Here is a 61,012-nt window from a genome sequence, read left to right on the forward strand (position 1 = left end):
TTTTGTAGTTGTGGTCCATTTATGTCTCTGTATTCCTATACTGTATATCTCTTTTGTGTCTCCTCTCAGTAGCTTGGAGCTGTACAGTTTCATATTTCAAGTAAAGGAGCAGAGGAAGTCTGACTCCTCGGGCCCCTGGGTCTGTGCCCTGTATGTGTGTTCACTTATCTTTCACTGTCTACATGTGCGTATGTCATGCTGTCAAGCCATTTGGGAGACATTTGTTGTTTGCCACATCAGATGGCAATTTGTATCCTAACACCAATTGTATAAAATGCTGTATAATTACTCAGCATAGACTTCCAACTGAGCATTTCTTTTCACAAATCTATTCGAATCGCCTTATAGCAGAACATGAACTTTAACTTTTCACATGAAGCCACAGCACTTGGCATTGGAAGAATACCCTAAACTTTAAACCACTTTTATTGTGATCTGATATCCCACATTAAGGATGTTGCAGACAAAGTTGTGCTTTTATTTTGGAGTTATTTTCCACATTTCCTGTTGAATCTTGGCTCCTTAACTCATTTAAAGTAGCTCACTCTTCAGCAGGAGTGCATTGTTGGCTTCTTAAAGATGCAGACTTTTCTCCTACTTAACCACAACTTGAGTAACAGGTAATGCTACTAACCAGCTTTTTTCACCTTTAAATATAAAACAAAGACAGTGACAAAGTCAGCTGAAAAACCAATGCTGCTGATAATTCTGGTTGTTGGACTATGACCCCTGACTTAATTGGCTGTAGCTGATTAAATCGGACAACATTGTGTCTTGCTTTGTGCAGTTCATTGTCTCCACCAACATGTCACAAACATGTGAAAACAAAAACAACTATAAAACAGGCAAATAGGTCAAGGTTGATGTTTTATTCTCAAAACTACAAAGCTCAAAACATCAAGCTTCCAACAAAGATTATGGTTGTGTGATATATGACCAAATAGCAAGAAATATTAATGAGAAAAGTTAGAATATCCATTCACAATTTGGACATTTTCAAAGACACTATGTTTTATCATAGCAATACAAAAAACAGCACATTACAAGGATAGAAGATATGATCTTTTTTGGCAAAGTCCATGCTCCTCTGTCAGAGGGGACGCTTTCTTTCAGCTCTGGCACACAAAACATGTTACAGCTATTTCAAGTAATCAAGATGAATTTTACCCACTGCTCAATGGAAAAGTGGAGAAACAGACACAAAGAAGAAGCTGCATATGAACAACGAAGAGCCTTTTGTTGATCATGAATACAGCACGCCTTTTAAAAAACATTGAAACATATGTACATCCCTGAAATAAATAGTAAATTAAAACTACATGGATAAAATATGACATTCTGTGTACTAATATGTGTGAGCATAGTGGGAGGGTTTCATTTTTCACATTTGTCATCTTTCTGTCAGGCTCATTTCATTAAACTTGTTTTTCACTCTAAAATTATTATTATTTTACTTTCCACATTATTTCTCACAGTCTCTCGGGCATCAATTCATTTTTCTATGAGAATATAGTTTTTCCTCAATAAATCTGATGGCTTACAAATTTCCGAACATTTATTTGACACAATATAATACTAAAGTGTTCATTGCTGTTGGATTACAGTCAGATTGCTGCAGCTACATACACATAATTATAAAGTTCCTTCAGAGATGCCTTTTGGCAAAATGGTGAAACAGTTAAATATTTTTTTTTCTTTTTCTGTACACAACCAATCCATATTTACATCATAATCATTATCCTGTGATCACAACTTCAGCAGAGTGTCAGCTTTGCTGTCCTGCAGTTACCACACAGTGGAATCGTTTCACATCAAGTACACAGCATCCTTAAAATCAAAAGGCCTGGGTAGAAAAGGTAAAAACACTAAGTGCAGTTAAAATTCATAATCCTTTTCAGCCATGTCAATCGCCCAGGCAAACTTCTCTCTCTGGGTTTTATTGTAGATCTTTTCCACAGGAATGCCCCACTTCTTGCACCTGGAAATGAGGGAAAACAGATCAGTTCAGGGTCAAAAACACAACTGGCATAACGTGAAGGCACTCTTACTTGGGAGTGCTGACAGGTGTTTTCCCCTTACACCCAAGCAAATACGACTCAAACAAAATGTGTTTGGGTTTATACTAGATTTTATTTTGATTAAACTGTCAGTAGTACAGCAATTACAGCCCTTTTTCCTGCAGTTTGTTGATATATGTCTGTAATCTTATTCACCAAAGATATCATTACTGTCAAAACTCATGACCTCTTCAACTTCAACTTGGCAAAAGATTTATACTTTTGAAAAATCATTTAGTTATGCAACTTCTTTCACTGAGTTGGGATGATTGTTGCATTTCACTCACTAATAGTGAGCCATGTAATGAGAGAGATTTGGGTGCAGATGTTCGGTCATTTTGAGCTGTCGTAGACCAAAAGAAATCAATAATGACAGTAGTAGTATTTTGGATTGTCATGACACCTTGATAAACGTGATGCACAAAAACATTGTAATGCTAACGTTACCACCTCTGGCACACTGTAGGCAAATTTTTTTGTTCAATTGTCTGCGACATAGTACATTTTCAATCCCACAAACATGTAGGAGTTACTGGAACACTGGTAGAACAGACCCTGGGGGAGAAGTCAGTTCAAATGTTCAACTTTTAATAGGAATTCATTTAAAAAAAATCTTTTTTAAGGAGTTAAGCCCTGCACGATAATGGCTGAGTTTGAGGGTGGGCTGCGCTATAAAAATGATCAAAAATGTTCCTAATAAAATGAGAGCAATGACACCAACATTAATTGAGCTTTGAGTATGAAGCTAATAAACAACTGTTACGAAATAACATGTAGCCAAACCCAAAGGTTAACAGACATGATGAGAGACCTCTGGTCGGACTGCTTTGAAAAATGTAAGTAAAAATATGAACAACATTTCTGGGGGGAAAAAATGATCACATTCTTATTTACAGCTAAGTTAATTGCTTACCTTTTTCTTGTTTAATTCGTATTTCTATTTGTTATGATTTCTTCTTTTCGTAATTGTCAAAATATTAAGAAACTAATTTAAAAAAGAAAAAAACAACAACAATTGACCATAAGCAGCTTTAGGATTTCAGACTGTTAAACTACTCAACAGTTTGTTGCAGCTCATTTTGCCCAAGTTCTCACACATACTACACTATATGCCAGGTTCTCATGCAGCACCTTTTTTGAGGGAACCCCATCCCCTTTAACCAACATTGCATGGCGCAGTCCCAGATCTTTTTCTTTGTTTGAGAAGCATCAGTTAGGGAGAGGAGGCCACTATTACCCTTCCACAAGGTACAGTATGGCTCTACTGTCAGCCACAGATAGCTCTTCGCCAACTTCCAAAGTGGAGGAAAGATTTGGGAACTCTCCCTAGCTTTTCCGAAACAAACCCCATTGTTCTTCGTGCTCACACGCTTTTCTTCCTCTCATTTTCCTTTTGCAGCCGTTAGCTTTTTTGCTTCTGCTGCTCCTTTTCCTACACTGCAAGACTATTTCCTGCCTTTCTGTCAGCAAGGTATACATGCACTCAGCACAGCCAACCAGCCGCAAACGACAAGTAAGTGTTACAACAGTTTTAACTGAAGAGGAAAGAGTCAGGAAATTATAGTAAATAGTCCATAAACAAGATAAAAACATGTGCTATACAGCATAATTACCAAGCAACAGAAATGCGTGGATCCAGATAGTTGAGCTTGGAGGTTCCCAAAGCAATCTGCTTGTTTTCCTCTCTGTCCGTGGCTTGCACCTGGAGCTTCATTAGTTGCTCTTCTATCCTCTCCACAGCTTTGTGCTTCACCTGCACAGTCCTGAGAGATTAAAAACAAAACAAACAAAAGAAACATAAGGATACAGAGCTAAAAAAAAAAAAAAAAAAAAATCAAGAAAGATAAAAAGATAGCAGAACTTTCTCCAGGAGGATGTAGATGAGGAAAAATTACACAGATGGACCAAAACACACCCGCAAATCACTTAACTTGTTGCTGATTTGTACAGATAAAACCATGTCTTCAAACCTAACAGAGACGGGGAATGTTAAGTGAGACATAATAAGTCGAGAGCTTTCCTACTGGTTAACAGTGCTCGGATGTCCTTACTTTTTGCTCTTTTCATCACGGGAGGCCTTGTGAGCAGCCTTGGCAGCCTTCAGCTGCTTCCTGGTTGCAGATAGTTGGCTTTGTTTCTCGTCAATCTGCAGTCACAAAAATATAAATGTTGAGCGACGGAAATACTCTGGATTATGTAGAAAAACAATATATGTATCTTTCACAATGATGGAATGTCTGAGAAAAATAAAAAAACAACAATAAAACTGAAAGACCTCATTGCTTGCAGAAGAATGACAAACCAAAGGCAGGGGTTTACCTTAGTCTGGAGGTTTTGCATGGATTTCTCAAATGTTTTGGGTGGAGCTCGCTGGTGGTTACAAAGAATTGCCACTGCACGATTGGCTCGGTTGTATGACAGGATTTTTGCTGGTATGCTCTCATCACCTGAAGACCAATTTATACAACAACACAGTGGGAGGATAAGTTTAAAGTCTTCAGCTTTCGATCATTAAAAAAATACAAGACAGAAGGTAAACATTCCATCTTAATTTATAGTGCATAATTGAAAGTATATGTCATTATTACGATGAATTATAGACCTGCCACGTGAGTATCTAAAGCTGCAGTCACTTACTCCAGGTAAGCTCTTTGAGCTGCTGTTGCAGCGTGATTGAGGCATTGTAGGTACGGAAAACCTTGGCTGTTAGTCCATCCATCAGTTCCTGCAAGTGCTTATTCAGAATAGAAGTCTACAGGAAAACAAAGAAATAAAAAGAGAGAACCAAGTCACAGGTGGGCCAAACAAATCAAAGTCATGCAAAGTACTACAATCGTGACTAGAAACATTTCACAAACGCAGATGTTTGCACGTAACTTACATTCAGTCTGTCAAAGAGGTCATCTTCAGCCTGCTTGTTCTCCAGGAACAATTGGAGGTTTTTAAAAACCTAATGAGAAGCAAACAAGCATTCAATGGGCATGACACTACTCATAATTTTTTCTTCAGGATTTAGCTGTTCATTGACGCACCGTCGTATTCGTACAAGAAACGGGTGCGCGCCGTCTTATTTGTGTTAAAAACAAATACAGACGGCTTGCAGATTGCTAGTAGACGTTTTTTTTTTTTTTTTTTTTTTACAAAAGATGGTGAAATTGAAGTCAATCTTAAAGTGTCTGGAATTTGTAACTGAAAAAGAAATATCCTGTGTCTGCCTTTATATGTATGTGTGGTTAAATAATGTATGTAATAGCAGCAAACTGCTCTGTAGAAACTGTACAAACTCTGTAGCAGGGCTGACCGAAAGCATTCTTTATCTGATCACCTGCTTGTGCAAGCATCCTGTACTGACTCAAAACTTTTTTTCTTAACACTAAATTCTCCTTAACCCACCACCATTAAACCAATAGCGGTAATCATAACTTTGTCCTGTAACATATTTGCTTCAATTCCTCCATTTTTGTGTTTTCCCTCACAATCTCTTCCTCACCCTTTTCTCAACCCCTATCTTGTTGTAGTAGCGGATCGAGTCTTTTCCCAAGAAGTCAAACTCCACAACATACTCCTGGTGGTCTATCTTGGTGTACAGTTTAATGTGTTCCACCCGCAGTGAGCAGCAGCCAACGGTGTCCGCTGTCTCCCCCTCCTCCTTTTCGTTACCTGCCCTCAGTGCCAGCTGTAAGAGAAACACCACACATTATGGTTGATGTTATTTCAAATTATGACTTGCTGTAAATTTCAGTTATTCACATGACCTTAATCCCATGACACATACACACACAAAATTCTATTTCACAGAAAAAGCTTTGCAAAATCAGTCACTATAATGTTTTACATGATTTTTGTTCCATTTGTGTTCTTATCACCTTGTCTATGAAATACAGTGCCACGGCCCTCTGTCTGATCCTCATCTCTTTTGACTTCCAGTCCTCTCTATACTGGCTACGAATTCGATCCACACACTTCTTCAAACGCCGGGCGGTCTCATATTTCTGCCAATCCTTTTCCCCCTGAACAAAAACACAGGAAGGGTTGTTGTTTTTTGTTTTTTTTATCAGTGCATAAAAAATGGGAGACTAAAGGCAACTGCAGGGAGATGGGAGAGAACAGGCACCTTGATCCTGGAGCTAGGGTTTAACATGATGTACTTGATGGAGCCCTGGATGTTCTCTGTCCACGATGCTAACCAGGTCACCTTGTTATCGTGGCGAACTTCTTTCCATTTCGTCCCTGGGGGTGGTTTAGGGTGTTTGGAGTCCCTACAGGAGAGAGGCAGGTTAATTAAAAACAGGTGCCAAACACCTTTAGCCTTGTGTGTTTTTTCTCCACACACTCTTGTCAGACTCTACTATGTTTCTGTTACGATAAATGTGGATTCCCCACAAGTATAAAAATTCACACAAAACACTGGAAAATGTTACAATATTTTTCACCTAATGAACGCACCAGTATTGGTTTCATGTTGTAAACACTGCAACTCTGAGACAATAGTGTAGAAATTAAATCCAGTATGTGGGGATCAACACGTCCTCCCTGGGTTGTGTAATTGTTTGCACAGATACAGTACACTGACAGGAAGATTACCTTTGACACAGTGCCAGCAGTGTGTGTTTGTGTAAGTGATATCTCTGGCATACTGTGCACGTCACAGGCATTCTTTTCTCTCCGTCTCTTTGATGGCAACTGGGTGCTTCAAATTACCTCTCACATTGTATCTCTCACACATATAGATCTACTGTATACCCTTTAGGCATGAAGCCAGAGATAAAGCAAACTTTTCTTTTCACAATCTATAAATATCTGGGCAATCACAACAGGATAGAACAGATTAAGAGGAAGAAAAGAATGTATTAAGAGAAAAGGGTGAACAGCAACAAAAAACATGTAAGCTACATCCCTAAATAAAACCTTCGACAGAGTTTATAGACACACAAACCTTTAATTTACAATTCTAATTCACACAATCTAATCATGTAATTTGATATGAATGCACTATTAATGGTTTGACAGGGCCCCCTTGTGGTAAACAATAATACATTCATGACAATTAAAATAGTGACAATGAGATTCCCCACTTGCTACAGTTAATGATGACATCTTCGGGTCTAATGCGACGTTTCAGCATTCCCATCTTCGGATGGTCGCCTCGTCCTCGGAAAAGACCCGGCGGCTCAATGCGAAAGTTCCCGATTCTCTCCTTGTGGTTGTCCATCATACAGAACCCATACTCCTGGAGGATCCGCTCATTTTCCTCTTTGATTTTCTGCAAAGTATGTGAAAACGCAGATGATTTGTCAGGGTTCGAAAGGTTGGGAGACTCTGCATAACAGAACTTACTTGTTTCTCCTGCTTAGACATCTGTTTGCGAGACTCTGATTGGGCCTTGAAGTACTCATTCATTTCACTGAAGTCACACTTTTTCAGGTCAGTGATAACCGACTTCTCCACTGACGTCATTTCCTGAAAGCCATTCAGTGTCCCAGTTTAAATCGTTTTAACCACCCACTCTCCGTTTGCTAAGGCGGAACACTGATTTTTACATTTTTATCTTTGTTTTTCTTACCTTTCTCCAGTCCTTAAAGAAATTCTTCCTAAAGATGTCCTTCGTAGTGTACTCATGATCTAACATCTTGGCAAAGAATGTGCCTACCTCTTCAGCAGGAGCACTAAGCTTCATAGGCTTACCTAAAAGAAAACAAAATAAAAACATTGGCTTGTGCCAAATGTGTATTAATAATTGATAACAACTTCATTTTCATTGAGGTAGAACCTCACCATCATAATAAAATGTCACTTTGTCAGGCAAGGGTTCATATGGAGGAGCAAAGACTGGACCCATATGTTCAAGAAAGCGCCATTTAGAACCATCTGTAGATCGCTCCTCCTCCCACCTAATAACCACAAACAGTAACAAAACACAACCTATCAGAGAAAATAAAAATATGATATATGCTTCTCAAGAGCTGTGTATCAGGTAGTTGTCTGGAATTTCCAGAGGGAAAGGTTGATTTATCCCAAAATGATCTTACCATTTCCATTTTTCCTCTTCTTTTTTGACTTTCTTTCCATCTGTTACTTTTTTGTCTTTTGTTTTCTTTTTGTGCTTGACATCCTAAAATTACCATTTGGACAATAAAATTAATGGGTATCATGCAAACCTCATGTCCAGCCTGGATTATCACACCACAACAATAGGAAAAAACTCAGTGTACCTCATTCCTGTCATCTTCTTCATACTCATGTTTCCTTTTTTTGGCTTTTTTTTCATGCTCCACCTTGACTTTTTTGGGCTTGAATTCAGATCTGTAAACAAATGCATGACTGCATTACTGACCCCAAAATCACTTAATTGCAATATCCAAACCTCAAGTGCTGGGATTTTGATTAGATTTGAATCGTACATACTCATTGTCATACTCTCGTTTAGAGGTCTTGTGTTGGTGAGAGGAGTAGAAGCTGCTGTCTTCCTCAGGTTCACTCTTAATGACCGCAGGACTCGTCTGTCTGAGGCAAAAAGTGTACACAGTGATATTAGCAGCATATTTATAAAGCAACAGTCCATTAATGATAAACAATCATTAAACATATATTTCACAGATGTCACATGAGTGGGCTAAGCTGCTTTGGATGTATAATTAATTTTATTGAGCACAAGCTACCACAATGCTGCTGATGCTGCATTAAGGATGGAACCTGTGAGACGTCACCAACAGAGGGCAGTATTCATCATGCCAGTTCATTTATACTAACTGCAAAGTTACAGAACGTGCTCAATAACTATTTCAGTAGGTAATTTTCAAAATCATAACGCAGAACTAAACATTAAAGAACTCTGTCGTACCTTCCCCAGACTGGGAGACCAGTCGACTTTGGAAGCAAATACTTATCACCACTAATATCAACTTCGTAAGACCTGGCATACACATATGTGGACGTCACACGTTTGGTTGCCATATGTTGCCATAATGTTTAATTTCTTAAAGCAACAAGAAAAAAAATTGCACCAGGTCTTAGGAGGTACAATATGGACGCCGTAAACAAGTCCACAACTCCGGATACATTATATCCAAACAAATGGAAGAAGACACCAGTCATCTACAGACAATATAATTTGAGGTTAGTCTATAAACTTCCATCCATAACAAGTTAGATTTACTTGTAATACTACATAATGAAGTAAAAGATCTCAATTTTAACCTGGAATTTTGCATACAGCCACATTGAAAACCTTCAACAATCCACCTTCAAAACACAAAATAGACTCAGTCCTAAAAGAAAACAAAATGGTGAAAGAGACAGTACTGGACATCCAAACAAGAAGCATGCGTGATCGTATAATTTTTTTTCTGGAATTCCTGAAAATACACCCAACAACCAAGAGGCACTGATCACAACTTTAACTTTAACTAACACCGTTAAACAGATCACCTTTCACAGTGTTCACCGTCTTGAATCCCAGTCCAACAAGTGGAACATTACACAAAGAACTTATCAAGAGCAAAGGAAAATAACTAAAAGGCACAAACTACTGAATTAACAACCAATTTCCATGTGTAATAAATGAGCAATGCAACATTCTCTTTGCACTAATGAAGAAACAGACAAAACAATCAACGTGCTTACATCATTGTGGATAAAATACATTGACGGGCAGCTTTATCAGGATTCCAGAATCACGCCATGGTTTTTCTGTTAAACAATGACAACATAAAACTGGTACATCAAAATAAAATAACCCAACCCCCTTTCCACATTTCACAAAAAAGACCCTCTCACCTAGCTTTATAGCCAACCCTTAATTTTATTTGATTCTCCTGGATTCAGTCCCTTTTTCTTTTCCTTTCTGTGTCATGTACTTGCTTTATATGCATATTTTGCTTCTTGCTGATCTTCTCTTACACACATACCAACTCAATTTGAGCTACACAGGCCATTTTATTATATCTACTCGTCCTTTATAGGAAAATTACACCCAGAAAGTACTACGCGACCACTTACACTGGTATCATGAAATGTGTGTGGCTTTAAAACCCTCCTACATGAATCCAAGCAGGGTTTGAAACTAACACCCACCCAAGTTCCAAAGGCAAGATTTCTGTTTGTCCAAATCATGTTGCACAAATATGACCAGCAGTCTCCATCTGCCCCTCCTGATGTTGTGTTTATTGAACGCAAATGACTTCTTTCTGAGGCTATTTAGTTTGTTGATGACCCGAGTTTCCTGTCTTGCAAAGCCAGTCTGTCATTTAAATAGCCAGTTGGAGATTACAGTTCTCTAATAAGCTGATTTATGACGTCCTGAGCTCTGAGGATGAGGAGCTCGCAGACATCCTCGTCTTGTCATCAACAAATCCCACCCAACACAACGCTGCACTTTTAGACCCGACACGGTTTAACCCCTCAGAGGGGATTTGTGGGTCGGGCAAGCTCAATACGCCGCCCCGTGTCAATTCATGTAAAATTAATGCAAAAAAAGACAGATGATGCACTAGATTCACTAGAAGTGTAAACATGGGGTATCTGCCAATGTAAAAAGGGGCTAATGGTAAAATAAAACTGCGTCTTGGGACTAGGGGTGGGCAAAAATATCGATATGGCAATATATCGCGATACTTTTCCAGCCGATTCAATATCGATATTCAAAATTTGAATATCGATTTTTTTCCCATTATATCACCCAGTGCTCCTACCTCAGTAACAGTCCTGGGCATTGCCACTCTCTACCAACCCTGGGAGGGCCCTGTACTGAGCTCAGGTTTTATTTCACGTTTTATTTCATTTTATAATTTATTTTTTATATAACACAATTGCCTGTCCTTAAAAAATGAAAAATAATGGACAGAGGTTTATTTATTTATGGATTTATATCTATACTGACTGATCACTGTGCCTGTCCTTGGTTTTAGTACCATCTTTCTTGTGTTTATTATCATTTGCCACATAATTAAAGCAACCTCATACTAAATTTAATGTTAATTTCATATGATGTAAATAATATGAAAAACATATACAAATATGTTGTAACTTTAGCTTGTATAGTTATAATAAAACATTGTTTTGACTCAGTTTGTCCCATGAATTGTCACTATAATCTGATGAACGTGCAACTCGGATTTTAAGATCCATCACTATCATCTGATGTACATATATACAACTTGGATTTTAAGATGTGTAATGCATTTTTAAATTTTTCGGTGAACTATGTAGAATATAATAATCGGGATATCGCATAATCGGGATATCGCAATGTGTATCGTATCGTGGCTCAAGTATCGTGATGCGTATCGTGAGGTCCTTCCCAATACCCACCCCTACTTGGGACACTTCCATCCTTAGACGCACGCACGCAGTCATTCATCAACATATAGAAAATACTTGGGCTTGAACTTTTTCCTGGACACTTCTTTAAAACTGTGCTCAACATAATATTTTATCTCAATGAAATGTATGGAAATCAAAGTCCATGGAACGCAAAGGTCCATGACGTTTCTATCATTAACCCTAATAGAAGATTTGCTATTATCAAAGTTTCCATCTACCTAACAAACTTTACCTTTGCTTATATTTGTGGCCACAATAATGATGATCCATCCTGTTTTCATAACTTCTTGTCATTCTGTCTGATTCAACAAATATAATTATCACTGGAGATTTTAATACTGTCATTAATCCTACACTAGGCCGTTCACACTCCCAACGTAACAAGAAAATGGCATTCTACAGCAATTATAAAATAATACATGAATCATTATAGGTTTGGTGATAGTTGGAGAATGAATAACCTCTTATCTAAAGACTATACCCATTTTTCCTCCATCCATCATTCTTCCGAAATAGACCTCTTTCTTATATGTGATACCCTCAACCAGCATGTCAAGGAAATCAAATTCCATCCAATCACAATAACTGACCACACTCCCATTTCCCTCACATTAAACATTTATTCACACATTCATTCACCTCATAAAAAATTGTATTTCAATACATCACCTCATCAGTATTCTGATTTTCACAACTTAATTAAAAGAGAGTGGGAATTGTTCTTGGAGACAAACAACTCTGCAAATACCAACCTTAATATCTCAATCATGGGAAGTAAAGCAGTAATTAGAGGTAAAATAATGGCATATTCATCCTTCAGGAAAAAGCAACAAGAAGTAGAACATAATCTAGAGCAAAACAACATTAAACAGTTAACTAACACCTATGCCATAAACCCTAGAAAGCCCAACCTCAAATTGAACTCACCAAATTGAAAATCCAACTTGAAAGTATTTTACACAGAAAAGCACAATTTCTCATGTTTCCAAACTGAAATATGAATATTTTCAGTACAAAAACAAAATGGGTAAATATCTAGCAACTCAGCGACAACGTAAAAAGGAGAAATCCTTAATTCCTTCCATTATAAATTCAACAGGAGAAATTGTATCAGAACCAACAAGAAATCAATGATATATTCAAATCTTCATCTATACTCTTCAGAGCACAACCCAAGTCAATATGAAATAGAAACTTTCCAAGAACAATTAGATCGTGGGGATAAAGAACTGACCTGATGGATTTCAGGCTGAATTTTATAAAAAATGTACGGCAAACACTATCACCCCTTTCCCACAAAGGTACAAAACAACCCTACCAATGAAGACGCTTTCTGTGCTGAAATGCTGAAAAGTACATACAGATTTTGGAGCAACATATGCTGCCATCCAAGCGACATCTTTTTCATGGACGCCGCTGCTTATTTCAGCAAGACAATGCCCAGCCACATTCTGCAGGTGTTACAACAGCGTGTCTTTGAAGTAAAAGAGTCCAGGTTCTCCCCCGGCCCGCTTGCAGTCCAGACCTGTCTCCCATTGAAAAAGTGTGGCGCATTATGAAGCGTAAAATACGACAGAAGACCCCGGACTGTTGAACAACTGAAGCGGTTCATCAAGCAAGAATGGGAAAGAATTCCACATGAGAAGCTAAGAGAATTAGTCTCCTCTCTTCCAAAACGTTTGAGTGTTATTAAAAGGAAAGGTGATGTAACGAATTGGTAAACCTTCCCCTTTCCCAACTTCTACTGCACGTGTTGCAGCCATGAAATTCTAAGTTAATTATTATTTGAAAAATAAAATAAAGTTTATCAGTTTGAACATTAAATATGTTGTCTTTGTAGTGTATTCAATTGAATATGGGTTGAAAAGGATTGTCAAATCATTGTATTTTGTTTTTATTTACATTTTACGCAATTTCCCAACTTCAACCGAATCCGGTTTGTACATACACACACATACACAAATATATATACATATGAATAAACTTACATGATACACACATATAAGTTTTATTATTTTAGACATTACAAATAATGAATCGGTGTGTTCCAGATATCAGACTTTATGAATTATTCTGATGGCTCTTTTTTGCAGAATAAATAGTGGCTTTAATTAATTTTTATATGCATTTCCCCACAACTCTGTGCAGTAGTTTAAATCAGGTAAGTGACCAGTGAACAGAACAGAGTGTGGAGTGATTTGTACCGGTAATCTAATACAGTAAATGCCTTGCTTTGGCTATCACAGGGACGCTTCTAGATATTTTGGTGCATGATGTATTTAATGTGAGACTTCCAGCAAATCTTGTAATTTATTATTACCCATAAATAAGATAATGGTGAGTATTTGTGTAAATGTTTTTTTTTTAGACCAGCATATTTCTTTCTATTTGTGGGATTTGTCGTTTCTTCTATTAGTTCAATTAATGCTAGTGATGTTCATCGATTAGTTCCGTATCCATATTGATTATCCGAGAGTAAATTATGTTTTTCTACGAAATTGTTATCGAAAACTTTTTCCAGAATTTTTGAGAACTGTGGGAGAAGAAAAACAGGTCTGTAATTTTTCAAGATTCAAGATTCAAAACAACTTTATTTATCCCTTGATGGGCAATTTGATTCGGCAGCTCACGCCCAAACACACAAATAACAAACACATAACACATTCAATAGAAACACAGAGAGAAAGTTGGCAGCTGTGTGCAAAAAAACTGCAATTTGTTGCATTAAAAAAGTGCTGATACCAATAAATTAATTAAAAAACAGTCTATACAAACACTGGATGATATCATTCCTTGAAGGTACACAGTACCTAGATGCACATACCAAACAAATTCATAAGGATAAATCTAATAGTCAGACAGTAGAGGGGATAAAAGACTTGGAAAAGCGATTACCGTTACAAAAAGGTTGGGCATAACGACGTCCTGAAGGCAGCAGTGAAAATTATTTTCCTAAGACGTGCCCAGAAGTTCCCAGAATATTATGAGTCTTCCACAAAACCTGTTGTTCCCATAGGGAGCCAAGGTCTCTCTCTCAATCCCAATAATCAAATGGGGAAATTACCTTACAATCTTCCAAATAAACATAAAAATCCACTTCTTATTTCTCTATCTGTCTATTCCTCTATCTATAACTATTTGAAAATGGAAATCTAAAAAAATGCTAACATCATGGTTACTGGACCAACCTTGACCAATGCATACATTAAAGAGAGAAAAAAAGAAATCCACAACAATAAAATATCTGCTTTCAGTGACATCTAGAACCCATTCTCAACTTACTACAACTTACGGTACACTGAACACCTGGATCAGCAACTGCCCACATTCCCCAAGACTAAATATATAGGGAGAAAATCAATCAATCTAATCAATCAACCTAATTCTAAAAAACGATAACATTAATGATAATGATGATTGTAACATGAAATTTAAAATATTATTGAAATTGACTGTTATCACTAAATTGAGTAGTTTTTATTTTTTTTCCCTCTATGATTGTTATCATTATTGTTATACTTGTTGCATATATTACTGTACATGAGTATTTTCCTTATTGGATGAGTAACACCAACACATACAGTGCACCCATTCCACTATTCACACCCATATGGAAGAAGTAAAGGCAGCTAAATGTATTCCCTTTTGTTTCTTTCCTTTCCCTTTTCTTCTTTTTCTTTGAAGATAATTCACTTTTACTAATTTTCCCCCTCATCATCTCATCTATCCCATGAATTATTGGCAATGAATTATTGTTAGCATGATATACGAAGGGAAAGGAATCTGGACGAATATTTAATGCAAAAGTTATTGTCGCTGTTGCACTATTTGACATACTCCTTTCTCTTTTGTCCCGGAAGATTTGACTGTGGTGTGTCAGTCCCGGGTGCAGAAGGGTAGGGTATTGCTGCTGCCAAGGTTAGCTGCCTGTGTGCGGTGCAGTGGTGGGCAGGGGTGGTGGGCTAGTCCCTGTGCAGGCGCTGGGGTGACTTGGTGCCGGTGGGGCCCTGGCTGCTTAGGCTTCTCCTGAAGGTTTGGGCTCCTTAGGCCACCCCTGGTTTTCTTGTATGTGTCTGTGTGTTGAGGGGGGGGTCAACTGCTGGTGTCCCCTGGTGTGGAACGAGGTTCCATACAGATGTCCTCAGGTCACCTCCCGGTGTCAGTTGTCTTTTCTTGTTCATCACTGCTGTTGCACTGTGGGTGGTGGTCTCTCGTCATTCTATGTACTTCATTTATATGTGTCTGTCTGTATTATGTTTTATGTCTCCCCTTTTTGTAATAACCCACAAAACAATTATTTTCATCATAAGACACACACCACATAGTCACCATACTGCACACACCGCACCCATCACTGTCTAGCCTCTTTCTCTGTCCCGTCCTTTCATGTTTCACAGAGTCAGGGTTTTACCTCTTCATAAAATGTGTTTGATCAGTCTGTCATAGAGGACTGGTGGAGGACACATTTACTTTCACACACAAAAATGTTTTGCCAATTAGACCCCAGCCATTGATATACATGCAGACAGATGTGTAAAAAAAAAAAAAAAAAAAGCTGCAATATTGTGGTACTGTTTACCTTGCATATCCATTTTCCTTCTCCTTTTTAGGCTTGTCTGAATGGGATGACTGAATCTACACAAACAGGAAAAAATACATCAAATGCTTTCACACCTTGAAATTATTAAATTAAAGCAACACAAAGTGCACTTTTGCAATTTTTAGCTGCAATGGGTCAGTATACTTGCTAGTCAAGACATCTGAGGCGTGACCAGAAAAAAACTAAGAATGAGAAGTCCTTAGTCCTTAATTGTTTGGTTTTAATGACAAAAACAAACAATATTTATCCCAAAGAGTCAACCTTTTGCAAAAGGCATACTGATAAGCAGCTAACAAACCTTGTCCTCTTTCCTCTTCTCTTTGTGCTTTTCTCTTTGCCTCTCTAAGCTGCCGTCACTGTGTTTCAGCTTCTCTTTGTCTCTGTGTTTCTTCTCAGAGTGTTCCTTATGTTCGCTGGAGCACAGAAGCCACAAAGGTCAAAGACTGAGTGCATGGGGTCAGATGAAGTGCAGTGACATAACATAAAGTAACAACAAAGCATCAACCACTGACAACATACACTTTATCCTATCTTTGAGTACAATAGCAAGGTCATGTACAGGAGCTAATATATGGGGCAAAGTTGTGGAAAAAGAAAAAAGAAAACCACAGCAGATGATGCACAAGGGTTTGAATTACCAACACTGCAGTTGTCATTAATATGAGTGGATATAAGGCTGTCAGTGTAATTTTAAGGGAGACTTATCTACTTTTTTTTAATCTCTTCCTGAGGTATTAATGTAATGCCTTTGACAGCTTTGGGACAAAACACTAACTAGAAACAGTAAAGCAGTACCCTTTTTTATCTGCGTGTTTATAGTTCTAGTCATGGTGGGACAGTTTTAAAAGATGGAGTGGAGCTACTCAACTCCTCAATATTTTGTTGAACAAGCTTTTGGGGCCATCACTTGCATCAAACGATTGGAAGACCTGTGACTGAGACCTAAGCCCCTTTTACATTGGCAGGTTCCCTGTGTTGAGTACACAAAATTAGCATTCTGCCTGTTCTTCTAACAATAGCTGACATGGGGTCAGGGGTCAACAAGCCTCCTCTGGGAGTACTCTTAAACACAGGTCTTGTCTGATGTAAAACGGTTGATGCTGAATGACGGGACCTGGGTGGGATTTGTTGATTACATAACATGATTACAACCCACCAGAGTAAAAAACAGGGAACAGCTGATCAGAGTAACAACAGAAAGAGGTGACAAGTGTAACTGCAAAATTAACAGCTGGGGAGACAAGGAGATCAGTGAGCCCCTCAGGGCTGGGACACCGTAAACGGGCATATTGAAGGAACCGTAAAAGGTAGTCCATTGTTGGAGCAACTGGTTACTAAAATACTATTCAGTGTTTCATGGATCCGGCACATGGTCCATCCCCGCACTCGTCATGTTACACAGGACCACTCGGTAACACCCCGTCTCCTCTTCCCTCCTATTAACCTGGCTTCAGGCAACAGGGGAAGGCAAGTACACGGCCCAGTTCGCACTAAACACAAGTTCTTCCTCCATGGAAAATAACAGGGTCTAATCTAACAACACCACTAGATTTCTGACACGGGGCACCACGTTCTGCTCTAGAATACATTAGTCTTGAGATTTCATTGTACCCTGCACAGATTCAGGACATTTGTACCAGACACAACAAGGCAGCTCCAGAACATAATTGAGCCTCCTCCATGTTTCACAGGATCTATCATGTTCTTTTCTTTGAATACTTCATTTTTGTGTCTGTGAACACAGAGCAGATGTGACACGCCACAAAGCTAAAGTTAAATCCAGCAACAAAGAACTCCAAGAATACATTATGGATACAAGTGGCATCTTACATTTCACCAGAGTAAAGAAAAAAACACATCATACCTGTTACTGTGCTTGACTTTCTCTCGCTCTTTGTCTTTCTTGTGTTCTTTATGTCTGTGCTCCTTGTCTTTGCGCTTGTCTTTATGCTTGTGAGTCTCTGTGACACAATAAAAAGTTGAACTTGTGTTAATGTGTTGAAAATATCTGAACAGAATACATGTAAATCATAAGAGACCCTATCATGTATATTTCCTTGATTTGGATAACTTAAGAGTGATAAACACTGAGTGCTCTGATAAAGTTGCACATTTGACTTACATTCACAATAAAACATCTTTGGACGGACAAACTCAGGAAAAATGTCTAATTTTTGACCATATTTAAACTTTTCTGAAATGAACATAATCTGTGAACATTTGTAAAGATAAATAATGGGAGACAAATCTCCAGGAGGATTTAGTACACCAGATATTTACGAAGACAAGCAACATGCAAGCAAAGTTGTATACAAAATCAAGACAAGAAAACATGCTACAAAACAAATAAAATGTACAACAAAATGTTATTAAATTCTCAAATATCTTCTCAGAATTACGATATGTTACTGGTTTGTTACTACTGATGAATTAATGTAAAAACAGCATTTTACTTTGAAAGTCAATGGATGTGGAGCTAATTTTGATATCCTATTTAATATAATATTGCCCAACATTTACTGTTGGGCGAAGCCACCTGTTAGTGCACAATATATAAGCGGCTTAGTTTATATTTTTAAGAGATAAATAATTACTAAAGCCTGCTATGTTTTCCTCTGAACTGCTCCAATGGCAAAATATACACTTGACTACACTTTTACTGCCCAACATATAAGAGAATAAATAACAAACCTATTACATCCCTAAACAAAAAAACATATCCTGTAGCTTACTGGGAGGTAAGAAGTGAAGACCTATTAGGGCATTTATTTCTCAGTATGGCCACTAAACAATACAGACTGTATTGTTTAGTGGCTGTATTATACAGTGCACTGGCATATGTCTTAAATGTATTACATGATTTTATACCGTCGTGAAAGTCCTTAAAATTCCTGCATTTAAACACAGTAATGTTGTTTAAATATTGCATAAACGATTATAGACAAATCCTTATATAAAAATCTTAATTCAACAGATGTATTGTTTTTACTCACTTGTGCAGCCAGTTAAATGTTTTCTGTTAAGTACAAATGCCTCCTACTGCTGACCTGGTTTCAGCAGACCATCACCTTGTGGCTACCTGCTGTCATGACAATTTATAAACTGTGTGTTGTATCCAATTTTAATGTTAAACATTCCTGTTACAAAACAAACCAGTTCCCATTAAGTAATGTCCATTCTTCTTGAATTTGGCAGGAAATCTAGTCAGTACTGGAGTTGTAAAAAAAAAATCAGGGGGGATGGTGGATTTATCATATGGGGAGGGGACAGATAATTTGTGCTGATTACAAATAATATATTACAAATAATATAATATATTACAAATAATAGCACTGACCAAAACACCTGTAGAAATTCTGCAGCCTTCTGTAAGCTTTAAATATCCACTGGGCTTACATCAAATACATCAAAACACAACAATAAAAAACAGTTTTCTGAACTTATCAATATGACTCTGTCCTTCACAGGATAAATAAAATGGATCACTGCAAAAACTCAAAATCTTAACAAGAATATTTGTCTTATTTCTAGTGAAAATGTCTCATTTTAGTAAAAAAAAATCTCATTACACTTAAAACAAGACTCATCACTGGAAAAAACAACAATTTTCACCTGTTTCAAGTAGATTTTTGCTTAAAATAAGTAGAAAAATCTGCATGTGGAACAAGATTTTATTGCTTGTAATGAGAAGATAAATCTTGTCCCATTGGCAGATTTTTTCTACTTATTTCAAGTGAAAATTTACTTGAAACAGGTGAAAATTGTCAAATAAGTTATTTTTCTGGTGATGACTCTAAATGTTGAAATAGCAGTAAAACCACATTCCTTGATGAAATGACATAAGGGATGGAAAGGGGGGATGTCAGTTTTACAGGGGGGATGATTTGGACCGTTTTTATTTCAGGAGGGATGCCATCCCCCCTCAACTCGAGCACTGAATCTAGTCCTCATGAGTAAAAAAAAAAGTCTCAACTTTACAAGTGTAAGGAGGAGGCAAGAATTGACTTTAAAAATATCAATACAAGTAATATCCTTCCAGTTATGGCGTGCAACTTTTGTGTGCATGTTTAAAAGTTTAAAAGTCATGTTTATTTCCTGATGATAATGCAAGAAAAAGAAAAAAAGCTATTAAACTGGGTTATTGGTGAAGTGCAGGTGGTGGTGAGATGAGGGCGGTGAGCTCCCCGCTCTCACCTCCATAACACGGCGGGCAGCTGGGTGAGTGAAGGCTGATTTATGGTTCCGCGTTACACCAACGCAGTGCCTACGCCGTAGTGTACGCGGCGACGCGCACCATAGGCTCTGCGTCGATTTTAACGCAGAACCATAATTCAGGCTTGAGCGGCGCCCTGGCTGCTGCTGCACACTGAAAAAGAAAATGGCGCAGAGACTAAGTCCTCAGCCCCAATTCGGCCACTTTTGGCTCAAAAAATCGTTATGATTGCACACATGTATCGCCAAACTAAAAAATGCAAAATGAAGCCGAAATCAGGCTCTTTCAGAAAACCCCATTATCTTAAAAAACGACAGCTGGCAAGTGCACATTTCAGAGCCTGTTTTTGAACAATAGCCGCAAGAGAGTGGAGGAGAAGGGACTTAGTCTCTGGGACGCCATTTCTGTCCTTTAAAAACTAACAGTAGACAGGTAGACAAGATAATGGGTAGAAATAAGTCATATATAGGGAAAAAAATCTCACTTAAAGGACCTACCGCTTCCCTTAGATCCACAGTTGACCTGAAAATCATGAGGAAAAAAAATTAATACTTCAATTTTAGAAATGCCGGTAGTTCTTCTGTTCCAAGTTTCAATTGACATACAACTATTCCTTATACATATATTTTACAAAATAACAATGAACACTTCATGGCATCAATTATTCGTCTCTGACACTATTAATTAATTTAAACCCCTGCAATTTATAACGTTAACCGACGTTTTTTTTGTTCTTGTTTTTTTTTAGGTTATTTTGCTATTATTTCATATTCTGACAGTTATTTTTCTCGTGTTATGTCAGTTGTTTCTGAGGAATTGACACAAACTGCAGGAAAAACAGAGAACGACTAGTGACGAAGAGCTACCTGAGAGTCTCCGTGTCCATTATCTCCACTCATCATCAGGTTGTATTTGTTTGTAAGGCTGCAGATAAAGTTATGACAGTAGACGACTGTGCAGGATGCGACATCCAGGGAAGCCTCACTGACAGCCTGGAATGGAGTCCCAATGTTTGCTCACTGCGCATGCTCACTCGCGCAGGGGAAGCTGTGCGTGCTGCCCATTTGAACCAGTATCAGACATCAGTATCAAAGCTCCGTCTTTAGCCTGAATTATGGTTCTGCGTTAAACCGACGCAGAGCTTACGCTGTAGGGTACGCCGTAGAGTCTGCGTTGGTGTAACGCGGAACCATAAATCAGCCTTTAACACCCAATATTTAAGCAGATGGTAAATATTTCTGGACCACATGTGACGGTTACGTTTTTTAAAATGACATAATACATGCTGTCAGGGGCGAAAATCCCGTTTCATAGTTGGGGGGGACAATAAACAGTAAAATTTTAGAGAATAAATCCAGTGGGGGACAAGGAATAAAAGTTTTAGCCTTCCTTTAATACAGCATTTTGACATTTTCAACTCTATCTCGCAAAACAGGCAGAAGACCTTTCTTAGAGCAATACAAAACAATGGTATTAGGTGGAAGGTGGCAATAATACAGCACATCTGACATAATACACTGCAAAAACCCAAAAACAAGAATATTTGTCTTATTTCTAGTTAAAATGTCTCCTTTTTAGTTTAAAAAAAATCTCATTACACTTAAGACAAGACTCATCACTGGAAAAAAACAACAATTTTCACCTGTTTCAAGTAGAAATAAGTAGAAAAATCTGCCAGTGGAACAAGATTTTTTTGCTTGTAATGAGAAGATAAATCTTGTTCCACTGGCAGATTTTTCTACTTATTTCAAGTGAAAATTTACTTGAAACAGGTGAAAATTGTTGTTTTTTTTCCAGTGATGAGTCTTGTTTTAAGTGTAATGAGATTTTACTGTTTATTATTATTTTTGATTTCGGTCACAAATTTTCATTTTGGTACATCACTACTAAATACTACTGCATTGTTCCAAAATTATTAATTCTGTCTCAAATTATTCTAGGGGGGGGACAGCTTTACTAATGGGGGGGACTTGTCCCCCCTGTCCTCCCCGGGATTTTCGCCCCTGCATGCTGTTAAAATGTAAGGTTCTCTTCCTTAGTATATATACCTCTTACTGGTACTGAATCCATAAAAACTATTTTTAAACCATAGTTGTATAAAGAAAACTAACCGAATGTTTTTTTTTAAATGACAAATTTAGACTGACAAGATTTCACAGAACAAAAGCAGTAGAAAATTTATTTGTTTTACAACATAATTATACAGTAAGTTTCATTATCAGTCTTCACATGATTAATCCAGCATTTAATATAAAAAGCACATTCACACAAACTGTATGCACACATTCTAACTACAATCTCACGTGATAGCATGGACAAAACAATAGCTCAATTTAAAAAAAAAAAAAAGTAATATGTACATGGTTTCCTTTTCCAGTAAAAATTGCGCATCCAGGCAAGAGAAACCAGTATCAACGGATTCACAGCGTGAAAGAAAAACATTTACAGTACAGTTGACGGGTGAACACAACTGCAGTTGTGCCTACTTAGATTTCCTTCGTTTGGCTTGGGTGGGGCTCGCTCCTGTCTCTGTAGGAGGAGTATACAAATGTATCAGGGAAGGGCGAAATAACGCATTATATGTGCTATGTGTAGTGCATTATTTTGAAAAGTCACTTGAATGTTTGCAATACCTTTTACAGCAGCACTGGTTCCAGGCCTGGCGGATCTCTTCCTGATGCTACTGTCCGTTACTGGCTCTTCCTCCACCTCTTTCTCAGCTCGGGAGCTGCGTCTGCTTGGGCCCTTGGGCTTCTCAACAGCAGCTCTGGGAAATGCAGACAGGAGGAGAAAAAACAAAACAAAACAAAAACAAGGAAGGCAGGACAAGATAAATGCGTTACTGAAAAAACAAGGGTGTTAATTAACTCTGTACTACGTAGATGTACCACTCAGGACTCTGCTGTTTTTCCTCGTCTACCACAGATACTGTCCGTCTTCATCCTGACAGCATCCACTACGTTGACATGGTCACCGCTTGTGTCTTTGAAGCACAAACGTGTTAAAATACATACCTTGGTACTAAGTTGATGGGCGTCTTTCTTTTCTTTGCCCATCTGTGATAGAAGTGGAAAAACAGCGGTAAACTATAAACTGTGCCGAAAAAACATCCTGAATCCCCCACAAAAATCAGCTATGGTCATAAAGATCAATGGAAAGGAAAATGTCGAACAAAAAAGCCAGCTTATTAAAAAATGTTTGATATGTATTTATTTATATACATCTATAGAATTGCATGCTAACCATACATACCAATTGCTGAGAGCTTTGATCACCATGTGCCCCCCATGGCCAACCAAAGGAGCTTCCTAAATTTCAGTGGAGCTATAAATATCTAAGCCAACTTCAAAAGCAGATATTTGAAAATGTAGTCAGTTTTCAAAGATGGACATTGAAGGCCCCTTATACCAACTGACTGATGATTGTCTGGAACAGATTGAGCATTAATGAATGTTTATTGCCCTTCATTTGTTGGTGCGCAATGTAACATAGAATGAAAGTGATTTTTTTCCGCTTCAGGTTTGTCAGTGAAAGACTTCACTCTGATTTGCTATTCAGTGTACTGAATGAGTCCACAAGAAAGGAAGCGGCAGTGACGACAGAAATGATACTACTTAATCCCTTTCTTGTTTGTCAGCTTCATCTCTTCAAAACAAGCAACATTTTTCTAAAGTGTGTGGCGGCGTGGAGAGAAGAAAACTGAAAACCCATTTCCTTTTTTGGCTTTTCCCTTCAGGAGTCACAATAACAGATCATCTGGTTCCATCTGGACCAGGGCTCTTCAAGTTTCTGTCCTGCATGTTTTAGATGTTTCCCTATACACTGCTACAAAAAGCCGTGTCATAAACAGACATGTAAAGATCTTGATGACAAGCTGATGATGATCCATTAATCTGAATGAGGTGCGTTTTGGTGCAAGTAGACATCTAAAACATGTAGTATACCAGCCCTCGAGGAATTAGCCCTGATCTTAAAGTAAAAGCCATGATTCAGGAGAGTCCAGCATCAAGAAACCAAACAAACAATACTTTGCTCACATTGTTCCCCCATCTTTAATTCTGTGGTCCAGTTTCTCAAAGATGAAAAACAAAAACAAAAACAAAAAAAGTGTATTACGTATTACAAGAGTTACAATCTCTTGTGTGGGTGTAGATACAACATCCTTTCTGGGAATTTGTCTGATTTTTTTCTGCCCAGATGGTAGTGACGAGAGGAGACACTGCAGGGGGGCCTTCATTGTGGCTGGTTCTTGACACCGATTTGGTGTCAAGGGGTTTAAGGAACATTTAAAAAAAATAATGGTCCCCAAAGAATGAGGTTAACAGTACATCAACAACAATAGAACTATTAGAAGGACTCTTACCCCTGCTCAGAACCTGTTGAGACTTCTTCACCTAAAGAAAACAAACCATTATTTCAATGGTGTCAGGGGGTGAGGTATCATCAGTTACTAAAGTGTCACGAATTCTCCTAACATTGTTCATTATTTAATACATTTTTGTAAAGGAAGTATTTATAACTCTTACCTGTCTTCTCGGTGGCAGCAGGTTCTTGTGAAGCTTCTTGTTGAAGGGGTGCTGATACATGACAGGAAGAAAAACAAGATTACAATTAGGGTTAATGCAAAACATACACATTAAATTTACAAATGCATCACTAACTGCACAGCTAAAACCACACATAAAATGACTGTATATAAATCAATCAGGATTTGTTGTTTAAACAGCATACTAATCAGGTCTGTAAGACAGCGATCTCCATAATATTGAAAAGATTAGGAGCATCCTCTCCCAGAGTGATGCTGAAAAACGGATTCATGCGTTTGTATCTTCTAGACTAGATTACTGTAATGTATTATTAGCAGGATGTCCAAGTAATTCTCTGAATAGGCTCCAGCTGATCCAAAAATGTAGCAGCATGAGTGCTGACAGGAATCAACAAGAGACCACGTCTCTCCTATGTTAGCCTCACTCCATTGGCTCCCCGTAAAACTTAGAATCCAATTCAAAATGTTATTACTTGCGTATTAAGCCCAAAATGGCCTAGCCTCTGCATTATTTGCACAATCTGATAGTTCCTTATGCAAGTAAGTAACGTTTATTTATATAGCACTTTTCACAGACATTTGTCACAAAGTGCTTTACAGAATAAAAAACTGTTTAGAGCAATAAAATACATAGAATACATGATAGTAAAAAAAACATAAAATAACTTATTTAGCGGCCATAAACTTGAAAGCTCGGTCACCACGAGTCTAAGGACCAGTCACAATACACCCCCTCGCCCTACCCCTAAATTTTGCACGTTCCCGTGAGGGTTGTGGTGTCCCAATTCCTCTTTGCATATAGGGGTAGGGGGCATAACGTGAGCTACGGCTGTATAAATCTAGCCCTTCAGAGCTAGGGATTTCAGATGGAGTTCTCCATTCTCAGAGTGCAGGTTCACTCATAGTTCCTAGAGTATCCAAATGTAGATTTGGAGAACGGCTTTCTGCTATCAAATTGGCGAATACCCCAGCTTTTAATGTGCTGATCCAGCGTGCCGTGTGATCCTTTTACATTGACTGTCGTGGGGTGGCACAAAAAACTCACCTCCGAGGGTAGTTTTAACCGCGGTCAGGTCTAACGTAAACAGAAATAACGCGGGGTGGCGGGTCGTGGGAGGGGTTTGTTGAATAAGGAAACGGCTGATGAGAGTAGCAGGAGCAGCAGGACTCACAGGTAGCACCTTTAACCCTGAACTCCTCAGCCTTTGAGCCGAGGACGCCATAATCCGACGTATGTCCGGAACCACAAAGGATGGTCCATTGTTTGAACAAGTGGCAACAAAAATGACAAACCTGCAGGAGCAAAAGTGTTCATCCTCGTTTTGAAAACTACGCCTGTCTGCAAGCGTATGAATCTAGCTGATGTAGGGACCATACGTCATTCTACACACCCAACCAAGTCATGTTTCGGGGGTTAACGCCTCCCGACTCACCTTCCCTTCCTTCAACTCGCCTACAGGCCCAAGGGGACAAATAACCAACTTGCATTTACATTGCCAACACGCGTTAAACACGCATTCATCATCCAGCATGATTAGCAGTATCTAATATAAAAACGCCTTATGTAATAATTGCTTGGGGGTTATGTTCAGGGTCTCTGGAAAGAGCCTAGAAACAACTTGTGTTGTAATAGAGACTATATAAATAAAAATTGAATTGAACAAAAGGCTGAGAAAAGGCCATCAAGTGTTTCTGTTCCACTATCACCACAATGTTTTTTATTTCTTTTTCCAAAAAGCATACTTCTCTCTGGAGGTAAAGGAGTTAACCATTACCGCTGCAGCGATGGATATATGGGGTTTATGGCAAGCGTGCTCATCAATTTACATAAGTCATTGTTTAATTTCTAATTATTCTTATTTTTCTTTTTGATGCTCGCAGCGCACTTACCTGGGGTGGTTTGAGTGGACTCTGCAGGTGCTGCGGTTTGTGGATTGGAGGGCTCGACAGCTGAAGGGTCAGTCTGGCCTGGTGCAACTCTGCTGGGGTTCCCAACTGGAGCAGATGTGGTGTGGGAAATTTCAACGGGTCCAGGTGTGGCAACAATTGGAACAATCGATGGTACAGGGGTTTGTGCAGAAGTGACCATTGAGAGTAAAGAAGCAGCCGAAACCCCAGTGGTAGTGCCACCTATAGTCTCAACAGGGGCTTGAGAATGTATAGCTTGTGCTTGGTTTGAGGCTGAAGCTGGTGCCAGCACTGGAACCGGTCCAACAATCTGATTAGGAACAGTAGCTTGACCAGCAACTGGGACAGGGGAAGAAACTACGGGCAGAGAAATGTTTGATGCAGTGTTATTGGTAGTTTGTGCTTCAGTCTGAATGCCTGAATTAGCAGGAGGATGAAAGACCTGTGACGGAAGAGTCCCCATTTGACCCTGTGGAGGCCTTTCCACAGAGCTTTGCTGAGAGTCACCTGTGCCAGAAACAGATACAGCCACTAGTGGAGGCTTACTTTTTACTGGGGCAGTGGTAGATGTAGAAACTGGGCTTTTTCGAATGGTGTTAATAGCCCCAGGACTAGAGCAGGGCGGTGGAGAAGCCAGAGTTGTCTGAAAGGGAGAGGATGTTGAAGGGCTTGGGTTAGGAGAAGGTTGCCAGGCTTGAGGAGTTGATTTCTGAGAGGAACCTGTCTCAACCTGAGTTTCTGCCTTGATGGTCCCTGGGTTTAGTTGCTGTGAAGCTAAAACAGAACCAGCTGGGGCTGAGGAGGATACACTAGTAGCTAGTTGGACTTGTCCCACAGCACTTCTGTTTGGCTGGGCACTGGTAATATTAGCCCCTGCAGACTGTGTGGTCGTTGGGGCAGCAGGAAACTGAATGTTCGCTGTGGACACCTGAATAGACCCCACCATGGTGACTGATTGTGATACTACTGATGTATTTGGGGCACCAGAAGAACCTGGGACCTGAAATATTGGGTTGATAAACACAGGGGTGGTGGTGATAAAGTGAGGAGGTCGAGGGCCAGGACTCTGTTGCCTGATATCCTGAGGTCTAATGGTCCTATTAGGGACTGCCATCATTGTGGATACAGGCGCAGAAGTAATAGGGTTTGAGGTGACAAATACTGTAATTTGGTTAGAGGAGATTGTGCTTGAAGATGAAGGGATCTGTATGACTGAGTGAATGCTTGTGACAGGTTTAGGACTAGGGCTTGGTTTAACAGTTGAACAGGCAGGATTTACAGCAGAGCTGGAGTTAGAAGTGGTACTTACAGGTGAGGAGGAACTATTTGGACTGGAAGTGGCTGTGTTGGGGTTTACACTGGGGGCAGTGTTAGTGTTAGTACTGACTGAGTTGCAAATGCTAGATGTTGAATTTACACCTGGATTAAGATTGCCAAGACTAGAAATAGGGTTTTGGTTAAGGCTAAGAATAGTATTGGAGTTTACATTACAGGAAGGGTGTGAGCTGGGAATCGATGAAGGCTCTACATTAGTAGTGCTAGCAGAGGCTGGGGGAGCAGGTTTGGGCTTGGCCTCCATTTCATTTACAGTAGCAGTATTAGCAGCAGATACTGACCTATCTGTACTCTGGGAATTACTTTGAAGTAGTCTGTCTGGATCCAAAGTAGACTTGGGGTTGTCTTTTCCAGTGACAGAAGTATTAACCTGTGTGGTACGAAGTGGTTTGTTTGAAACACCTGTGCTATCCAATAACTGATTGAGGGAGGTTGGAGCTGCTCTGATGGCAGATGGAATCTCAGAGTCCTGCGTAGGTGCTGGGTGTCGGGACTGTCTATCTACTGTGCTCATCTGCACTTCCAAATCAGGCTTAGGCTGCTGAGGCAAAGGCAGACGAGGACATGCCATTTTTGGAGCCGACAATTCCCTTAAAGGCTGTGATTGGGGTTGAGTTTGGGGTATTTGTTGCTGCTCTGCAGTAGTCATTCCCTGATTTTCCCTGACTGCATCAGAAGGATTACCATGCACACCTTGAAGGGAGCTCTGGGTCTGTTGTGGCTCAATGGCCCCACTCACTTGTGAAGGCATGGATACTGGACTTGGAGGTACAGAGGAGGGGCTTAGCATCATTGTTTGTCCTTGAGCATTTGCCAACGGTTGCTGAAGTGGAGGGCAGGTTATGGCCATTTTTGCCCCCTTTTGTCTTCCTGGACTTGGAGTAGCCGATTTGCGGCCAGAGGCTGGACTTGACCTCCGACTATTGCTAGGACTCGCCCTTTTACTTTGCCCTCCATGCTGTTTGTCCTGTTTAGCTCCAGAAACCCCTGTCCCAGAAGGGAAAGACTGTTGACTGTTGTTAGTGTTATTCCCACTTGTATTATTTCCATTATTATTGTTGCTTGTTAGAGTTAAGTTAGGGGGGGCCTGCCCAATGGCTTTCAGCGTTGTCGGGTTCAGACCTTGCTGGTCAAATCCCCTGTTAAGGTTCGGCTGCCTTGGAGGCAGAGGAATGTTGATTTTAGGAGGAAAAAGCCCTGCAATTGAAGCATTTAGCCTCTCAGGTGAAAGGTTAATTTCAGAAGGCTCAGTACTTGGTGGGCGATTAGTTGGAGTGAGTGGATGGTGGTATGGCCTGGGGCTGGCTCTGTTAGGGGTTTTAGGTCTTGAACTCTGTGATGTTGTAGGAAGATTGGAGAAATGAAGGCCAGGCATGTGGCTTCCCTGTTGCGGCTGGGTAGGTAACTGCTGCTGGGGACTGGCTCCTGTGTGTTGGGGCATTTGTGTTGGACCAGGTCCTTGTTTCATCATGTGAGTGTTAGTGACCTGGCTGGCCACAATTTGCTGGGTCCCATTTCCAGGCTGTACCCCCCCAATTTCAGAGCCACCAGGCCTTTCCTGCTTTGACTGAGCAGCTGTGGGGGCCTCCTCAGATCCGGCACCTTGGCTCACATCAGGGTGGGACATTCTTCGTGCAGCTCCTGCGAGCTAAAAACAGAAATAAATACAATCAAAATGCAATATACTTTCAAGAAAATTACAATGAGTTCACAAGTTCAAATGATCATAAGAAGTAAATGTTAATATTGTGTATACCTTAAAATGTTGCCCTCACCTGTGGGTTCACCATCAGGGGAATCCCTCTGGGTTTGTCAGGCGATGGCGGTACACTTCCATGTCCTTGAAGACTTATCATTACAGGCATGTTGCCTTGCTGTGAAACAGGATGCCTTTGCACCTCTGCAGGATTTCCCATACCTCGAGGAGGAAGCTGTCCTGATATGGGGATGGGCATGCGATTCTTTGCCTGCTCCTGCTGCATCTTAAGCATCATCATCATCTGCTGTTGTTGTTGCTTGAATGTAAAGTGGGGATCACAAATTAAGTATGCTTGGCAGAAAAATACTGTTGAAATCAAAAATAAACCAGGGTTCGTACACTTTTTCCAAGGTCAAATTCAAGGACTATACAAGCACTTTAAAAATGTCAAACTTTCGATCCATTAACTCAAGCTGTGTTATTGTGTTTACATGAATACATGCACTCAAGGTGATCTTTTTTTTTTTCTAAAGGAAAATGCATACATTTCATGATTGAAATGTGACAATTGGAATTTGACTTTATTTACCAACACATAACTCTGTCAAACTAAGTAATCCAGCATGCTATTAACATTTTATGGATAACTGTACATCACTTTATCATCACTGGCAAATTAATTGTTTAAATCACTTATTGGTGGATTATTGACAAGATATTAATGAAGGTTTCATTCTGGTTAGGTTTTAGTGTATTTTCTGTATAGCTGGTGATCCACTGAACCGTTTGGTTCAGCCATTCATGGTTATCTCAGTGCAATCTGCATCTGAATTTAGCACTGCCCACTAGTGGATTAATTGACTTAACAATCAAGGCAACGCATGGCAGTACGAGGATGGGACATACAGTATAACAACACTTGAAACGAACTTGCTTATTTATGTACATAAGGGAGTGTAAAGGGGCCTTAAGACTTTTGCACAGGACTGCAAGTCCAGCCCGGCAGTTTGTCAGTAGATGAAATAAGTTAACATTATTATGATCATATTTATTTTGTCATGATCCATAAGTAACTTTGTCAAACTACACTGATAAAAAATAACAACTCTTAATTAATCAAAAACATGTATTTTGCTGCTTTCTCTGTTTTATGTTTAGTTGGATTAAATTATCATGTGTGCACTCCCATAAATGAAGACACACCACCTGTCAAGAATTACAACCCTGGAACAACACCCACATTAATCAAACCAACCTGCATTCTCAAATTAACCTAGTTAAAACTTCAGAAACTGCAGATTAACCACAGTATGAAAAACATTTACTTTGGCTGGGACCACTGGACCAACATTTGCCAAGGTTCATAACTGCATTGAATTACCAGTACTACCGTTACCATCATGTTACATTGACTATTTTCACTGAATATTCCATATTAGTGTGCCATTACTGACACGTTAAACTAGTATAGCTACATTATGCCACACACATGGACTCTCAATAATTTAGCCTGCAAATTCACCTGTTAGTGATGAGCGTGAACATGTTATCGCAAGGTGTCATGTTTGTCGACTCCAAAACTCTACTGCGATACAACTTTCATGCGACTTCGAAAAGCGGACCCTGCCTACATGAAGAGCTGTGTGTCGTTTTAGCAGACTAAGGCCACGTTTACACGTAGCCGGGTATTTACAAAAACTGATATTTTCCCCTCTACGTTTTCAAAAATATCCTCGTTTACACGAGCCCGCATGAAAACGCTGTTAACGTCATGCCAGCCAATCAGAATCCTGGAAAAAACATCAACAAATGACACGTGTAACTTCCAGTTAAGGCTTATTTATGGTTCCGCGTTACACCAAGGCAGAGCCTACGGCGTAGGGTACGCGGCGACGCGCACCGTACGGCGCGCATCGCCGCGTACCCTACGACGTAGGCTCTGCGTCGATTTAACGCGGGACCATAATTCAGGCTTTACTTCCAAGACGGAACGAGTCTTTCGTTTGGAGTGACACAGAAGTGGAGTTACTTTTAAGTGTGACTTTAGAATATAAAACAGGTAAAATACAAGAAAATACAGGTCGCACACATGACGCTGGTGAGTTTCTGGTGCATAATGTGACGTTCTGAAGCTTAAATCTCTCTCTGTTTTCCTCCGTTTAGACGCAAACGTGAAAACAGAGTTTTTGAAAATCTCCACTTTGGCCGGAGTTTTCAGAAATGATCGTTTTTGGGGGCTTTGAGCTGCGTTTTCGTGTAAACGAACGGCCAAAACGCATGAAAACGCCTCCGTTTTTGCTTCGTGTAAACGGGGCCTAAGCAGGAGGCTGGTTGTGATTTGGTTCTCATTTCTATGTTGGTTTCTAGCCAACGGTCATTGAAATAGCAACATCCCATCAAGCAGGTGTGATTGTCTTGGACTGCGTTTTCAGTGAAAAGATACAGACAGATCATGCAAGCCCAGACAGAACACATTTCATTTTAGGCTCTGCAACCTACTTTACTATTCAATTAAACAGCCATTTGTTATGGAAGTAAAAATTTCAAGCATTTTCATGAACTTTATTCAAAAATAATGCATTTTTAAGACCTTGGAAAACACATTAAATAGCACTTGTAATAATAAGATAAAAAAAAATTATAATAATAATAAAAAGTACCTGTTGTTGTAAGTGTGGCTGTTGCGGTTGCTGCTGCTGTTGATGCTGCTGCTGTTGTTGTTGTTGTTGTTGTTGTTGATGCTGCTGTTGCTGCATTTGTTGTTGTTGTTGTTGCTGCTGCTGCAGCTGGTGAGGGTGCATTTGTGGTTGACCTTGGCCTGAAGTGTGTGGACCTGCCATCCCTTGCTGTGCTTGAGCATTCTGGAGACCCTGCATCTGCATCATCTGCTGCTGTTGCTGCATTTGTTGTTGTTGTTGTTGTTGTTGTTGTTGTTGTTGTTGTTGTTGCTGCTGCTGTTGTTGTTGTATTTGCTGCTGCTGCTGTTGTTGTATTTGCTGCTGTTGCAACTGATGTTGCATTTGCTGCTGATGCTGCATTTGCTGCTGCATTTGCTGCTGTTGCATGTGTTGCATTTGTTGTTGTTGTTGCTGTTGTTGTTGGTGGTGCTGTTGTTGTTGTTGTTGCTGCTGCTGCTGTTGTTGCTGTTGTTGTTGTTGAATAAATTGCATGGGTACCTGCTGTAGTACTCTCTGCTCTCCGGGCTGACCTGGAAAGCCTAGATAAGAAGCACAATGAGTCATAAGCATAAAAAAATTAAACACAAACAAAAATGTAAAAAGTACTTTAATTTTAGTACAACTTAATAGGGCTGCACGATTAATCGTTAAAAAAATTGCGATCTCGATTCATGCTTGAACGCAATCTCATTTCCAAATGACGACGATTTAATTTTTTTTTTTTTTTTTTTATAAAGATGGCTGCATAAAAACAGGACTAGGCCTATGTTCTAGGTTGTTGTAGTCCTGTCATGGTCAACTATCATGTTGTCATGTTTGTTATATTTTGTTAATGATTGTGGATTACATTTGGAGAAACATCTACCTTTCTCATCACCTGACACATATTGCACATAAATATTGTTAAAATTGTTATTGTTAAAATTATTTAAAGACAAGAGAGATGTTTATTGTTTTTATGTTCAATGTCAGCTGTTACAGCAAAAAGCAGCCAGAGGAATAATTTGTTGCCTCAGAACTACAGGATCTGTTACAAGTCCCCTTTCTGAAAGGGTGTTCAACTCAGGGAGGAACAAATATTGTTCAAAATTGTTATTATTGTTTAAATTATTCAAAGGTTTGTGTAAAGAAGACAAGAGATGTTTATTGTTATTATATTTTTGTTCAGCTGTTGCAAAGTTAAAGTAATAAGTGCAATACATTTTATATTGGAAAAAAATCGTGAGAGAGTCGTGATCTCAATTCTAAGCAAAAGAATCGTGATTCTCATTTTGTCCAGAATCGTGCAGCCCTACAACTTAAGAATTAGATATTAAATATTGGGAGAAAATAGCCATCAATCATTTACCTGCAGGCCTGTTCGCAAAATCTGGGAGTTTCTGGCCTGAGCTGTCTAAACTCAAACCTTGCTCACCACCCAGATTTGGAATTTCAGAATCTTCCATGCTAGCATTCATATCAAGACCACTTAGGAGAGAAAAGAAAGCGTTAATAACAATACAGTCCATCCAACAGTGAAGAAAACTGAGTGGTAAAAATAGCTAAATCAAAACAATAGCAAAACGTATTACCCCAGTCCCTCTCCTTGCTGTTGTCCATCACCATCTTTAGGTTTCTTCTTACGTGGAGGTTTCTTCTTCTTGGGTTTGGCTGGATTTCCTCCACCTGCACCCTGTTTCCCCCCTGGTCCAAACTGGCTGGCTGAGATATCACTCTGCAGTAGATTGACCAGCAGTGGGCTCGTCAGTGTGACATCTTTATTAACGGGAAAACCACCCTGTCCACAGGGTCCTGCAATTGGCATCTGACCCGGGAATTGTGAATTGAAATTTATTCCATGACCGGCAAAGTGTCCATTTCCCATCTGCATATGCTGAGGGCCTCCCATCATGCCTTGCTGCTGCTGTGCCTGCATTTCAGGGGGCATTTGCTGGACTCCCATGTCTCCTGCCCCACTATTGGGATCTCCTATGGCATGTGGGTGTTGCTGAACTACCTGTTGTTGCAACATGGCTTGTTGTTGTTGCTGTTGTTGCTGCTGTTGTTGCTGCTGCTGCTGCTGCTGCTGCTGCTGCTTCTGCAATTGTTGTTGTTGCAATTGTTGCTGTTGGATAAGAGGATGACCAGCAGGGAGTCTCATTTGCTGTCCATGCATGCCCATAGCTTGATTAGGATTACCACCAACTGGAACTTGCTGGGACTGTTGCTGAGTCATTTGCTGGTGGTGTTGTTGTTGTTGTTGTAGCTGTTGTTGCTGCAGCTGGTGCTGCTGCTGCTGCTGTTGTAACTGCTGTTGCTGAAGTTGAGCCATCTGTTGCTGCTGCTGTTGTGGAATCATCTGCTGTGGGCCGATCTGGCCCTGGAACTGAGCCATGTTACCTGGAACATTTGGTGAAGGGCCACGCATCATCTGGCCTGACATGACCCCAGGTGGAATCTTGCCTGCAAATGCCTGCTTGTTTCCCTGCATCTGGTTAGCGACCATTTGTTCCATCATTGTGTTTTGTTGCTGCTGCTGCTGCTGTTGCAGGAGCATGGCCTGGTGCCCTTGGCCTCCAACCATCTGACCCTGCCCATGCATCACCCCCTGGCCTTGCTGTGGCATCATCTGCTTAGGTGGGGTCATCCCTCCTCTCTGCCCTTGACCGATGGGCCTTGAAAGGACAGTCTGACCTCCACCTTGGCCTTGAACCATCTGGCTGGGGGAGGAGGACACAGGCTGGGCCTGATGCTGGAGGCCCATCATTTGGGTCTGGAGGCCAGGCTGCTGCTGGCCCATACTAAGTCCAGCTGTTGTACCAGGGGTTGGACCGGTCATGCCACTTTGAACACCCATAACATTGGGCTGAACATGGGGTGGTCCCTGCATTGAGTTTGGTGTGGAGGCTGATGGCTGGACTGCTGCTGTAAAATGGAAACGGAAAGATTATACATATGTCTCTCAGTGCATAATAGTTAATAAGAATTAACCATCATCATATTAAGTAATTACCCTTGGGTAGGGCTGGGCGATACATCGAGATTTTAATATATATCGATATATTTTCAAACGCGATATGGTACGAGACAATATCGTTTATATCGATTTAAAAAAATAAATAAATAAATAAATTTGAATTTTTTTTTTTTTTTTGATATAGCTTATTTTGTGACAAATTGACTTGCATGTTTTATTTGAGATTTGCACAAATGTTTTGTTATTTGCACAACTGTCAACCTCAGTGGAAAAGTCTGCCTGTTACTGTCTACATTGTATTAATTGCACAGTGTATTTTAATTTAATTGTTATGCAGGAAAGGGATATTTGTTTTATTTTATTCAAGAAGCATTTTTATTCTCTATATGCAGGCAGTTTATTTTTATTTAATTTGTTTTATACATTTTGATATTGTGCAGACCTCTGTTAATAAAGGAACCTGTGTGACATTTGGCACGAGGCTTTGTATTAAAACTGACTGTTTTTTTAAGGGTTTGCCTCAGAAAAAAAATTAAGCTAACAGAGATGCTATGCTATAATGCTTTGGGTGAAACCCCAATTATGGCACAGAAAAAATATCGAGATATATATTGAGTATCGCCATTCAGCTAGAAAATATCAAGATATGACTTTTGGTCCATATCGCCACCCAGCCCTACCCTTGGGATACCGTATCAACACACTAAATAAATACACCAAGTTTAAAGATGAAGATTCAGTCTTCAAACTGAAGAGGGAAGGTCTACCGTTGAAAATGTGCTTCCATAATAATCACCAGAGCCTTTCAACGGCTGCTTTTCCACTACCAAGCCAAAGTGTTGGCATTGAGTGAATCTATTCAAAAGATTTTTTTTTTAACCAAATTGCTTAGTACTCTATCATAATCTGATCAGACTCACTGAACTGAAACATGGTGAAAAGGTTTGGGATTCAGCTCATGATTCCCGGCTTCTGCCAGTGCTGTAACTTCAACAAACACAGACCATTCTAAATAAAATCTTGACAATGTAAAAGTTTCCTCACTAAATGTTGTACTTAAAACCAGCATACATCTCTATTTTTTTCTAAATCAACTCAGCATTGCTCTTGGACTAAAGCCCAATTCTGGCATCTTAAGCAGCTGATTATCACTCAAGACTCCTGTTTACTCCTGTAAGTATGTTATCTTAGTAGATTTGATGAATAAAGCACTGATCCTGATGAAGCCCCCCCTGCACAGATGAGACTTCACAACTATAAGCTTTGGGGATAGAGGAAGACTGAATCACCAAAGTCATTTGCTTCTAGAGAAACAATCACTTTTGCACCTTTGTACAGTCTTGTACCATTTTTGCTTGCTGACTAATTCAAGAACTCAACTGAAGTAAATCAATTGTTTCAGAAAGATATTTGGTTCGATCTCAAACCTGCCCATTTTTTTTTCTCTCTCTTCAATCATATGCGATTTACACACTGGATATCCACTGCATTAAATACAATCTGTGTTTAATGTTTCCTCCACAACGCAACATTATGGATGGGTCAGAGGAGCAGGACAGTGGGGCTATCAGCCTGATGGTGGGAACAGGACAGATTTTTCATCAAGCAAATAGATGCCACGGGTCCATTTGAGCATTTAAGTGTGTATTATATATACAGTATAGGGCTGGGCGATTTTGGACAAAAATAAAATCCCGATTTTTTTCTCTGAAAACCCGATTTACGATTTCGATTTTTTTTGGTAAAACTACAAAAGACAATGGAATAAATTGTTTCAAATATTTTATCTTTATTTTTAAAGAAAAATAGCAAACAAATGTCCCTATTGGGAATTGAAAGATACTGTAAATCCTCCTTGAGTTTAGTAAAGTGACAACATTAACAATTTTCTTGACCAAACAAAGATGACTAGACGAGCTCTGTCTGTAATGCAGCCAGCTGCAAAAAATCGATTTTCCGATTTTCCTTTTTTTAACATCGATTGTGATTAAAAAATCCGATTTAGATTTAAAATCGATTAATCGCACAGCCCTATTACAGTATATAGACCAATATGATGCATTTCTCACAAATCTACCCCCCCACCACCAATTGCAGTGCTGTAGACATGATACCTGTGTGAGTCATTGCCTGGTTGCTCTGCAGCTGCGTTGTTGCTCCTCCACCAGGGGTTCCTGAAGTGCTGGCACTCACCTGCCCTTGACCAAAGTTTGGGGTTGGAAAGCCCATAGGACGTTTTGCCATGCCTGCAATCAGTGATTATTGATTATTTTTTCTCTCCTTTTTTGAAATCAGGTACAAACTCATTTATTTTAAATTAACTGTTTTGCAATGGCCAAATTGCCATGTTATTTTTTCCAAAGGCATTTAACTCTAAAAAATGATTCCAAATAGTTACTCACCTGGGTGAATTTGGGCCCCCGGTTGTCCATGCTGGGGCATTCCCATGAATCCTTGTGGCATGTTACCCTGTTGGCCGAGGGCTGCTCTTCCTGGTGAACCAACACCCTGGGGGAAACCCTGTGGAGTTGTAGGTCTCTGAGCCATCATTGGAGGTGTCCCTGGAGATCCCTGTTGAAATGGAGATGACGATGATCCAGGGGACTTGGCAGTGAGGTTGCCCTGTGGCCCAGATGTCTGTGGAAGAGGTGGTGGGGGTCTGGGTGGTCCTGGGACACCACCAGGGCCAGCCTGTTGACCTTTAGGTTGGGGAGCAGCAAACTGACCCATCACTCCCTGCTGTTGCTGCTGTAACTGTCCTTGTCCCATGAAAACCTGCCCAGCCTGCTGGCTGCCAAACGGATATGGAGGTGGTGGATGATTGGGTGTCTGAACTGTTGAAAGGGACGGTGGCCGTTGAATCATTTGAGCTTGGGGCGGCGGTTTTCTCCAGGCAGGGCCGCCTTGGGCCGCTGGTGACTGTAAGATGCCAGAGGGCAACTGATTCCATCCAGGTGGTACAGGCATTTGACCTGCAGGGTTGAACGGAGGCCTAGGTCCAAGTTGAGAAAGCTGTGCTTGCTGCTGAGCCTGCTGCTGTTGGTGTAGCTGCTGTTGTTGTAGCTGCTGCAGCGCGGCCTGGTTGAGAGGTCTCCCAGCCTGCAGAGCCTGCATATGATGTGCAGCTTGAGGAGGCATTGGGCCTGAGCCCTGGGGACCGGCCTGTTGATGCTGAAGCTGCTGCTGCTGCTGTTGTTGAATGGACATGCCTGGCATCATTGGATCCATGCCATCTAGGAGTAAGAAAAACATGTTAATGGTAATTTTCTATTAAAACTAACATTTTCAATTTCCAACATGAAAAACTTTGCGTCCACAAAATAAACAGCTAAACCTGTTTGAGAAGGTGGTCTCTGAACACGAGGATGCATCTGTCCACTACTCCCTGGCAACATTGTTTGTCCAACCATGCCAGGCCCAGGGGGAACCATTGATGGATTAACCATCCTTACACCACCTTGTGGAGATAAATACATGTTAATTCACCTTATATAAGTGACTGAATCGCAGCATTCATCAAATAAGTAAATACGTTAAAAAAAGAAATATAAATCATAAATGCTAATGTACATGAAAGATTGCAGAACAAAAAAGAGGGGGAACATTTTATTTTCTTTGTCTTCAACTACAACTGGCTATAATATCAAAAGAGCCACTGTCCAAAATTAAAGAACAGTTTTTTCTGTTACAGTAAGTAAACTAGTACCTGGAACAGGCTGTCCAGGAAAACCACCATCCATTCTCATCTGACCAGGTGCACCGATTGGTCCATTCACTCTAACCTCTTGTCCTCTATTTGGTCCCATAGCCACATTGATGGCTCCTTCCCCTGAACACCGTGAGAGAAGACAATAATCAACTCAACTCGGAATCAGTACATATATTGTTTTCAGCAAGTTTTATACTTTTAGTGCAAGAAACAACAAAATTGTTTAAATTATGCCTTAAAGTTAAGTGACTTTATTTGACTGTTACCTTCGATCTGTACAGAGAGGATCCCTAGGTCTCTGAGCTGCTGCTGGTTGTTCTGGGCCAACAGTCTGAGTCGCTCAGCAGCATCCCGAGGAATATTAAAGGTAACACGCACACTGTTCCATGGCTCCACATGCTGAGGCTTTAGCGTCTCAGATTCTAAGAGAAAGACATTGTATATATTGGATATTGCAATTAAAATATACAGTTGTTTTCCCCCCTCTCTCTTTAATCAGATACTAGAGCAAAAGTACAAGACGGATGTACGCTTTGCTAAAATATATAACAGCTCCTAAAAATTAACCATGTTTCACATCAGCATTTGCATAATTTGCATAATTTGTGAAATGTGTGTAACTTCAACTTGTACCATATAACTTCAACTTGTACCATATATCTTTGCTCAAATTAATAGAATATCATATTATGGCGGAAAATAGCTTTTATTTTGACATTGAAAAATGAAGGGAACATGAAATTATTCATTCATTCATTCATTCATTCATTATCTTACCCGCTTTATCCCTTGCGGGGTCACGGGGGTCTGCTGGAGCCTATCCCAGCTCATTTTAGGTGAGAGGCAGGGGTTACACCCTGGACAGGTCACCAGTCCATCGCAGGGCCACATATAGACACACAAACCATGCTCACAATCACACTCACGCTCACACCTACGGGCAATTTAGAATCACCGATTAACCTAAATATGCATGTTTTTGGACTGTGGGAGGAAGCCGGAGTACCCGGAGAAAACCCACGCAAGCACGGGGAGAACATGCAAACTCCACACAGAAAGGCCCCTGCCGGGCCTGGGAGTCGAACCGGGGACCTTCTTGCTGTGAGGCAACAGTGCTAACCACTAAGCCACCGTGCTGCCTGAAATTATTCAGCCTCAAAATGAAAAAATGTATTTTGCCCAAGCTCTGTACAAATAAATACAATAAATGGGAAGTGATTCTTGCATAATTGTTATACATAATTCCCTGTAAATGTTTATATGCATGTATTTTGTGGCAAATAACTAAGCTACATATTTAGCTGTCCCGACACTGAGTCATCACGCCAATGGCCTCCAACATACTAAATACAGCAGACATTAGGACTCCCCGTTCTGCTCTGAAACTTCAGAAAGCTGAGCATAGCTGAACATGAACCAGTTTTCTATTGGCTGTTGTTTCCCAGTACAGTAGCCCTTCAGCTCAGAAGTGATATCAGGAGCAAAATAAAGATTACAGCCCACAGCTGTGATGAAAGACAGTGGACTGGCTGCAGGACAAGATGATCTTCGAAGAGGCAGCTGAATTACAATGAGGACCACCACAACATGTATTTCACAACATGAATTGTGAAAAATGCAGTCTGAGGCAAGTCGTTTGGCAGCTACTGATCCTTCAAATTAAAATTCTATGACTAGATACAAAACAATGAATGAATTTCTAGGAAGCGCAGAGAAATAGCACTAATCATCAATAAAATGCCTACATAATTACACTTTCATAAAACTATGCCCAATATTAATCAGTCAGTGTACAAATGAGTTCCAACTAAGACTAAAATACAAAATAAGATACACATATTGAGCTATGTCTTCATGAATAATCCATCCATATTGCTGCCATCAGTAGACAACTCCACTAAGATGTCCTTTTTTCTCATTTGAAAACAAGTTAAAACAACAGTACAGCTTCTTCCAACATGAGAAAGTTCTGAAAGTGAAAACTTACCCATATCAAGTATGTTTGGTATTCCTTGGAGGATAGTGTCAAGTTTTTTACCGAAGTCCTCGTCTTGCATGTTACCTTGAAAGGCAACAAAGACAGTAAAATCTTCTCCCTCCCCACCATTTTCCTCCATGCTGTCTTGCTCCTCGGTGTTATCGTCTGCTGTTCCGGTGTTTTGAGGGCAAATGTCAGCGTCCTCTCCTGCATCCTCCCCAACACCAGAGTCCCCGTCCGACTCATTATCAGGCCTCAGGTACTCAGCCTTCTGGGACATCTCAGGTGGGCTGTGTTGTTGTGCCATCCTCCCCTTCGGCTAGGAGTGGCGTCTGAACCGTTTCACACTGTAATCATATTTAACACAGACATAGATAGCAATGATTTAAAATGATGATTTTGTTTTTGTTGATTAATTGCTAGTATTGGGATGTGTATGCGAGGGTGTGCGTGTGGATGTGAGTTTGTGTGAGAGCGTGTATGTGGGTCAGGGAGGAGACAGACAAGTATAATTATGTACAGTATATGAAATGTTTTTGTTTTGTTCTAACTGTTGTAATACATTTTTGCCCCCATTTTTTGCGTTTGTTCTTTTCAAATGTATAGTGGACATGCTGCTACAACAAAATGTATAGAGCTTTGCCTGTGACTGAAAAAGAATTTAGAAAAACCGAGGCACTCAAGAAGATAGAAAAATATAAAAAGCCTTTATTAAATCATGGCTTTGTAAAAGTAAAAAAATGCAAACATGTTTCGGCCATGTAGGCCTTCTTCAAGCCTGTGTCTGTGACTGTCTGCCTTTTTTTTTTTTTTTAAGTTGGCATAAAATTACCGTAATTAAAAAAAATGATGGTGTCACACCGCGGTTGAATTGGTTTGATATTGGATATTGGATATTATGAATTCAACACCCATAAAACTTGTTATACATGCCACTGATTTTGGTCAAACCACTTGTGATGTGTTCATGGTCATCTAGACTATATATCACAAAACAGTCATTATTAAAAAAATCATATATATGGGCTGATTTAAAAATCATATATATGGGCTGATTTAATGTGGTTTAATGAATTCAACACCCATAAAACTTGTGATACATACCACTGATTTTGGTCATATTGCTTGTGATGTGTTCATGGTCACCTAGACTATATATCACAAGAGAGTAATTAATAAAAAATCATATTATGGGCTGATTTGATGAGGTTTAATGAAAACAATCGGTGTTATGTATCACAAGTTTTATGGGTGTTGAATTCATTAAACCACATTAAATCAGCCCATAATATGATTTTATAATAATTACTCTCTTGTGATATATAGTCTAGATGACCATGAACACATCACAAGCAATATGACCAAAATCAGTGGTATGTATCACAAGTTTTATGGGTGTTGAATTCATAATATCCAATTTCAAATCAATTCAACCGCGGTGTGACTGTGACTGTCTGCCTTTTTTTTTTTTTTTTTTAAGTTGGCATAAAATTAATACAAAATTATTAACAAAAAAAATGATGGTGTCACTGCGAAATAAAGACTGATGTGAATAAATTGACAGTCACAACAATTTATATTTGACAAGGTAAAAGACAAAAACGTATTTTTTTTCATGAATATATAAAACCACGTTAAAACATAAAATGGTTTACTCATTTATACAAACCAACTAAATAAATGAGTTAAAAACACCGGTACGTGACATCACTTTGACAGGACACTTTTATAAACAAACGTGTCAAAAATTTGACAAATATTTTTTACGTAATCAGATGACTTTATATGTGCGGTTTCTTGTAGAGTGTGTGTCCCAGACATGAGATCTTAGTGATAATCAGTTTGGTGTAAATGACTGCTCAGCATTAGCAGGGCCGGAGACAAACACAAGCTACAGCTACGAACACAATCTGAGCAGCAACATTATCCCCCCGGTTCATGTTTACCTGTGCATATCTACGCCGATGCAAGTTAAACTTACACCCCTAATTTACACGTTTGTGGCAGCGCAATAAAACACAATAAAAGTAATGTTTAAAGCGGTTCCTGCTGGTTTACCCGGACGCTCTGGTTAGCACATGCTAACGGTGGCTGGCTAGCTCAGCAGAGGCTTAATCACGAATGCGTCTCCGATTAGTGTCTTCACTTACAAAGCCGTCTATATGAACCTACTACATATTACATAAAGCAAATGGCACATTAGAAAAGCGATCGTCTTACCACATATAATCATTTGAAAATTAATTCTACCGGTCGACATCTGCTTGCTAGACTGGCTAACAAAACATAAAAACCAAGTTAGCAGCAGAAAAATCTGTTTCCGGTTGTGGTTTCCAAAATAAAACTCCCATTAAGGAAGTACCATCTACGACCCACTATGGTACTGAGAATAAAAGAAATAAGAAATAATATCATTTTTTTTAAACATTTATTTATTAAGAATTTTCCAGTTGTTTGTGACACAGTATACAGTCCGTAGGATTACATTGACTAATTACATTGTTTAAAGGGAGAAAGCAGAATGAAATCAATAAAAATATGAAATAAAATAAATTAATCATTACTTTATTAAATCAAATTAGATTAAATCAAAGGAGAAAAAGAGAGAAAAAAAAAAAGAGAAAAGAAAAAAAAACAGCCTCAATCCATCTTATCACTCTTCCACCCGTCAACTTCTATATTGTTATTCCAAAGGAAGTTATAGAATGTGGTCCAAATTTCCAAAAACTTGTCAAGTCTGTCCTTTATTGTGTAGCTTATCCTCTCCAAAGCTAAGTAAAAAGTAATTCCCTTCAACCACTGGGATGTTTCAGGGTGTTTCTGATTTCCACGAGCAAGCTATACAAGAAATAATATCATTATCATTTTTAAATATCATTGTTATTAGGCTTGATAGAGAGATAGAGATAGGTCTCTCTCCAATCCATCCTTTACGCCTTTTTCTCCCAGGACATGGAAATGATGATGATAAAGCACTGAATGGTCTTGGACCAAAATACATGGCTGATTTGTTAGTTCCTATGAAGCTCCCAGACCCCTGAGGTTCATCTGGATCTGGTTTGTTGTGGTTCCCAAGAACAAGAACCAAGCAAGGTGAGGCAGCGTTCAGTTATTCTGCTCCTCACCGGTGGAAAAAACTTCCTGTAGACCTGAGGTCTGCTCCAACTGTCAGCTCCTTTAAATCAGGCCTAAAGACATTATTGTTTACTCAAGCGTACTCCTAAATTAAATACTTACCTGCTGGACTCTACTGCCCTTATTTTTAACAGCTTGTGCTTTTTATTATTTTACTTCTTTTCTTATCATCTTATTCATAATTTTATTCAATCTTATTTGTTATTTACTGTCTAATTATGTCTTGCCACTTTTAATGTCCATGTAAAGCACTTTGAATTACCTTGTGTTGAATTGTGCTATATAAATAAACTTGCCTTGCCTAAAAATGCACATAATGGATTGTTATCAGAATCAGAATTATTTGAATTATTTGACCAAGTCAGGTCAAACAAGGGAATTTGACTCGGTTAATTTCGCTCACTGTACAGTATTTAGACAAATGACAGCTCTTATTAACATATATACAATTTAAAAAAAAAAGTGAAAGGTGCAGCAGTATTAGGTAGACGTGGTTTTTGGACGATGCATTGTTACACCATTTTTTTATTTTTTTTAAATTTTATTTCACCTTTATTTAACCAGATAAAAACCCATTGAGGTCAAGACCTCTTTTCCAAGGGTGACCTGGCCAAGGAAGGAGCACACGTCCCCACACAAATAACAGCAATCACGTAATAAACATTAAAAATGAGAGTGCAAACTGTTAGCGAATAAAGTGCAATAGTGGTGACTTCAATAATATGTTAAAAACAACAACTTCAGAAATAATTCAAAATTTAAGAACACGTCACATGTAGTTTAAAAACACAGGCACTGCCGAAAGGATTCTCGTTGTCGGTTTTTAAGAAGTGAGCGAAAGGCTTCAAAAGAAACAAGTTCAGGCATTTTCAGTTAATGTTGGAGGGTATTCCACGCAGAGGGTGCAGAGAAACTAAAAGCTTTTTTCCCCGAGTTAGTCCGAACACGAGGAACAGCCAGGTGCAAAGTGTCATTCGACCTTAAAACATAACTGCTTTTAGTTCTCTGGAGAAATAAACATAAATAAACAGGAACCAAGCCAAGAAGAGCCTTATAAGTCACAGTCATCCAGTGTGTAAATCATCTAACATTCAGAGAAGACAAGCCAGCTTTAGCATACAATTCACAGTGGTGAGTGAGATGGTTACAACCAGTTATAAACCGTAGGGCACAGTGGTGGACCGGAGTCAAGGCCTGTAGACAGCTGGCTGACGCACACATGTACACAACATTGCCGTAATCCAGAACAGGCAGAAAAGTAGCCGAAATCTGAAACTTTCGTGCTCTGAGGGAAAAACATGCCTTGTTTCTGTAATAAAAACCGAGTTTTACCCTTAGTTTAGAGACCACATTTTTTATGTGTGCTTTAAATGTAAGCTCCCCATCAATAATTAATCCCAGGTATTTGTAGCTAGTGACCAGCTCAAGAGCTTTACCATGGACAGTTTTAATTGATGGGGTATTCTCCGGGAGAACTGATGAATTTGAAAAAAACATAACTTTGGATTTTTCATCATTTAAAACCAGTTTCAGTTTCTCCAAACAAGACTGCACTTCATCAAAGGCAGACTGTAAACATTCAAAAGCTTGTGCAATTAAGGGTGAGCAGCAGTAGATTACACAATCATCCGCATAAAAGTGATATGAGGCATTTGACAAGTTTCCACACAGCTCATTTATGTAAATTGTGAACAGAATGGGCCCTAACACTGAGCCTTGAGGTACACCTTTTTTGACCTTGAGAAAGTTAGAGCTAGCCCAACCCAACTGAACACATTGCATTCTACATGCCAAGTAATCTGCAAACCAAGTGGTGGCTTGTTTGGAGATTCCAATCTTAAGGAGAGTTTTTAGCAAGAGGCTGTGGTCCACAGTGTCAAATGCCAGGTCAATGAACAGGGCACAAAACTTTTTGGTATCCAATGCCTCAAACACATCATTAAGAACTTTTAGGGGAGCAGTAACAGTACTGTGCTGCTTCCTAAAACCTGACTGATAGGGGTTTAAAATGTTGTTTGAGTCTAAAAATTCCCTAAATTGATCACAGACCAGTTTTTCAAATATTTTTGCCAAAATGCATAATTTTGAAATTGGCCTGTAGTTATTCACAACAGTGGGTTCGTCTCCTTTTAGCAATGGGAGGACGAATGCAGATTTCCACTCCTTAGGGAGTTTGTTTGTGCTGAGGCTTAAGTTAAAAATACAGCAGCCAGTTTTAAGAAAAATGGGTCCAAATCATCGGGACCGGCTGATTTTTTGGAGTCCAACTTCTTTAACACACTACAAACTTCAGAGGTAGACACAGGTACGAAATGAAAAGAAGAATCAACCAAGGGACTGCTTTCAACTACTGGTTCGTCTTGTGTGGCTGACTTTTTGGAAACATGATTTAATGATTCAAACAAGTGCCCTGCTGTGATAAAATGTTCATTATAATAGTTTAGTATGGCGCCTTTGTCGGTCAGGTTTGAAGGATGTTTGACCAAAAAATTTGGCAGTTCACTAGAGGACGTAAGAAACAGATCTCACGACATTCCAGAACTTCTTGGGATCATTTAGATTTTTGGTGGTTTCACTTATGAAAAATTCTGATTTGGCTTTCTTAATTAGGGAGGTACATTTATTGCGGAGCTGTCGAAAAGTAATCCTATCAGCCTCTGTTTTTGTTTTTCGTGCTTTGGCCCAGGCATGATCTCTCTCTTTTAGGTTTCCAATTTCAGTGGAAAACCAGGGATTATTTCGGCCTTTTATCCTAAACTTACGTAAGCAAGCATGTTTATTGATTATTTTCAAGAATTCAGCGTGAAAGAAATTCCAGGCCAACTCAACATCATCAAAAAGGGAAACTCAATTCCACTCATTCAGCATATGATTGTGGTTATTATTATTGCACAGTGGTTGATTACTATGAGACTCTATGAGTGATGAGAGTTCATCAGAGCAACATCTATATTAAATCTTCTGCTGATTTGCATAAAAGTTGACAACGTTGAGAATAAGTATCTCCTTAATTTCTATTTTTTAAGTTTAGTTTAAAATCCTGTCCAGAGTGAACCCGTCTCTCGCCTGAAATGAGCTGGGATAGGCTCCAGCAAACCCCTATGAACCTGCAAAGGATAAAAAGTATAGACAATGGACAGATGGAAGTTATTTTAAAGTAATGGGAGATGGTATTGAAGCAAAATAAAAACAATAAAAAGCTGAAGAATTCTAAGAGCACAATTAAGATTGAGAATTTATTACATTAACAAAAGATTGTCAAAATAACCTAACTTAAATACAGGTTTTTGTAGTTATTGAGGTGCATATGTGGAATTCTATTAAAATAAAGTTGTGACTGTTGTGAATGTTCACTTGACATTGCTAATTAAGAAAAGTAACAAAAGTTCCGAAAACACCAAAAATAAAGATGGAGAAAAAAGTAAAAAGAGACATTCTTCATTGTTTGGATGTATACAAACATTTTATTTTTCAAGTTTGAACATTCCTGATTGTAATGAAAATAAGTACACTGAAACATGAAGTGTTGTGCAAATGTGTGCCTTAAGGCAGAGTACTCTAAAGACAAGCATCAACAGTCATATTGCACTGGTACCTAACAACGGAGATAAGATTCAGAGGCTATTTGATTGGCAAATTTGTATGACCACAAAGGTCTATAAAAGCCATTTGTTCTTACTTCAGATAAAACTATGACTGCACAAGTACACAGAAATAAAAAAAAAAAATCATTTTCTAAAATGTACAACTTAAATCCACCAACAGAATATATAATGTATAAACAAATGTTTATACAAAAATACATATTACAGCCAATTCATTAAAAAAAAAAAAACATTTTAGGAAGCAGAACAGACTCTTCAAAACAAAAACCTTCTTTCATAAGTTCATAAGGAGAACAAAAACATGCAGCAACTTTATTTCAAAACAGTGGCATTAAATACATTGCTTAACAGTGACTGATATTTAAATTAAACATAATAAAATTATTTTGATCAAGAAGCAAGTTTAACATGTTTAGTGTCGATAATGGGTTAGTCGTAACAGGATCCGAAAGGTGTCAGTGAGTGACTGCAACAGTTAAAGCTCCAGCTGCCATACCAAACAACATCTAACCACGGTTACACACCATATAAAGAGCAAGACGGCATATGTGTTCAGTTTACGGCAGTCGTGATCAGATATGACAAAGCAAGGCTATAATCACGAGTAATTACACAACATCTGTGTAATGTGGACCGATGGTCAAATGCAGTGGAAGAGCTGAAAAGCACAAAGGTGGCTCAAGAGCACTGCAAACCATGTAGGTGTTGTAAATAATGGCTTCTTGGCCTGCTTTCGTATGTATTCTTGCATATTATCCATGCACATCTTTGCAGTCCAAATCCAAATTCCTGACTAACTCCGGAGTGAACCTCTCATTAACATCCTTCTCAGGAGCTCACATGCAGCCATGACTTGGCTTTCAAGCTATTCCTCTTTCTATATTTTTTCATCACATTATCTAAGTAAAATCACTAGTTCATTTATGAATTTGCCTTACATTTCCATGTCTTTTGCTGTATAATACAAGCAGCAGATGTTGAAGCCATTAAAGGAAAGAAACACAGACGTTGAACATATTGTAACCTGGGATTGGATGGTGCTTGAGGCTGACAAAAAGTGCACCACAGGTGTTGGGTAAAGTGGTGGTATTCTGTATTATTAAAAGTGAGCAAGTCAATAATTTAATATGAGATTAATCAGGATCCTCAGATCAGCTCAGTGAAGGCTGCATGTCTTTTCAATCACTTTTTTCCACATAAACAACAGTACTTTGATGGGAAATTTAGCTGAGTGTACATGCTATAGCTGATCAGAATCCTGCTTACTTACGTAATTAACAAACCCTGCAATACTCTATGCAAGTATTGGAAAGACGGGCGCTCTAAGGCAGGTTGGACATAGTAAGGGCAGAGGCATCTGCACTACGGGGGTCCTTCACTCCAATGATGAGGTCATTGGTTCTCCGTGTGCCTTCCACCAATGAAAGAACATCTGTCCTCTCCACTTTGTGCCCTTTGGACTGCAGTAGCTCAACATCATCATCTAAAAACTCAGCTGAGGAGGAGGAGAAATATGGGAAAGTGGAAGAAAGAGGTTTAAAACACGAATGAACAACGAATAATAAATAATAAAAACTCCAGATGACACTTCCTCTTCGCACGTAAATCTAACACACTGAATGTGTTTGCTTCAGCACCTCAGATGCAGGAATATCCCTATTTCTTCAGTGCACTGGATCACAGATTACCAGGCGTTAATAGATCTTTCTTTATCTGTAATTATCTGCAAGTTTAACATTACATGATTACAGCTAGAAAAGAGTGTTGGGCTTGGTGGTTAGTGTCAGTGTTGATACATTTGTGGTTCTGCAATTTCACTTCAATGTTCAGACCAAAAGTTCACAACAGAGGGAGCAATAGTTAGAACTCACAGTCCACGAGGAGGGTGTTGGGCTGAAGCTGCGGGTGCAGTCTCCCATATGCTAAACTGTCACTCATGTTTTTACGTGAAGACAGAACATTCATCAGCACCTGTGCAGGATCAGAAGAAGATGCACATTTAATAAAACAGCATGAATAAATTTATAGAACTTTATAGAAGAAACTGGAAGTGTATGTTCTCTATATGAGATCAAACTGTACTTTTATTTTCATTATAAGTCATCAAATAACCTGTGTAATGCCACTGAGGGCTTTCTCTCCATTTGAAGATCCAACAGCTACGTAAGTGCCACATAGTCCCACGGCTGGCCTCACCACTGTGGGCATCAGGAAGGACATGGGTCTCTTCCCAGGCTGGAGGTTATTATGCTACAGCAAAAGACAACAAAAACCATGAGAAACAAGAGGCGAAAACAAATCCATTGACTGGAAATCATTTAATAATGGATTTAAAAAAAATATGAAGACAGCAATTACTGGGTTTGGTGATGAACTCAGTGTTTTATTAGTCCAGGAGAAGTCCAGGATCTGGCTGTTCAAAATGATCCCCGAAGGAGTCACTATCCCACTGCCAAATGGTTTATTTAGTGAGCTGAACAAACAAAAAACAAAAATAAAGTTAGTTGAGTTTAGGAGGAAGCATTTCTCACTTGGCTACAGCACTTTGATACAAACTTGTCCTCGATTTAAAACATCAAATACCCCATGACTGATACAATGTGGTCATCTGGCCCCATGACCATAACCTGCGCAGCTGCAGCCCCGTCCTCCAAGGTAAATGATGAAGTGTAATGGCTGACAGGGAATGCCTGAGTGTCATTGATCATCTCGCGGAGTAGGGAAGCCTGTGATTTACTAGGAGATGGAAATCAAAATCTCTAGTGAACTAGGGCGGATACATTATACTTTATACATTTAATCATTCTTGAAGAGAGAAGAGAGTGAAGTGATCTCTACCTCAGAATCTTGGCAACAATCTCCGAGACGGAGTTGTCAAACATGGGGTCTCCTAGCCCACTAGCCAGGGCCAGAGATATCTTTACAGCCTGGTGAATTAATACAAAATGAATAAGTAAACAAAAAATAATAATAAATAAATAAATAAATGAAAACCCACTTGTGTAAAACAGTTATGGCGCTACCTCTGCAATCCAGTGGTAGGTGCTGTTCCTGGGGACCTGGCTGGTGATGTTGTAGCCTTCCAGGATGTTGAGGGCAGAGATCAAAGCAACGCCTGCATGCGGCGCTGGGGCCACCATCACATGATGTCCTTCAGAGACACCAACAAATCATAAGATGAAAGATCTAAAACAAATACATTTGTGCTGCATACTAAGTATAACTCAAAGTAAAGTTACAAAACTCGACACACTGATGCTTTTTGAAGTCTGCGGTGCGGAAAAGAATGTTTAAAGTCATTCAATAAGGGTACAATACAACACAAACCACGTATAGCTGTCATTTAAACAAAACAGCTGGAAAGGCTTCTGATGTCAGAGGTGGACAAATTAAAGAACGCTACAATAGCATTTACACAACATTAAAACGATGTGTGTAGATGTTTTTGAATTTCCATTCTGGAAATGGAAATTCAGCTCAGAGCTCCACTAGCAAAGAATTAAGCTATTTCCACCTTTAACAAGGTGAAATTCATGAGCACATCTTTGATCGTTAAGTACATCCTAGAAGCAAAGAAGGACCACTGGGCCGTGTGGTTCAGGTCAAGTCAAGTTAATTTAACACAGATATTTGGAAAGTTTTTCTACCAGCTCTGATGTGAATCAGAGATGATCATCTACTTACCCTGATACGTGATCTCTGCTGGCTTTTGTAGGACTGTGCTGTAGTTTCCAAAGTCCTCCTCTGTGAGTATGCCGCCTCTTGCTTGTACCTATTAAAGACATAGGTGTGATTATTACTTTTAATATGCTGAAAGATATTCAATTAGCAAAAGATGCAATCTACAGCAATTCAGAGCTACTGATAGTCTCTTAATTATCATTCAAACAATCCAGATTTTATATGAAACACACCCAAGAAACTAATCCTGGCAAGATAGGAAAGATTTTTCAAGGCTGTTGAATCTAAATATGCATTATTAGCTGTGTGCCAACATCATCACTTTCCATACAGAAGTTACAACATGAAATCACAAAAAAAAAAAAAGGAGGAGCAGCTTTGGAGCAAGTCAGTATACACTTTTAAACAATATACTATAGGAAGTACAGATTATTTAAATAAAAAGGCTTCCATTCAGCCATTACTCATGAACAAGGACTGTGTAGAGAGGGTCTCGGACTTCCGTTTTCTGGAAGTCCTCACGACGGAGGACCTAACGTGAGGCGCAAACACGGCTGAACTGGTGAAGAAGGCCCAGCAGAGACTTTACTTTCTTAGGCTCCTTAGAAAGAACTTCACCATTCCCACTGTCTCAGAAGCCCAATATATACTGCAAGACTCATCGTGCCATGCACATAGTCTGTTTGAACTGCTGCCATGAGGCAGAAAGTATAGAACAATTTCCCTCCTACCAACAGAAATATATACAAAGAGCACATGTTGCATCCAAGATTTTGTATGTGATAAATTGCATAAATATATTTCAAACTATCATACAAATGTTAAACTTGGTCTTGCCTTTTTTAGATTATCATTCTACCAATAAACAATGTATTTTTCTTAACAAAGAATGAATATTGTATCATTACTAAATTACTTTGTAACATTGTAAAAGTAGTACTTCACCAATATATGAAGAGTTCAGGTTAAAGTTCAACTAGACTTAGTGCATGGAGGATAAAAGAAACTCAACCCAGAGAATATAAAAACATGATGAATACTTATATAACTGGGGTTAAAAACTAAAAAGAAATCCTTACAGCAGCTGCCATTTCCTGTGCAATATTCCCAGTGTAGAACTCCGATATCCCTTTAGCTGCAACAGCATCCAGGACAGCTGCTAAATCAGGGCGTTGGGTGAACAATCCAGAAAGAGGAGCATGGCCGTTGGGGAGGAACAAATCCCGGAATGCATCCGACATGTTTTGGTTCTTAACTTTAGACAGAGCTTCAGCTGTGGAGTGACAGGAAAGGCAAATGAGACAGAGCTAAAGTTTCACATGGCTTTTGTTTGGAAGCAACAAGCAAACTGAGCGATAGCGCTTCCTTCTTTTAATCCACGGGCAGACAGTGAGTGACTTCCTTTAGTGATTTGCACAACAGTTCCCTTACCTAAGTCATGAGTAACATTGAATCCATTTCTGGCCACATCTGCTGCCAGGGCAACCACATCCTTCCATGGCATCCTGGTGAAATCAAGGATCATGTTGATCTTAAGCAGATATATCCCTAACTCATACTTTCTAAGGTCTTATTTTATCAAATTGATCATTCGCAAGACTTTAAACATAGTCACTTTATATTGATCAACTAAAGTATTTGGTGCTTTTAATATGATGATGCATCTGGAATGTGAATGTGTGAATGTGATTGTGTGTCTCTTACTATGACTATGACAGTTTAAAGGTGAACACAAAGGATCAAAACACTTTCTTTTTTCTTTTTTTTTGAAAAAAGTGACTGAAACAAGGGTGAGTGAAAAGGTTAATATAAAGATATGAAAGAAAAGACGACTACAAAATATGCAGAAACCAGTAAATGGGCTGCAGCTGTTAATAGCACCTGGGAAGAGTAAACAGTCATAATGGGATTATCTTTATATTACCTGCCATACAGCTGGTGTGCCTGATGCATCCCACTGAGCATACCTGGAACGCCCACGAGCAGGCCGGGCTGCAAAGAAACATTTGCATAGTGAAGTCACAGTACAGAGAAATTCACAGACTGACCTAAGATTTCTTACAGGAAAAAATCTACGTACATTAAGATCAAGGTTTGTAAGCAACATGTCTTCGTGGATGCCAGACGGTGCTGTCTCCCTGAAGTCAATGACTCTTGTCTCATTCTTACGGATGTCGTGTACCAACATAACGCCACCTCTAAAGATCAACAGATGACAAAGCAGAAGTCTGTAGCCTGCAAGTCTGTGCATCTGAGACTGTTTAAGAGAGATTAATATGTGACTCACCCCCCTATGCCAGACGTGTGAGGATGGACAATACCCAAACAGAGGGCAGCAGAAATGGCAGCGTCCACACTGGAACCCTGCTTCTCCAGAACATCAAACCCAAGAGATGTGCACTGAGCTGCATCCGTCACAACCGCACCTTGATTAAAAACCTTACCAAAAAAAAAGAGAGAACATACTGTAAGTGAGGAGAAGAGAGTGGCTGTTTATGTGGGAGGAAGCAAGCATGTGGTGGAATCACCCATAATCTCATAATCACCCATTGAGAGAAGCAACACTACTTCAACATGATTGCAACAGCTCCATGAAAGGAAAGCGTCTACTCCTACCTGTGGATCTCCAAAGTAGATCTGCATGATGAGCGCCACAGTGACCCCTGTAGCAAAGGTAAGACAAGCTGTGATGATGACGGTCAGTCCATCCCGCTGGCAGGCACAGTCCTCATTAAAGGGATCCGTGTTGGTCTCCCGTAGCGATGCAATATCATGGCTCGCCAAGTCTGAAGCCGAAGAGGGGAGACGCTGTAGCCGAGCAGACTTCAGAAACAGATCCGGGTCTGTGACATGAAAATCACACGTATGCGTGGGGTTAAATCAAATTGACGATAAAGACTGATGTATCCCCTGTAGGGCTGTTCAATTAATTGATTTTAAATCGTAATCGGGATTATGTAATTAGAACGATGTTAAAACGTGAAAATCGTAAAATCGATTTTTCACCTTTTTTTTTACCTTGTCTGCACACATATTAATGATTGATACCATATTAATGATTGATGGAAATACCTCTCAATACCTGCGACAAGTGCCCCATGGGAGAGGCTCTTTAGTGTAGGAGGGGGCGTTGTAACATGCCACCGGGCATCCCTCAAGACAGATGCGGTAGACCGGCTCGTGTTCCTTGCAAAAAACTTGCAAATGTGAATAGCAAATGTAATGACTGACATTACACACCTCTACCTCCTTCATGGGTTGCATTATTATTTAGCATGCAAAGACCCAGTTTAGTTTAATTAGAAAATGTCTTGTTTTATTTAATTGGAAATATAACTTACTGTATGTTTGCAAGTGCTGATTTGCAGAGATAAAACTTTATATTTTATTATATTTTTTAAAACTTTTTTTCAACTTATTTTACAGAGTTTTGCACTTTATTCATTCATTTTTGGTTTAATAAGAGCAAAGTTTGCACGTAAAGCCCAATGGGGCAAATGTTCAATAAAAAAACTGCATATTTGAAATCATTTCTTTGCCTTTTGTCAATTCACAAAATAATCGTAATCGTAATTGAAAATCGGATTTTGAGAGAAAAAAATCGAGATTTTATTTTTGGGCAAAATCGAACAGCCCTAATCCCCTGTAAGTTATGAAAGCTCTTCCATAAAACTCCCTCCTCTAGAGTGCTTTAGAGAGGAGTATGCAGCTTTAGGAAGTGTGACATGGCTGCCTGACCTGTATCTTGTTCACTCAGGACGTTGTCGTCCTCCTTGCGAGATTTCAGAGTGTTTTCCCCGGACAAGTCATCCTCCGGCAGCCTGGGGAAGCTGGTGATGCTCATGTAGTCCACCGGAGAGTAGGCGCTCCCCAAGGTTGTCTCTGGATTGGCATCTTTATCCACCGCACTTCCACTGGGGTACGCTGCTACAATCTCTGAAGCAGGATTGTGCATGACGAGTGTTGATCCTCCAAAATCTTTGTGATGTGGAGGAGTTAGGCCACCATTTCCATTTTGTCCAGTTTAGTGTTCTTGAGATGGTATCCGAATCTGTTACTGTCAACCAGATGATATTATTAACACACAATCTCTTTTATGGACCAAGTTGCTGTGGCATCAAGCAATGACCTTGTTTTACTGGGTTATATCTTTATGATTATATTAAAACCAGAAATAGATGGATGGATTTGCTCATGTGTGTTTTCGTTTGTAACATCACTGCAGCTCTTTTTAGAGGATATTTTGACAGGCCAGTACACGGGTGTGCAGCTCTAATGATCATGCATTTTCTGCCACCTGCAGGAGATAAACCATCCAGATGAACTAGTTTTCTCCAGGAATTTCTCACCCAAAGTCATGAGCTCTCCCTTGTAAAAGGACCATATTCCAATACGACCTCCACACATGCAATAGCTTTATACAAATATTGATATGCTACCCTGTGCCTTCCTTCGGCAAACACATTTATGTGCTTAATAATAAAAACATTATTACAGGGTAAAGCTCAAACAGAGCAATCCTCTGCTAATTTCACCGCCTTGCTACAAGCTAACGCATCTCTTTTTGGATAATTCGGCTCTGCAGGATTAAAGCTGTGTTAATGTTACTTACCGTCGTCATTGAATGCTTGTGGCGGAATAATAACAATAAAGAAAAAGGTCCTTGGCGGTGTTATTGGGGTGTATTTTAACGCCGAGCAGGTGCGGTGAGGGAAGGAGCGCTGTCTCTCTCCAGACACTCAATCATTGCGGCTCCACGAAGCTCGCTTCTGCTTGGGACTCCGGACCAGAATCTGATTTCTGGCCGCGGGAGCGCGCACAGCAGCCCGCTGAGCGAGAGCAATAAAACGTCAGATTTTCAGATTATGAAGCTCAAGAATGAGATCAAGTCATATTTAGGTAGAAACAACTTTTCACTAACTGTATTTGGCCTTCAATCAATTTTTGGCACGTGAAAATGCCTATTTTGTGTTGTAATGGTCCTTTTAAAAGAGTTAAAAGCAATCCTGTGAGCTCTAGTGTTTATTTTATGAAGCTCAAGAATGAGATCAAGTCATATTTAGGCAGAAACAACTTTTCATTAACTGTATTTGGCCTTCAATCAATTTTTGGCAGGTGAAAATGCCTATTTTGTGTTGTAATGGTCCTTTAAAAGAGTTAAAAGCAATCCTGTGAGCTCTAGTGTTTATATTATGAAGCTCAAGTATGATATCAAGTCATATTTAGGTAGAAACAACCTTTCATTAACTGTATTTGGCCTTCAATCAATTTTTGGCAGGTAAAAAGACCTATTTTCAGGGGAAAAATCAGATTCTGGCACCGACACGACTGTTCAGGGGAATGACTGGAATTTGACCATATGATCATAAACACGCGTTTAAATGTGACCAAAATACAACTCGGAATGATTTAAATATTGTGTTGACACGTATATATTTACACAGGTCGGTTTTAAGCCACCTTTACGTGGTCGGCTCTGTGTGATTCACGAACGTACTTCAACGGAAGTCGGTGGGGCCTTAAACCTGAATTATGGTTCTGCGTTAAATCTACGCAGCTCTTACGCCGTAGGGTACGGCGTAGCCTACGGCGTAGGGTACGCGGCGACGCGTAACGTATGGTGCGGGTCACCGCGTACCCTACGGCGTAAGTTCTGCGTTGGTGTAACGCGGAACCATAAATCAGCCTTTAGAGGTCCATTGAAATCTTTGCTGATTTTAAAAACACCGTCTTCAGGATACGGACAGCCTGCCTGGAACCCGAGGAGAGTTTCTCCACCTGTCCGGGACAGGTGGAGAAACTCTCCTCGGGTTCCAGTCTTTTTCGGTATTTCTTTATAAGTAAGTACAAGTAAACTGGAAGGAGTGGATTAACAGGTATGAGCAGGTGCTTAGAAACTGACTCAACTTAAAGCTCTCCATCTCTCCTATAAAGTTTCAGTATTTTCTTTTCCCGTCTTTTTCTCGGATGGGGGTTTCAAATGACACTGAACAAATTATCTTCTTTTGCATGATTCTTTCCACGAGAGCTCAATTAAAATGGACCTTTAAGCATTGCACTGGACTTCTTCAAATATGGTGAAATTGAAAGCAAAGACCGGTTTTGTATTTATTACTCCTTCCTCCTTGTCCTGTCCTGCAAATCTAAGACCTGTTGTGCAAAACAGCACCACGCCCAGATTCAGCCCAGAGACAATATTTACAGTCATTATCACACTTAACTCAGCCACGTCCACCTCTTCCCTTTTTAGTAACTGTGTACTAACACTAAAACATAGCGTCATTTTCAGTGCAAATTGTGGTGTGCTTATAATACAACACAACGTAACGTGCGCCTTTATATACACTTGAGTGCTTTGCATTTAATTCCACTGCATTAACTTAGAAACAGGACTGAGTTTTAGCCATTGAAAAAACTCCTGATCTGCAAGATTTAAAGGAACAGTCTGCAATGAAATCAAACCCAGGTATATTATTAAATGGCAAGGAGCTTCGACTTTTGTTTGGAACAAAAATTACATGAATTGTATGAATGAGAACGGAATATACACTTTCAGCAGTTAATGGCAATTCATTTTTTAGCATTGAGCAATCAGCCTGTGTAAAAACAAAGAAAAGCACTTTTTAAGCCTTGGACAAGACTTAGAAATATCTATTCACATAAGTGATAGTGTGAACAAGGTTCCTAGAGAGAGAGAGAGAGAGAGAGAGAAAAAGTAAATGTAACGTTGTAAGTGTACAGAAAGTGTATGAAAGGGTGAATTTGTACAGGCATCTTTTTCTGGTTGCTGTTACCTTGTTATAAGTCGGTATAAGTCTGAGTTCATGGCCTCTGCTTCTATTGAACCAGATTCCTATTTTAAAATAGACAAAATAGGCAAGTGTTTGAAGCAGACGGCTCATTCTTTTGTGTGAGTTTGCATGACGTTGTTATAAGTCTATACAAGTCGACTTCTGAAGCATGTTGTCATCACAATGACACCATGTCTCCTCCCACCATCCCCACCCATACCGTAACCAGGTGAGTGCTGCTTAAACCCAACAAACTAACTTGGGTTGAAGCCAACCTGAAAGTAATAAAGATTGCAGTTCATCGACTGACTACTGGGGGGTTGGCTCCAAAAGTGAGTTAATCTCCATTAACTGCTATTAAAAGGTCCATCTTTGGAGCAGTAATAATTATATTTATTGCCTGGTTTAAAACCGGTTTTGGTCTCCATGGCTAGATTTAACATCCATGACAAGTGTGAGACAAGCGTGAGTCTTTTTAATAAATGTTGTTGTTTTTTTATGACATTAGATGAATTTATATAAAGCGATACATTTAATTATAATATGGGGCATAGCCTTTTGATTGGCAGTCGCTCCGCCAATGACTACCCATTTTCACTTCCTCATCAGTCATCATCATAGTACAAAGCTTACTGAGGAAATCTATATTTTGTATTAACCTAGAGTCAGCCAAACGCAGAGGTCATTTCTGATTTTGCCACCAAAATGGCAACTGAAACAGTATATTCCGCTGCAGATATTCACCGGCAGCTCCACAGCTGGCATGGATCTGCTGAAGGAGCTGATAACGTTGGTTGACATAAGATGGGCATGTTTCAGCTGGCTTCCAGGACCTATTTGTCCCACCCATTTGTTAACACGGCACTGTGCAGTACGAGGAAAAAAGTCTTCAAAACCAGTCCAGAAAACCTTTGGGTGATGTCATGAGGGGTTTGTCTATTCATTTTACAATTTTTGGTGCGGCTACTAAGGCAGCAAGGAATACATTTTAAAAACAATGCTAATTAACGCAATTGTGCTGTATGAAAAGGATTTTTGTTTATTTTATCCTTTGCTGAGCATTTTTTCTTGCTTTTACTTAATTCCAACTTTGAATGTATGATAATTTCCACCATTGATTCTCAGTCACGTTCAGCCATGCTCTTTACAGTCCCACATAAAAATAATGACACAAGGTTCAGGTGTTAACCTGATCGTTTATTGTTGTTATCGTTCAGTTTCTTTCGTTTTTGTTTTCCTGTTTTTGACGAGTACTGGTGTTTTATGAATGGATGTTGGAAAATGCATCCAATATTTTTGCATAGGTAATAATTTCTTGCCTGTCAATGGACAATTGTCCACTTTGTGGATGGATATAATTACATCAGTAAACCATGCAGAAATAGAGAAAGGCACAATCACCATAGATATCAGATACACCATATTTTATACATCTATATATACTGTGTATGCACATATGTGTGTCTATATGTATACATACATATATATGTGTATATATATATATATATATATATATATATATATATATGCATATGCATAAAAAACATATATACATACATATTGTTGGGGAATGGTGGACTATTTCAGATGTAACATGGGTGAAAACCAGTCTTTTTAAGCTGCCATCATTTCAGGGCACAACAAAAAACATAAGAAACTCCTCAGACATTCAATGTCTTTTGGTTAAAAACACCCTATTTTTTTTAAACATCTTGTCTTATAACTACATGAGAAAAATACAAGCATTTCTACGTTTTTTTAAGACATTTCTTTTGTTTTTATATATACTGTAGAAACTATTTGTCTCATGCCTCATTTTGTTCTTGCACATATCCATGAAACTTATAGTTGTGACACACTGGGTAACCAGTCCATCTCCTCGGCTTTGGGTGTCTTCCATTCTTAAAATCTGCAGCTTCAATAATCAAACACATCACAATGAAAACATGTTTCATTTTTTGCATGACCATGAGAAACAGACAAAAGAAAAAAAAGAAGGGACCATGGCGTGTTTTCAACAGAAGTACATTATCATATTTTGAACACACACATTATTTTGCAATTTCTCGTGATTACCCTGTTTTTAATTAGTACACGCTTCTTTTCCCAAACATTTAAACAAATTCAACCTCTGAGGCACATTAATTTTGAATAATAAGCCCCAGAAGAGTTTGCTTCCTTTATAAGTGTGTTTGCACGCTAAAATGATCCCCTTAGCTCTTTGCACTTAAATGTCTGACCGGATACATCATAGTTACTTTAAAAAAAAAAAAATCCCCCGAAAAAAATCATTATTTTGTTATGAATTAAAATAGTTTCGGGTAAAACGTATCATTCACCACATGGAAAATGTAATTTCATATGATTAATAGAAGACTAATCCCATTCATTCAGATGACCAACACAAACCAATAAACACTCAGAAATGAATCCAGAAACAATCTGTCTTTTGAACACACCAGTGTTTTTGAAATATGTCATTGTACTATAGCTTCACTGACGTTTATGTAGCGAGTGCTGTGCTAAGTGAACCCTTAGGAGGGCAGTGTTTGCCTATGGCACATCAACTCTGAACCTAATGTTGCCTTTGTTGAGCATCTCGGTACCACAAGATGGAAGTTGGGGTAAAAATGCCACTCTTGGCCTAAAATAGCATGTAGGATGGAAAAAGAGCACGTAGCTGAGGCAGAGAGTGCATTCTCATCAGTCCCAGTGGACACAATGTTGTGGACTCGTCCTGAGAGGCTTTGACATCTAACGAAGCTTTGTTGTTTTTTTTCTGTTATATTTACAAGAGAAA

At 39.3% G+C, this 61,012-nt stretch overlaps 3 protein-coding genes across 7 annotated transcripts; all 3 read right to left on the reverse strand.

Moving 5' to 3' along the window:
* Positions 1-910: 910 nt before the first annotated feature.
* Positions 911-21,194, reverse strand: top1b (DNA topoisomerase Ib). 2 transcript variants are annotated; one of them, XM_061735990.1, is made up of 21 exons: positions 21,058-21,194; positions 20,676-20,713; positions 17,843-17,939; positions 16,277-16,391; positions 15,958-16,013; positions 8,463-8,561; positions 8,270-8,360; positions 8,087-8,169; positions 7,833-7,948; positions 7,621-7,742; positions 7,395-7,517; positions 7,133-7,320; positions 6,172-6,316; positions 5,924-6,067; positions 5,548-5,733; positions 4,939-5,007; positions 4,695-4,809; positions 4,377-4,504; positions 4,109-4,203; positions 3,671-3,820; positions 911-1,978 (listed from the first exon to the last, which is right to left on the reverse strand). In XM_061735990.1, the coding sequence occupies exons 1-21, from the start codon at positions 21,075-21,077 to the stop codon at positions 1,876-1,878; spliced, it is 2,283 nt and encodes a 760-aa protein (XP_061591974.1). In that variant the 5' UTR covers positions 21,078-21,194; the 3' UTR covers positions 911-1,875. The 2 variants fall into 2 exon arrangements, with proteins under 2 accessions (XP_061591974.1, XP_061591973.1); XM_061735989.1 differs by having other exon boundaries at positions 20,689-20,713; positions 21,058-21,188.
* Positions 21,195-22,342: 1,148 nt separating this feature from the next.
* On the reverse strand, positions 22,343-43,317 carry ncoa6 (nuclear receptor coactivator 6). Of its 3 annotated transcripts, none has more exons than XM_061735992.1 (17): positions 43,221-43,317; positions 41,010-41,347; positions 39,289-39,444; positions 39,020-39,142; positions 38,648-38,770; positions 37,716-38,546; positions 37,428-37,559; positions 33,929-35,258; positions 33,706-33,824; positions 32,340-32,896; positions 29,756-29,995; positions 26,628-29,628; positions 24,718-24,768; positions 24,555-24,585; positions 23,206-23,247; positions 22,825-22,958; positions 22,343-22,720 (listed from the first exon to the last, which is right to left on the reverse strand). In XM_061735992.1, exons 2-17 carry the CDS (start codon positions 41,305-41,307, stop codon positions 22,674-22,676), a joined length of 7,215 nt encoding a protein of 2,404 aa, XP_061591976.1. In that variant the 5' UTR covers positions 41,308-41,347; positions 43,221-43,317; the 3' UTR covers positions 22,343-22,673. The 3 variants fall into 3 exon arrangements, with proteins under 3 accessions (XP_061591976.1, XP_061591975.1, XP_061591977.1); XM_061735991.1 differs by having other exon boundaries at positions 33,929-35,261; XM_061735993.1 differs by lacking the exon at positions 23,206-23,247 and having other exon boundaries at positions 33,929-35,261.
* A 4,293-nt stretch (positions 43,318-47,610) lies between these two features.
* Positions 47,611-56,171, reverse strand: LOC133456452 (glutathione hydrolase 7). Of its 2 annotated transcripts, none has more exons than XM_061734928.1 (16): positions 56,034-56,171; positions 55,160-55,478; positions 54,038-54,264; positions 53,709-53,860; positions 53,502-53,619; positions 53,346-53,413; positions 52,853-52,926; positions 52,501-52,694; positions 51,425-51,512; positions 50,764-50,891; positions 50,579-50,667; positions 50,324-50,476; positions 50,099-50,213; positions 49,853-49,990; positions 49,612-49,711; positions 47,611-49,235 (listed from the first exon to the last, which is right to left on the reverse strand). In XM_061734928.1, the coding sequence occupies exons 2-16, from the start codon at positions 55,374-55,376 to the stop codon at positions 49,063-49,065; spliced, it is 2,034 nt and encodes a 677-aa protein (XP_061590912.1). In that variant the 5' UTR covers positions 55,377-55,478; positions 56,034-56,171; the 3' UTR covers positions 47,611-49,062. The 2 variants fall into 2 exon arrangements, with proteins under 2 accessions (XP_061590912.1, XP_061590911.1); XM_061734927.1 differs by having other exon boundaries at positions 55,160-55,472; positions 56,034-56,164.
* Positions 56,172-61,012: the final 4,841 nt, after the last annotated feature.

The sequence above is a fragment of the Cololabis saira genome, chromosome 12, assembly GCF_033807715.1.
Source record: "Cololabis saira isolate AMF1-May2022 chromosome 12, fColSai1.1, whole genome shotgun sequence".
Lineage (NCBI taxonomy): Eukaryota > Metazoa > Chordata > Actinopteri > Beloniformes > Belonidae > Cololabis > Cololabis saira.

Bases quoted from the DNA above. Each gene is read 5' to 3' on its own strand.
- top1b (XM_061735989.1), bottom strand. From the start codon at position 21,093: ATGATGAGTGGAGATAATGGACACGGAGACTCTCAG. The intron at 6,317-7,132 runs GTGGGGAATCTC...TCTCTCCTGTAG, and splicing joins GTCATCATTAACTGTAGCAA to GGACTCCAAACACCCTAAAC. The intron at 5,008-5,547 runs GTGAGGAAGAGA...GCTTCTCATTAG, and splicing joins AGATAGGGGTTGAGAAAAGG to GTTTTTAAAAACCTCCAATT.
- ncoa6 (XM_061735991.1), bottom strand. From the start codon at position 41,307: ATGGCACAACAACACAGCCCACCTGAGATGTCCCAGAAGGCTGAGTAC. The intron at 37,560-37,715 runs GTGAGTAACTAT...CACTGATTGCAG, and splicing joins GGGGGCCCAAATTCACCCAG to GCATGGCAAAACGTCCTATG. The intron at 29,996-32,339 runs GTACTTTTTATT...TTTACATTCAAG, and splicing joins AGCCACACTTACAACAACAG to CAACAACAACAGCAGATGAT.
- LOC133456452 (XM_061734928.1), bottom strand. From the start codon at position 55,376: ATGCACAATCCTGCTTCAGAGATTGTAGCAGCGTACCCCAGTGGAAGT. The intron at 53,620-53,708 runs GTGAGTCACATA...GTTGATCTTTAG, and splicing joins CACACGTCTGGCATAGGGGG to AGGTGGCGTTATGTTGGTAC. The intron at 49,236-49,611 runs GTGAGTTCTAAC...CCTCCTCCTCAG, and splicing joins CAACACCCTCCTCGTGGACT to CTGAGTTTTTAGATGATGAT.